The following is a 54,720-nucleotide window of genomic DNA, read 5'->3' as shown; positions in this document are numbered from 1 at the left end:
TGATAAATCAATATTAAGCATTATAAATAAGATGTTGTTTCTTAGGGGGAAAACTTTTTAATAAAAGAATAGTGCAAAAAATCATGATTATTGTCTCATAAAAGTATGAATGAAAGATATTAATATTGGATGAGTCAAAATATCTTTCAATAATCACCTTGAAAAAACTAGTCAATGTTCTACAAACACAAGAACAAAAAGAAAGATGTTTTTCTTACGAAAAAACAAAATTCATCAGGAACAATAAATGGAAGAACAGAAAACTCGAAGGATCCAACAAGTAGCAAGGTGAGATCTTTCCTCTTTGTATGCATTACAAAAAGGCAACTCGTCCTCAAAGAAAATGTTGGTGAATGTGAGATATCAAGTATTAAAAAATGTGGTAATTTGAGGCATGTTAGAAGAATTTGCAGTCTAGATCATATAAGGTATAGGTAACGTGAAAAACAAAAAAAAAATGAACAATTATTTGTTGCGACATGCTTTATTACAAACAATACTTCTAACTCTTAATGAGTTAATAGATAATAGTTGCATAAATTGTATAATCATTGACTAAAATATTTTTAAAAAGTTGGACAAAACTATTATTTTCAAATTAAAAATTAAAAATGGTGATTTTGTCTCAATCAATGGGAAAATGACCATTGTTATTGAAAACTTAGTACATCGTATCTAATCTATTGATCAAATTTGTCTAGTGTTGCATAGCTTGTAGAAGAAAGACTTTAAAATTATATTTGAAGGTAATTGGTGTTTAATAAAAGATTTCAAAGGTAAATACGAATTCAAATGAAAATAAGAGATAAAAGTTATGTTGTAAATCTTACATATCATGAGCAAATGACTTTTTTAAGTACAACCATCAATGTTCATCTATGGCACAAAGACTTGGATATTTCTACCTTGTCATATTGTTATATATGAAAAAAAAAACTTTATTGATAAATTTTCTCTTAATACTTAAAGACAAGTTAGTTGATTGTGTGGCTTTTCAATATGGTAAGTTAGTCACAAAATCATTTTCTTATTAAGCAACTCAAAAATAGTAATTAATTACATATATTTTGAGGAACTTACAAGAGTATAATATTTAAATGATAATGAATATTATATTTATTGATAATTAGGTCAAATATTTATAAATTTATTTCTATAAATCCAAGTGTGGGAGTTGCTAATATTTTCTAGAAATATAAAATATTAGTGAAGACTCAAAGTTGTTACAAGTTGGAAATAGTGTCTAACAATTGGAAGGAACATACAAATAATATCTTTTGATAAGTTTTGTGCAGAAGCTAACATTCAACATCAACTCAATGTGTCTTACACTCCCACAACATAATGATGTAAGGGTTAGATACCAAAGTTATTAGAAAAAAAAAAAACCTATTTTGAAAGTTGGCTTATGTACATACAAGACTTAAAAAATTTAAAATTATTTGGTTGTGTATGTTTCCCTTATGTATCATAGTTTAAAAGAGACAAACTTGACAAGACAGAACTTAATATTTTCATTTGATAACTAAAAAATATTTCAATCACAAAATAAAAAATTCTTGTGAGTGAATATGTCAAGTTCATGGAAGATCAATAATGAATTTAGGAGGAGAAAATAAACAAGCAATTTTCGGATTCCTTGGGTAGTGAATGACATTATTATTAGAGGTACAAGATCTTTAACTAATATTTATCAAATATACAATGTGTTTAACTTACAAAATTTTAAAAAGTTGAAAAGATAACTCTTAGGCTTTTGCTACAGCTAAGACTAGGGTTGCCAAATTCTTATCTGTCTTTCACATATCTGATAGTATCTTTTAAAAGGGTATAAGTGGGTCGTGGGCCTTACAAACTTAAAAGATAAAGCATTACATAACAATAAATATTAATAAAAGGAAAACAAAACATGACAGAACATTAAAATGTCTTTGGGCCTATCCCACTACAAAGTCCTTCATCCATTTAGGTTGTATTTTGGACCTTGTGCCAATGTTGGGTCAGGGTGTAACAATACTATCTGTCCAAGAAAACACTTTGTCCTCAAAGTGGAGTCCTAGAGTCAATTGGGCCTCTAGAGCTTGTTGGGTCATGGGCATGTTTGATGTGGTTGAGTTGGTGGAAAAAGGGGTTGTATAAGGTAATTAAGTTACATGGGAGTCAATGCGCTAGAGTTGGACGGTTGGGGTATTAGGTTTAGTCGGTGGGGTGACATTGGAGGGAAATGGGGATGTATTGTCGATGTGGGCTACAATGGTGAGATTGAACTGGTTATTATGTTTAAGTGTGGGAGGAATCATTGGAGTATTAGGATTAGGTGGTTGGGTGACGTTGGTGGAAAGGGGAAATTTGTTATGTACGTGGACCCCAGGGGTGATTTGAGTTGGCTATTAGGGTTAGGTGGGAAAATGGTCGTTGGGATATTATGTTTAAGTAGGGAGAGCGTCATTTGGGATTTAGGTTTATGAGGGGGAGGCACCATTTAGGAATTACGTTTAGGTGTGAGTGGAGCGTTCTGACACACAGTTTTGTTGGGCTCGAGGTCTTAGAAGTTGGCACACTCTGAGCGTGGATGACGTGGTGTGTTTGTATTGGCTCCTTCCTGCGATGCATTCAAATAGTTAGGTATTAGGTGTTGGGTTAAGTTATGTGTTTGCAGAGAGAGGGAGTTTGGCTTTTTAGTAGCTGGGAGTTCAAAGACATCGTGAGACCCTTTGAATGGATGAAAGAGTGAGACGTGGAAGACGGGGTGAACACGAACCATCAACGGCAGTTGGAGCTCATACACAACAACACTGATGCGACGGAGGATTAGGTATGGTCCAGAAAAAAAGCGGACCTAGCTTTTGGTTCGAACGATGCTCCATGGAGTATTGTCCGTAGGGTTGGAGGCGTACCCAAACCCAATCGTCGGGTTTGAAGTTGTTGTCGACACAATGGCGGTTGGCTTGGTCACACATGCGCTGGCGTGTTCGTTGTAAGTTTTCCTTGAGTTCGTGGAGGATGATGGTGTGCAATGACAATATATCAGGGATGGTTGCACCTACGCGTGGAGAGTGTAGCATGTCGATGATGGTCGGTGGTGACCAGTCGTACATAGCGTAGAATGGGGAGGTCTCTATTGTCGAATGGTGGGTGGTAATGTGCCACAGTTATGCCAAATTCAAATATTGATACCACTTACAAGGTTGGATTCCCACGAAAAAACTCAGGTAAGCTTCTAATCCTCGGTTAAGCACCTTTGTTTGGCCATCCGTTTAGGAATAATATGATGAACTGAACTTTAATGTAGTGCCTTATGCTGTGAACAGTTGTCTCCACAAAGTACTGACGAACAAAGGGTCTCTATTAGATACAATCGTTTTTGGTATTCCATGGAGGCAGTAGATCTCGACAAAAAAATGTTTGGCTAGTTGTTGGGCCATGAATTGAGTTGGAAAGGCTATAAAGTGTGCGTACTTTGGGAGTTTGTCGTAGATGACCCATATAATAGAGTGTCCTGTTGAAACGGGTAATTGCATAATATAATCCATTGATATATCTTCCCATATTTGATTTGGAATTGGTAATGGTTGGAGTAATCCCTGGATTTTGGTTGGCATGTATTTGTCTTTTTGACATGTGGAGCACTGTTGAACAAAGCGGTGTACGTCTCGGGTCCATTTCGGCCAATAGAAGGAAGCAACAATGTGTTTCAGTGTTGGTTTAATGCTAGAGTGGCCAGCCAAAGGTGCAGCATGAAATTCGTGCTTTATGCGAAAGCGAAAATTGTTTGTTGATGGAACAAAAATTTGGTGGCGAAAAAATAACAACCTCTGGCATGTCGAGAAAAAGGTTTGGATTTTGTTGACTCCCTGTGCATGCTTGAATTATTTGTTGGCCTTCTATGGACTTAAAAATTTGTTGTATCTCTTAGGGGATGAAATTGCCAATAGTATGGGTGAATGGTTCGAATCTTGATGTGAAAGAGCATCAACAACAACATTCTCCTTTCCATGTCTGTAAATAATTTGAAAATCATAACCTTATAGCTTTATTGTCTGTTTCTGTTGTTATGGGGTTTGTATGGTTTGGAATGGAGGGTATTTAGGCTCTTTTGATCTGTAATGATCTAGAAATGTTGGCCTATGAGATACTAACGCCATTTATTGATTGATTATGTGATTGCATACATTTCACGGACATTTACCGGGGATGTTTGGAGTTTGAGGTTCATCTTTTTCCTAAAGAATGCTAGTGGATATCCTGTTTGGCTGAGGACTGCCCCCACTGTCACTGTTGAGGCATCTGTTTACACCACAAAGGGAAGCTTGAAGTTTGGAAAGTGTAGGGTAGGCACTTTTGATGTGTGTATTTTCAGCTTTTCAAATGCTTGTTGTGCAAGCTCGGACCATGTAAATTTTTGGTGTTACAATAAGTCGGTGAGGAGAGTGACGAGAGTGGCGTAGTGCTTTATTAAATTTCTATAGAATCAGGTGAGACCAAGGAAACCCCTTAATTCCATGAATGATCGTGGCTGAGGCCAATTGTGTATGACACTGACTTTTTCTGGATTTGGGTTGACTCCATGAGCAGAAATTATGTGACTTAGATAACTCACTTGAGCGGTTGCAAAAATGCATTTGCTAAACTTAGCAAAGAATTTTTTATTTTGAAGAACTTGCAATATAGCTTTCAAATGAACAATATGACCTTGCAATGTAGAACTGTAAATTAAAATATCATAAAAAAAACTAGGACAAACCGACGAAGATATGGTCTGAGAAGATCATTCATTGTTTCCTCAAAAGTAGAAGAAGCATTACTTAAATCGAATGGCATGACTAAGAATTCATAGTGGTCATCAATAGTGCGAAAAGTTGTTTTGTGAGTGTCTTCTGGAACAAGTAAGATTTGGTGGTACCCTGAGTGTAAGTCTATTTTAGTAAAAATTGTAACTGAGCCTAACTCGTCTAGCAATTCATCGATAGTAGGAATGGGAAAGTGATCCCGAATTGTGGTTGCATTAAAGGCTTTGTAATCAACATAGAAACGCCATGTCTTATCTTTTTTTTTTTATTAAGATAAGTGGTGAAGAAAAAGAGCCAATATTGGGTTTAATAATACCCTCTTGCAGCATCTCAGTAATGATTTTAGTAATAACTTCCTTGTGGTGATGAGGGTAGCGACATGGTTTAACTTTGATGGGTGTTGTTTAAGGTTAAAGTGGAATATGGTGGTCATGTGGTCTTTAGGGTGGTACCCATAAGGTCTCTGGAAGATATTGTGGTAGTGTTGGAGGAGAGATTGGATGGGTGCAGGAAGAGTTTATAGTGAGGATGATGGATTATGTATTTCGATGTCTACGGATAAAGGTGACATGGGCTGGGGTTCCACATGTAAAAGGTGTAAGGAAGAAATAGAGTTGGTGGGTAGGTATAGACAAAATAGGTGAGTTGGTGGTGTGGATAAAGTGTGGGCTTATAATGTGATTTGGTGGTTAGCGATATTAAGTACTGAGAAATCTTCCTTAATGGACTCAAAGGTACTTAACCAGTCAATGCCCAAAACATCTGCACCTTCAATGGGGAGAAGGTAGAAGGGAATAGTGAATGTGGATTTCTGGAGAGAGATGTCCACTAGGGGGCAAATTCCTTGGCATTTAATGAAAGTGCCATTTCCAACCATTACGGATAGGGGTGGGTTGGGTGAGATGGGTAGGTTTAAATGGTGGGCAATGCGAGGCTGGAGAATGTTGTGATAGCTGCCTGAGTCAATCAAAACGGTAACTCAAAGGTTTGAATTAAGCTTGTGAATTTAAGAGTTTTTGGTGAAATGGTTCCTGTAAGGACTTGGGGTGAAAGGTGAAAGTGGATAGTGTTAGTGTAATCAACAGATGAGGGAATATCCTCCGTGGATTCAGCTGTGGTTTCTGGGTCATCCAGTAGTAGTAAAAAATAAGATGTAGTGCATTTTTTACCCGGAATGAATTTTTCATCACAATTGTAGCATAATCCTAGGACCCTTCTTTCTTGCATTTGAGATATGGATAAACGTTTTATGGGTATAGTAGTTGTTGTCGGGGGAACAATAGTAGGCTTAGATGTGTTTGTTGTTGATGAGCTATTGGAAGGATGTATATGGTAAGGTAAGGGAAAGCGGTTATGTTTAGTGATAGTTGTCGTTTTGTTGTCAAATTAATATGATTCTAGCATAGACTTGTCTAACACTAGAGAGATGATAGTATAATTGTGGTCTGATGATCCCAAGTCGTCTTCCAATGAATCCAATAGTAAAATCAGTAAATCGGTGTTTAGAGTTAACAATAACAATAATAATATAATAAAAAGCGGTTAAGATTGTTATGCAGAAAATATAAGAGATTAAAAAAGAAAATAAAAAGTGGTTGATCTCTAAGTTCTTCCACCATTGAATTCTTCACAGGTTCTCTAAAGATTAATCATTTCTCAATCCTCCAACAGAGCTAAACCAGATTGAACATGCGTCAATCTTATTCAACTCAAACTCACAAGTAAAGCATGCGTCTACGGGGTTTAATCAGTACCCACTTTGTTCCATGTGTATACTCCATGAGAATGCTTATCTCCTCTCTCTTGAATCATGCACCTAAGAAATTAATTAGAACAATGTGCACTAACTGAGAAACCAAAGTTTAAGATAAGGAAGACTCTCAATCATGCGTTCATGTACGACCTCTCACAAAAACCAGCTTTCCCAGAGATTAGAATATTAAAAACAACTGCTATAGAGAATTAAAAATGAAACTTTTATTGAACAAAACCTCAAAACTCAATGGGGAATTACAAAGGAATCAACCAAAAAGGTTTAGTCTTCCATGCGGAGTCAAAATAAAAGAATTACAAAGAAAAAAAGAAACTAAGAAAATCCTGTGAAGCTCTCTCCTTTCTCTTTGAGGCTTGTGTCTTTATAGGCTTGTATGCTCCAAGGATCTTGGGAAAATATTGTAGTTTAGATTTTGTTAACAATTTCCAACTTTCCAGATTTCTTATACTTTGTAGAAGATTTACTTCCAATTTTATTTCTGAGATATTGTAAATTTTATTTTCTCTTTCTTCTCCTCAGAATTTATTTTCTGTTTTGATTCAAGAAGCAACTTAGACTTTTGCATATTTGTCTCATTTACTCTAAAAACAAAAAATTAACAAAAATAATAGTTTAAGGCCCAAATAAACCCAATTATATGAATATTAATTAAAATAATTAATTTATTTATTATTATAATCCAATAATCTATGATTAAAGCTAATGAGTGTAAATAAATATATGCTCATCATTTAGGTTTTGAATCCCTAATTTTGTCTTCAATTAGCTTTGCTAGACCAATGCTTGGGATATAAAATATGCGTTCAATGTGCGTATCTCAATATGCAAACCAAAAATGAAGCAGTTAAGTGTAGTCTCTGAAGTGAGACCCACAATACAATTGCATAGTCGTTCAAAATGGTATTGATATTCAGTAACTGAAGTTGTTTGTTGGAGTTTAAACAACTCTACTTGGTGACTTGTGTATGTTGATGGGCCAAATTGGAGCTCCAAGGACCGTGTGAATGATTGTTAATCTATTAACAGATTATTATTAAGCAACCATTTGAACCAAGAAAGAGTTTCTCCCTACATATGAAATGTAACCATGGGTACACACTAATCTAGCGGTATCTGATAGAAGGAGAAATATTGGTCTGCTTAAAAGAGTCAATCCAATGGGTTGTTGCCATCAAAGAAGGGTAGGTTGAGTGCCGGTGGTCTGAGTGTAGTGGGTGGAGGGTGTTGATACTGGAAGTGGGATTGATTTAAATGAGGGTTGGCTTGGTGGTTGACGAGTGGTAGCTTATTCTTAGAATGAGAAAGGGACGTTACTTGGTCAAGGAGGGATGTGAAATTAGAATGAAGGTGATCATTCCTTGCATCTAGTGTAGATTGTCGATTGTTGTTTTCTTTTATTTAGATTTGAATCACCGTAAGGCATTCCTAGATGTTGTGTAAGACCTATTTCAGATCTTTCGTTGGTGGTTTGGGAAGCATGGGAAATCAATGAAAGCATCAAATTCTGTTAGGCTTTTGCTATAGCTAATATTAAAACTAGGGTTACCAAATTTTTCTCTGCCTTTCTCATATCTGATAGTACCCTTTAAAAGGGTATAAGTGGGTCGTGGGTCTTACAAACTTAAAGGATAAAGCATCACATAACAATAACCATTAATAAAAGGAAAACAAAACATACTATAACATTAAAATGTCTTTGGGTCTATCCCACTACAAAGTCATTCATCCATTTAGGTTGTATTTTGGGTCTTGTGCCAATGATGGGTCAAGGTGTCACAACAACAATGGATAAATGTCAATAAGAGTTAAAAATGATTTAGAAAATGAGACTTCAAAATTAGTAAAAAACCTCAACACAAACAACCTAGAGGAGTCAAATGGATTTATAAAGTCAAACTCAATTAAGATAGTTATATGAATAAATACAAAACAAGATTGATAGTGAAAGACTATGCTCAAACTTTTGAAGCGAATTTTTCATATGTTTCTTCCAATTACAAATTTTGATAAAATGAATATTGTTTGTTATAAAGAGTAAAAAGTTAATCATTGGGATATAAAATATATTTTTTTAAATGGTTATTTACTTAAATTTATTCATATGAAGTAGTCTAAAGGAGTTTAAAATCAACAAAGAGGAGGAATAAGTTTATAAGTTGAAAAAGGCCCTTAAGGTTTTAACAAACTTTTAAGGTCTAATACAACAAATCTTGTATTTGTCAAAACTGTTTGCATTTGTCAAAATTCTAAGTGAAGTTGCATTATATGTAAAGTTTGTTTATGCAAGTTTAATCATTATTATTGTCTGTGTTAATGATTTGTTGGGAGTAACGAGAAGTTTATAAAGCAGTTTAAAGTTGAAATGCTCCAAAATGTTTGAAAAGAATGGTGTTAGCTTGATGCGTTTCTTTTTGAAAATGGAGATGAAACAAGATTGTGGTATAATCTTGAATTGCCAAAAGAAGTATGAAAGGGAAATAACAAATAAGTTTCATATGGAGGAATACAAATGCACTGCATCTCTAGTGAGCTAAAATGGGAAGTTTTGGCAGGATAACGGAGATGATAAAATGGATCAAAAGCTTTACAAAAATGGGATTGATTGCTTAATATATCTTATTACAACTAAACATAACATGTTTTTTGTAAACAAAGTATATTTCAAAGGTTTATGCGTTCTGCAAGTGAAGTATATTTTCAAGCTACCAAACGAGTTATTAGATACATTGAAAACACTTTAGAGTTAGAGTATAGTAGGATGTTACTTTTATTCCCGTCCATAGATAAGCAAAAGTGAAGTTGTTATACTGCAAAACAAAGAATCAATCTATTGACATTAAGTCAAATTTGAATACTTGGTACAAAAACTTGGGAGTTTGTAGTTTCAAAATAAATGAGAAATGCCCAAGAGGTGGCTGTTGAAATTAACTAAAAAAACTCTACAGTGTATTACTTTTTTATACTGTTTTATTTTCAATAAAAGACATGTTAACATTATCTATTTTTTTGGTTTACTCATATACTCTACACTTTAAAAGAGATAAAACATGAATTCAGTCATAAAGTGTAGTTCCCAAGAAGCAGTGAAAAATGAGAAAGAGAGAGAGATCTAAGAAACAAGAAAATATAGTAGAAAGGGAACAGGGTGCATACATTAGAGGATCAGAATATGTTCTAGTACACAAGTTAAAATTTGAAGATGAGATTTGATCTGTTTGAGAGATTCTTAAAACTACATAGATAAAGTACAACATACAACAGCTTAAGGGTTAAGACTTAAGACTAAATATTAAACAAAGGGGGTCTTGGTCATCTGCTCACCATGTTTGGTGCATGCTAACTAGTGGAGATATGTAGGTTGGTACTGATAAGCATTCCCAAAGTAGTTGGCAGGATTAGGAGAGAAGTTATAAGTTGCAGAAGCCATGAGAGGGGGGCAGTGACTGTCAGTTGGTCCAGGGTACATGTAAGATCGGTCATACACATATTGAGGATACCTGTCAGCAACTCTAGCATAGCAAGTTTTGTCAGATGGAAAGTTAGTGACACGTGGACCATATCCAGCACTGTTAGCACGGGGTCTCTTCGGTTGAGGTTTTGTTGCTTCAGTTACCCTTTTCTTGTCAGCCTTCGCCTTCTCCAGTTGGCTCACTCGTTTCTGGAGAGGATCCAGAGGATACTGCTCGTCGAGTTTATGATCCTCAATGCACTTAATTACAGCCTTAAGTGCAATCAGCTCTCGCTCATTAACATCAATCTGAGATAGTGCCAAGAAATTAGGAATGTCACGGAAGGGACATAATATATTCACACAAACAGGTTTAAAATCAAACATCAACACCAGGCATCTTCAAGCATACAAATAAGGACCTAATGGAGACACCAAAACATGCTACTGTCATGCATTCACACAAACCAAGACAGTGACTAACTTCTCATCCCTCTATTTTTTTTGGAATCAAAGCATTTTTGTCCCCGTTGCTTCAACTGAGGCAATGTAAAATCTCGTTACTTCCATCAGACAAATTTACAGAACAAAATTGTGTTTCTTTTTGCTGGTTTGGCTTATGACAGAAGCTAATACTCAGACAAATTAATAGAATTATCATAAAGGCAATTACAAGCAAATCCTTCATGCACCATTCTACCCCAACCATCTTGGTCTTATCCCATGAGTCATCAACCCTCGCATACATTCACACCTGCAGAAAATTTTAGTAGTGATAGTGCTTCTCTCGATTGTTGCAAATCTGGATACATCACTGCAGCAGATACATGTCAACAATGCATTCCTAAATAGCCCTTGAAGAGAATCTACATGGAGGCTTGAAGAGATATACAAGTCCTTAAAGAAACAAGGGTACTCTCAAAGCACACAGATCACACACTATTTGTGAAGTTTCATAAGCTGGGAAGTTGCTACTTTGATTGTCAAAGCTGTGATATCACATGCAGGAGATGGCCTTAGAGAAATGGAGGCAGAAGTGTTGGAATCAGAATTTGAAATTGAAAACCTAGGGCAACAGGAAATGCTTTCTTGCATTGGAAGATGCATAGTCAAACAAATATTAAAATCACAAAGATGGGGGGATACGTAAACCATTGGGCTGAAACTGGTTTAACAAACGAACATGGGGGGATGTGAATTTTTAGGGCTGAAAGGGCTCTGGAAAAACTAAGAGTAGAAGAAGAACAATCGAAGGCCAATTAAGCCATAGGAAGGCAGGCAATCATAATCTGAGAGACTAACAAAATCCTATTGCAAAATTTCAAATGTAACTTAATTTATATTTCTATTTTCTGAGCTTATTTATGAGGGTGAGCATGAGCCTCCGAGCAGTGCAGCAGTGACATTACAGCTCTGTCACCTAGAGAGGTCATGAGTTCAAATCTCCTTTTCTCTGCTTGCTGGGTTTGGTCTGTGTACCCCAGGCCCCACTGTGAGAACTTCAGCACTGGATTGCCCCCTCTTTTATCTTATTTTCCAGAACATATTTTGTAACATATTGTAGTCATTTATGCATGAAATTAATCCAGTAAGACCTTAAAATATTGCACCTCAATTCAATGAATAACCTAATCCAAATTCCTAATCAAATCAAATAAGTAAACAAACATAGAAGCATAGTAAAATTGGGAAAGAACTCTTAAGATTGCACCTCAACCAGAGGACTTTTTTCATTCTGCAATATGTTTTGACAACAATCTAAAATCATTTTCAATACAATCATTCCTTTGTAACTACCAGGCTCAAAATTTCACAAGGACTATAAAATTATAGACAACTTCAATAGAAAGTGGGCATAAAAGTGTGAAGAACTCAAATACATTTCAGAACACCAGTTCAAATTACTACAAGAAACAACAGAGGGGAAATTTCTCAATAAAACAGATGCTCAACAACTTACCTGTGCAGTGGGAGATGAGTTAACACTTTTGACAGGAGAAGAAGTTTTCCTAGCATCCTTCAAGTAAGACTTCAGTAAAGTAATGGGTGAAAATTGTTCTGTAAGATCAAATGCAAAAGCCAAGTTAACAGCATCAATTTGCCGCCCGCTATTCACCAAAACTTCGATGACACCTGCACATGAAAAAGCTAAATTAATCATTAAAAATTAAAATAAACAGATGCAATAGCTCAGTTACTTCACTAATACAGATGTTAAAGTCATTTGTGTGTGCATGTAAAAAGTCATTTTGGAGATTATGCTTCGAAACTAAGGTGCAGGTCTGCTCTAGTTAACGTCCACCACTGCTTACTTTGCAATGTGATAAGTTTTAAAGATTTTCTTAATTCTTTCAAGATAATTTATATAACATTGACATTCATATTCATTAATTTTCTTTGGACATACTAAGATACAATGATGCAGCTTATTTAATAACCTTCAATCACTTTCATGACAACATAAGAGTCATTATTACTTATTAAAATTCATGTTTCCTTTATTTTTTTCCTTTCAATAATTTAGCATGAAGCATCCAGCATGCTCATTCATGAAGAGCAGTCAAATACAATTAATCAACTATTAAAAAGTTCATAGGCCCTGGAAAAATCCTATTACTAATGGACGATTTTGCAAGGCACAGAGTACTTGAGCAAGATGCCCCGTTTATTGTCACCAAAGACAAACATAAAGGAACACTTTTCTGATAGTATAAATCCAAATTTATATTCAATGAAAAAGATACGTAAAGATGAGATAATAATGACATCGCAGTATATAGAATAAAAAATAAAAGTCAACTTAAATACATTTTATTTTAGCTGTATAAGATTTTTGTTCCAAACCTAAGATTCTTTATTTGAGGTTTTGATATTTGTCAAACACTATAAAGGAAGTAAAGAACAAATACACACCAGGCATCTTCTCTGACAACCCAAGGTAACGGCACAAATCAGCACTTTGGCGACGTCGAGATACCATTGGAATTAGCCTGTATAACTCCTCCTCATTAAAACCAGATGCAATACCAAAACTTGCTAGAAGTTGCAAAAATGCATGAGCTTCCAAGGAATTCCCATTGCTAGCATCCATGTCAAGAGCATCCAATCTGGGTTTCCATTCCTTAGCAACTGCCTTTGCCCTGCCTTTAATATCCTCTGAAATTACATTAGAAACACAATCTGAGTTGCTCAGGAAATCACACAGACATTCCATCAGCATGATACATGTTCGGCGAAGGCCCAATAAGTTAGCATCCTTCTTTACATCCTGAATTGACACTTCTGTACAGTAAAATCCTTCCAGAGAATCTAAAACTAAACAGGCAGCGTTAGGAGCAGCTCTTAATGCATATGGTATTTCCTCCCTTACAGCAGCAAGGTTCTTACGATTATCAGATATGAATTTGTGAAGTCCGGTAGCATCCATCTCTTTACATAGTTTTACCAAGTCTGGATAAGACAACTCCACATTTTCAATTTTAGGAGAAAGTTCCAGCTCTTCCACTTTACCTTGAGCCCCAAAGGACACAACATCTACTGGTTTCTCCTCCCCACACAGTGCCCCATTACCCCTATTAGAGACAATAGCCAAATCGCTTGGGGAAACCTTCCTGTTTTCTCGAGCATTCATAATATCAAATACAGCAGCATCTCGCTTCTCCTGAAGCCTCTGCAATGTGTCTTGCTCCTTGGCATAAACAGCTGCTTGCCGCTTTTCCAGTATTTCCCGAGCCTTCCTCGTTTTGTTCTCAAACTCTTTTTCCTGGTCTTCCAATTCATGAAATCGCCTCTTCAAGGTTTTCTCAAGACCATGAAAATGTTCCTCTAGATCTTTCCATTTCAAGTTCAGAGTAACAGCACGGTAACTTTCAAGTTCAGCAAACGCCTTTTGCAGCTGTTGTATCTTCGAAGTTGTAGAATCTATCAGCGTAGCAATTGAATCCGTGTCTTCCATAGCAAAGAAGCTGAAAAAAAATAAAATAATAAACTAAATACCAATTATCAAACTTCAACTTATGTAATATCTAATACATAAAAGTCAGAGTACGCATAGAGAGAAAATAAATAAGAACAATCTAGTGCATTATCCTATTATAGACAACTCTTTATGGTAAAAAGCTTCGCAAACTTCACTGAGATGAGGATTCACTAAATGTAACATCTTGTTTAAAAAAATATTCACCAAATTACCAATTATTAATTTCTTTACAATCTCTCAAGCGGCTTGATTGATCACTAAAACTCCCAAGGACACTACCAAAAACAGAAATCTGACATGAAAACAAAATAACTTTCCGAAAATAGTTCAGGATCCAATCCTTTGAGTCACAGTAACATAAACCCTAAAAATCCGAAGATTTTATTTAAAGAGATAGAAGGAAGCAAAATTGGCTCAAAATATCAACCCAACAATTAAGGCATGAAAGAAGATAACAACAAAGAGAATAAGTTAAACTAAAAACCAATTGAATTTTATTACATTAATTAATTCAATTTCCTATAAAAGAAACAAAAACAAAAAAGAAACTCAAAATTCTTCTATTGCTCTTAGGTGTGTACTTTTGGAGTGCAATGTCAACGAAATCGCTCGAACCGAAAACTGAACGATGAACGGAGAACGTGGATTCTCGTTCTACTCGTGCAAACAAAGCCGATCTAAACCGATAGAAAGAAAACACAAAAACAAAAACAAAAACAAAATTGAAATGAAAGAGAAAAAGAAGAGGAAGTACCTGAATGATCCGAAGGAAAGTGAACGACGGAAGAGAGAGAGAGAGAGAGAAAATTCTCAATCCATTTTTCTCCCTGCAACTTCAACACTTGGAGAGAAAGAGAGAGAAAGATGAGAAAGAGGAAATTATAGTGTGATGTGCTATTTGGATTAAGGGAAGAGGGTGACTTTTTTTAAATTGTTATTTTCATTTTTTTAATTCTTATCTGGAATATTTTTCTGTAATTTTAATTTTATATTAGAAATATATATTTAAGCACAATATCTAAAACTCAATTATGTTTTGGTTTCATTATTTATTTATTTCATTAAATTTAATCCACTATTGACAAAAATGTTTTATCAATATTAACTAGTTATGAATAATATAGTTTATAATGATAAAATAAATTTTCAAACTAAATACGGACGAAAAAGTCATTTTTTTAATTTTTAAATATTGAGAGATTTAACTTTGAAAAAACAATATTGTTATATTTTTAGAATTTATAAAATTAATTGAAAATTTTATTGAGAGAGAAAGGAAATTTAATAGAATAAATAAAGAATAGAAAAGTAATTAAGTTAATATTTAATTTTGAATAAGCTTATTTTAAGTTTTTACATTTTAATAATTAAATAATTAATTTGATTGGTTCAAAATAGAAAAAATGTATTTAAAATTGAAAACTATAAAATATACATTTTTTAAAATTGAGAAACTAAACTTTAAAGAAAATATAAAAATTAAATTACATATAAAATGTTAAATACACACGACACATTACAATTTTTTGTAAGATTTTTTATTTACTAAATCATAAGTATTCTTATGAACAAAATAATATTTTTATTTGAGCAGGATAAATCAGTATGAACATTAACACTTTTACTTAAATATTTAAAGATCTTATCTTGAATTAGAATTAAAACCCATTAATTAAATTTAAACAATCTCACGTCAAGATTTGATACTCCTATTGAAAGGGACTTAAATATTTAATAAGAAAAATATCCATAAATATTTTAATATGTATAATTTGTGAGGGTGTTGGTGGTTGAGTAGGATGTAACCAACTTCATTTCTCAACCAACTAAAAAATATGAGATTTGGGTTAAATTCCTACAATTTTTTATATTAAATTGAATCAAATTCAATTTCTTTTAATTAAATATAAATAAACTTCAAATTTAATTTTATTTTATAAAATTAATTTATTAAAAAATGGATTTTAAATTTAAAAAACCAGTTTAATAATAAGCTAACTTTATAAGAAAAAGATGATGAATCCAATCCACTTATATATTATAAAATCTCTTTATATATAATTGATGTTTTCAATAGTTGAGTTAGAATTTTGGAAAACTTTATTTTTTTAAATTATAATATTTAAGTATCAAATAAGAAAAACAACACAATTTTTTTAATAAATAAGACAAATCATAACAAGTTTATCTAAATTAATTTAAGACATCAAAAGAAAAAAAATATATCACAATTTGTCAAAAATGAATTAGTCTGAATTAAAACTCAATCATAAGTGAAGTTCAATCGAATCAGTTGGATTACATTGACTAATCTAATAATCAATTGAATACAAATTTCCAAATAATTTGTTTAAATGAATTGATAAAGTTAGATGTATATTTTTTTATCGTAAAAAAATAACAACTTTAGAGTTAATTCATATTTTAATAACTAATTTATGTGTTTTTCTTATGCAATATTATATTTTTTTATACTCAACCTTTTTTAACTATAATTGTTTGGAGAGATAAAGGTTAATTTTATCTAATTATATTTTTAAATTTTCATAAAACCATTAAAATACTCAAATGGAATTTTTTTTTTACAATTATTGAAAACTGTATCACTAAACTATCATCATTATATTTATTTTATATCCAAAAAATTTCACATATTATATCATTTTTTTTAAATTTCCCTATGCATTTGATGAGTCCATTACACAAAATGACTTAACACACTATATGAGATCATTTTGTTATAATTTTATGCAAATGACATATCTTCAGGAATGGGTAAAATGTATAAACTCGAACTCATACATGTGATTTTTTTTATTTATATATTATTTACGTAAGATTTCTAACTTATTTCAAATGTCCTAAAATCTTAGTTATGTTTTTTTAAAAAAAATTATAGTTAAATTGGTAATAGAAGGATAATTAGTTTTTGATAGAGTAAAGTTATGATAAAAATGATGGTGAAAAATGTGTGATGAGTGACCGACACTGGGCAGGTATTGTCTTGAGTGGCAACACGTTTCCTTTGGTTTGTAATGTAATGTTTGGTTATGCTTGTTGTCTGTAAAGGTTGTTAGCACTACCTATAGCAGCAGCCTTTTCTTGTCCACATACACTGCCCTTGGTCCACCACCCCCATACATTTTTTTTTTCTTTTTTGACAAAATTAAGATAATATAACAACACCCATCTATTCTTTCTCCTTATTATCTTTTACAACATTGTTTCACATTATTGGTAAAGTTTAATTCAACAACTCTATTTTTACAAATTTTAAAAGTTATTTTAGTCATACTTATCTATATTGGGCACTACAACAACCCTCTTCTCACAAATTTTACTTAATTAGTCCTTTAGTTTCTACATTAAAGATTAAAAGTCAATTTAGTCATACTTATCTATATTGAACACTTCAACAACCCTCTTCTAACAAATTTTACTTAATTAGTCCTTTAGTTTCTACTTAAAAGTCAATTTAGTCATACTTATCTATATTGGGGCACTTCCAATTATTGGGAAGCTTAGCTCTCATTATTTTTTAGATGAAAGGATAAATCAGGACTTGAACTTGTGACGATTAGATTAAAAATCCAATGTTCTACCAACTGACTAAACACCTAAAAAAACGTTAGATAGTAGTAAATCTACTTTTTTCGATAAAATTATCCAATGGGTGTTTTAGTACAACTTTAAATGGATGTTCTTGGTCATATTCATGTGACTCCTTCGTGACAAAGATCCATGAACCTAATTGTGTGTTTGGGTCTCGATGTTGTTCCTTTGAGTATGGTTGTCAACACGATGGTGTTTTGTTTATACTTTGGTTCCCTGCTTCCAAGATCAGACCTCATTTGTTTGTTGCGCTACATCCTTGTTATATCCTTTTTTCATTGGAGAATCCTGACAAGATTGAGACTCAACAACCCGCTCTGTAGGCTAAGTTTTGCTTTCTAAGTCATCATTAGACCTTTGTGTATTTTGGTCCTAGACAAGTAAAGTTCGTTGATTGTGCAAAGTCTGTAACTCAGTTCGATGAGCTTGTAACTCAGTTCAGTATTTATCTCTCACAAGATTGAAGTCTTTATCAAGCTTGACTTGTATTTGCTACTTCAGTTGACTTTGGATTTCATTCATTCTCCTCTCTTTGTCATTGTTGTATGCCAACTATCATATGTTTGGCGGGGGAGTGGATATTATTTTTGAAAAGATTTTATGTGGATTTTGATGGAGTTGATGAATAAGGCCAAGTTAAATAGACATTTCTCTTTTAATTCTCCTATTCATCTTTTGAGGAGAAAATCATGATAGAGTTTCAAACTCCAAAACAAACAATACCACAAATTCAATGATTGACCCTAACAATACTATATCAATGTATTTAAGGTTGGAACACCAATTATTTCATATAGTCAGATGTGACTTATAGAAAGAGTAATTAGGTTAGCTATACAAAATTTTGAACAATCAAGCAAATCCAAAATTTAATATTAATTATATATATAATGGATAAAAAAGGAATTACAAATTATATAAAGATGGATGAGAGAGTTTCATAAGATAAAATATGTTACAATTTCTAAAGATTTGTTTGCAAAAACTCTCATTCATTCTTTCGTTAATGCAATACAATAATATGCAATGAACAAGGATAAGGAAAAGAAGGGATTACTCTTTAGTTTTTATATTGGTTCATTTGATAGTACATAATATATCTAGTTATCAATCAATTGATTAAGTTTTACTCTACAGACTAGTGTTGCAAGTTACAAACTAAATATTATTTAGAATGCAGTCACTCCTGAATAGAAACTCATGTATTGTTTGAACACTCAACTACTTTTGACTAAAAATCTTGAGTATTTTTAGAATGCAACCATTTTTAGATAAAAACTTAATATTGTTTGGACCATAATCACTCATGTCTAACCCACTAAGTGTTATACTAGAATCACTCATGGTTAAAATAGAGTATTCTTTGAAAAAGAGTCGCTCTTAACTAAGACACTGGTTACTTTTTCAGAACACAACCACTCTTGGTTAAATAAACTAGGTTTATATAAGAATGTGATCATAAAAATCACAAGGGCTTGCTTACTAGAAAATGCTAGTGACTTAGACGTACAAATATAAGAAGATTTTTCTAATTTGCTTTATGAACACAATAATGTTCTCTATAAAGCTCTAAAGGTCACAGAAAGATTTCGACAGCGTTTTGGCACTTAGCCATTGATCACTTCTTTATCTTCTTCTTCAAAGAATAACCTTAAATAGAGCTTGGAAGAAATAGTCATTTTAACTGTTGAGAGTTTTTAACTAAGATAGCTTCATCTTCTTCCGTCTAGCAAACATGGATGTAGAGGTGCATTAAATGTCAATCTTCACTTCAAGCAATATCCTGATAGCTAGTAGTACTTATCAACGCTAGATCTAACAACTTTTTATTCAAAACAAAGTAAAAACAAAAAATGTATAGGACATATAGCTAAACCAAAGTTGTCATAAACTTGTGTCAAGATGGTCATTGAAATAAAACAACTTTAGCTTCTATCCCAGATGATCTTTTACTTTGTGTTTGTGACGACATTAGAAATTTTATGGGATTTTTTATAAGATCATCCAAGTGTTAAAAAAATAAGAAAATTTAATACACAATAAGTCATTATATTAAAAATACTTATCTTATTAATAGAAAAAGGGTGATGATTATTTTTATAATAACTTAATGACAAAAATGAGTGATAATTTATTTATGATAACTTAATCTTGAAATTAAGTTATTAAGGCCACTCTTTCAAAATTAACATTTTAAGTTTGAAAAATATCTTTAGTGAGAAATTAATTTAAATAAAATTGAATTTGAATTAAATGTAATATCGTGATTGAGTATTATAATTAAATTAAAAATATAGTTTTAAAAAATTGATTATGAAATAGTAACTATGCACATATAATAAAAGTATTTTTTTATTAGAAATTATTTTACATGTTCAATTTATTATTATACAGAAAGGTAGGTTTAAGCAGACTTCTACGTTATGAGAACTTTAAAAAGAGAAAAAAAAAAGTTAAATTACCATTTTCATTAGTTTATGCATGTAAAAAGTATCGTATATACCTTCTTCACAATTTTATTCTACTCTTTTTGTAAGTTAATTTTAATTTATTTAACTTATAAGAAGTTTATTTTAATTTTTTTATTTTTTTTAAATAGTTATTAATATGTTCTGACATATATATCACCTTCTAACATTGCATGCGTGTCCTACATGATCATTCAGAAAAAGATGGATTCAAAAGCCAACTTTCAAGACTTTGTGTCATACTTTCTTCAACCATATGAAAAAACCTCGTCACTCATATCTCTAATGAAATGGAGAAAATATAAATGTATAAAAACTATTATATGGTGAATGAATTATAGTGAAAAAAAAAACTAACATCTAATCCACTCCAATCGAATCGAATTAAGGTAAGTCCAAACATCCATACCGTGTGACTACAAGCGGTTACGGTATGTATGAACTCCCTCTTCAGCTGTTCACTAACTGATACTTTAGTCTATGTAACTTAGATCATCAGTGAAGTCAAAGTATCTTTGCTTGTAGGTTTTTCATTCTTAATGTACTAAAACACAATATCTATCTCATACATTACCCCAAATGTATAACATCAAGTTCATGCAAGCTTTCATCAATCACATACAATATGTATCATTCACATACAATGTATATCAATCACCAATGCTTACATCATTTAAGATTTTTCAAATCAATACCTGTGCCGATTTCGGGTACAGGTACCCATTTATTGAAGGTCATTCGAGTTTTTCCTAGGAGTATGGTATGGGCCTGGTACCCGAAGTTTGGCTCGAGGCATCTTCTCTACCCCTTCTTGCCCTGAAAAAGTATGGGCACCATGCGTCCTTGAACCGATAACCTTTTTTCGGATAACCTAGCCTCCTCCGTCCCTCCGGACCAACAAAGGGTAGTACATGAATATTCACCTGTTGTCCATCGACTATGCCTTTCGGCTTGATCTTAGGCCCTGACTCACCCTCTGTGGACGAACCTTGCGGAGGAACCCTTGGGTTTTCGAGACATTGGATTCTCACCAACGTTTGCATTACTCAAGCCGACATTCTCGCTTCCGCTTCGTCCAACACTACACATGCGGGTCCTCCCCTCTAAGGCAGAACACTCCCCTACCTATTCAATTTGACATCCCACAGCTTCGGCAGATCGGTTAGCCCCGTTCATCTTCAGCGTAAGAGCGCTCGATCATTGAGCTATTACACACTCTTTTAAGGGTGACTGCTTCTAGGAAAATCTCCTGGTTGTCTTTGCACCCCTACCTCCTTTATCACTGACTTGTCATTTAGGGGCCTTAGCTGGTGATCCGGGTTGTTTCCCTCTCGACGATGAAGCTTATCCCCCATCGTCTCACTTGCCGACTTTGACCCTTGTTATTTTGAGGTCATATCTAGTATTCAAAGTTTGCCTCGATTTAGTATCGCTCTCGCGACCCGCACCTAAACAATGCTTTACCCCTATATGTCTAGTCAACTACTTCGCATCAACGCATTTCGGGAAGAACCAATTAGCTTAATTAAATACTATTTTAGATATTATAAAAATTATTGATATATAAATTAATTTTTATTATAAATATTACTAAAATTTTAACGGTTAGTTAATTAAATACTAATTTAAAATTTATTTATTAATAATAAAAATTAATTTATATATAATATTTTTTAAATTTTAAAGTAATATTTAATTTAATCAATATATTAATTAATTATTTTTTATAGTTAAAATTAATTTTTATTTAATAATTTTTTTAACATATGAATTTATTAATAATCAAAACATTTGTGAGACAGATTCAAATTTACCGTTTATATATAGGATTATAATTGAAGTAAGTTTTAATATAATTCTCTCAATTTACTTGTATTTTTTTTCTTTTGTTAATGCTTTTTTAAAGAAAATATAACGTATATTGACAAAATGTAATTCTATGTTTAACTAAAAAAATTAACTAACATTCTTAATTATAACGATTTATATATGACTTTATGTATACTTGAGTAAAGAGGAAGAGATTTATACTAAATTAATCTCAATTATTATTTTTACATTTTTTTTATAGCATTTTAAGCACTTCATTTATATTTTTAAGAAACAGTTTTTTTTTCATACTTTTTTCACTTAAAAATTACATCAATGTTTATTTATGAGTACACTATAAAAGTTCAAGTTATTACTTTAGTCAGAAATTAACAGACGGAGGTTAATAAAGGGACAAGAATGGGAATATAAACTTCAAAGACTCAAATGTATGATGATAAAACTACATTTAAAGGTTAAAAATAAAAATCTTATTATTCTATAAAATATTATAAATATATTTTTATCAAATAAAAATAAAAATATTTCATAACATATAATATATAAGTGAGTGTAATATAAAGTCAAAATTAGAATTAAAGTTATTTTTTAATATAATATAAAAATAATCTAGAACATACCCTTTTATAAAGTCAAAATTAAAATTAAAGTTATTTTTTAATATAATATAAAAATAATCTAGAACCTATAAATTATGTTAAATAGATAACTATCAATATAAACTTATATTAAATAATGTGTTTTCCAATTTTTCAATTTGCTATGTCCATTAAACTAAATCTTCTTCTAGCATTAATTTGGCATTAATGATCCAACTTCAATATTCAAACATATGACCTACCTTTGGTGGTTCTCATGGCAATAGTTAACTCTCTCCATCATATATCCCAACAAATGGTTTTAGTTATTTGAGTCAAAATTATTATTAGATTCTTCATAAATACTTGTAATAAAAAAATTATGAGATACTTTTTTATAAGTTACTTTATATATCTAGACTAATTTTAGTTTATAGAAAAAATAGTTTTAATTTTTCTTTTGTTTAAAAGTTATTTATGGAACTCCTTGTACTAAACAATTAACTAATGAAGATGGTTTTTTTTGATGATTCTTGTTTTGTTGGATCATGGTTTTGAAGTCTTCCTTCAGGCTTTCTCTGTTTTGATTGCTGATTAGGTTATTATGTGGTCTTGCTTTCAAAAGGGAAAGTGTTAAACTCACAAGAGTCCATTGGTGCATGACTTTTTATATGTGATTATGAGTAGGAAACTTTAGGGAACAAAAACTGTACTTTGTGACTCACCATCATGCTTACTTCTGTCTGCATTTTTCATACTTTCTACCTTTCACTAATCATACTCATTCATACTAGTCTGGTTATATGTGATTTTCTATGTATAGAAAATGATATTTTGATAACTTTGTATAGAAAATGATATTTTGACAATTTTTAGAATCGTATATAATTTTTATGTGATAAATTTAAAAATAAATATATATAATAAAAGATAAGTTTAGAATTAAATGATATAAAAAAATATTAAAATAATAATATTGAAGATTGTAACGTGATTGTATAAAAAAAATAGTTGTTAATATATCATTATTTTTTGTTTTGATGTATAAACAAAGGAAAGATGTGGCTCACAAAAGCATGAGATATGGGTTGTAACATATATAAGCTTTCTAGCTAGTTTTCTGCACACAATAAATTTGAACATGTACTCTATTATTATTGAAATAACGAAAATGTTCTAAATAGGAGTGGAGGTGTACTCCGGATTTAATATTCTAGAATACATATTATTGGAAAAATTTTAAATAGAAAATAATTATTAATTATTATATTACTAAATTAGATATTATTTTAAAAACTACAAAAATTATTATATATAAATTAATTTTTCTTATTGATAATTAATTTTTAAATTAATATCTAATTAACTATTTAATTTTAAGTACTAATTATTTAGATTCAAAAATTGGTATATAAAACCTTGATAACTAATTAAATATCAATTTAAAAAATATTTATCAATATTAGAAACTAATTTAAATACTAATAATTTTTTTAATTAAGATAATATTTAATTTAATGAATATAAAAATTAAATTTTTTTGTCTTAAATAATTTTCTTGTATTCACAATTTCATATTTGAGTTGTTGGAACACCTGGCTTTCCATAACAACTCTTTGGAGTAGTCTTTTTATAATATGTTTCTGAATTTTTGTTTTCTAAAATTCTTTTTTCTAGAATATGTTTTCAAAAAAAAAAAAAGATTTTTTTTTTCATATTGTATTATTTGTATTTTAGATTTGTCTTTTCACAATTAATTTTTTCATATGATTTTAGTTTTTCAATTCAATTTCAAAATTTCATTCAGAATGTAAAAAAATCTATTTTAAATTTTGATTTTTCAGAATATATTTTCAATTCCAGAATAAAAAACAGTTTTGAAATTTAAAAAATGGTAGGATTCATAATATAATTGATTGGGTGTAGGAAGAAAAACCTCTAATAAAGAAAGGTGATATCTAATAAAAATTATGTGCTTTAAAATAATCAATCTTTTGAAAATCTCACATTAATAAAAATAAAAATAAAAATTGATGTATAGGCTACTTATTTTTTTCTACAGCAGGTCAATCACGGCAACTAAAGAAGCACTTTTCACTATATTTTCAATACTCCAAGTCTTCTCTCAACCTTTGAAACTATTGGTTTTTCCTTCTTTCATCCTTTCCGAGACGTTTATCATCAATAATTTGTCTTATTCTTCAACTACATCAAATAAAATTATTAAATAAAAATTAATTATAGAAATCAAAATAATTAATCAATATATTAATTAAATTAAATATTATTTTAAAGATTAAAAAAATTATTAATATCTAATTTTTTTATTATTAATAAAAAGTTATAAAATAATTTATAAATGAATATCTAAATTAATTATAAAGTTTTAGTTATCAGTTACTTATATTTTAAATTAATCTCTGTTATTAATAAAGACTAGTTTAAAATTTAAAAGATTAGTAGCTAAAACCTTGATAATTCATTTAGATATCAATTTATAAGTTATTTTATAACTTTCTATTAATAATAAAAACAATTTTAAATATCAATAGTTTTAATTTTTAAAATAATATTTAATTGAATTAATTTATATATTAATTATTTTTAGTCCATAAATTTTGTTGTTATTTAATAAATGTGAAAGTTTATGGCTCATACACACATCAACTTTCTTTTGTTTCCCATGGTTTGATGTTTTCTTTTCCTAAAGTGAAGGAGTCTTCTTTGCTTTGTAAGTTTTTGGGTTAACTTGTTTCCAGTGTTCATGGATGAGTGTACAAATTGCATAGGTTGATTTATATTTCACATCTTGTTACTTAAAGAGTTATTTTATCTTGCTCTTAATTATAACTTTTGAATTACAAAGTTGTTTATGAAAAAATAATATTTAAATAGTTCTAATATTTCTTATTAGATAAAATGATTTTTTTTTAATTGATGAACATACTTTTATTTTAGTTTTCACATTACCAACAAATATACTGTAAAATTGTATTATTCTATATATAGGTAATATTTGTGCTTGCAATAATATAATTTTGATTTAGTTTATTACCTCTATTAGGGTATTTTTTTTTTGTTAGTTTTATTTTAATATCTTTAATTCTAATTTTTTTAGTACTTAAACATTAGTATCCTATTTAATAAATTCAAATATTTACTTTAATTTAAAATTAAGATAGAGTAAAATAAATTAATTAATAAAATGGATGAAAAGGGGATGATAAATAATCACCAGTAAGAAAATAAAAGTTAGAAAGAAAAAAGAGGTTGAAAACTAAAATAATTGTGAAGAAAAAAGAGTTTTTACTGTCTAAAATAATAATTTAATACAGTTATTATTGTGAAGAATTATGAAAAAAATAATGCAACAACAAGTTGGATAGAAATTTAAGAACTGATAACAATAACTATTGTGTTGAGAAAAAGAAACTTCTAACTTTAAAAGGTGATATAAAATTCGATAAAAATTATTTTAAATTAAATTCAGTACTTAAATTAACAATAAATAAAGAGAAAATTATGTTTTGATTCCTTTAAAAATTTTTAATTTTAATTATAATCTTATACAATTTGTAATTTTTTTTGTACATCCCTTTTAATTCCACCACTTTGAATAATTTAATAATTTAGAATTCCACTACTCTTAGTTTAAAAACATTATCCAATAATGTTTAAACTCCTCTAATAAGAAAAACTATGCATATCAGAATCAGATGATAAAAAAGAGAACTTTTTTAGAGAAATTAAAACCAAACTTAGCAAACCATTACAAAATTCACTAAAGTATATTTTTTTAATTATTAATTTAAAACTAACCTATAAGATGAAATATTATTAAATATTTTTATTATATAATTTCCAATTTTTATTTTATAAAATTTTTTATGTTAAATATTATTATACAACTTGACATAAATTACTTTAAAAAATTCAACGAATAAAAATAAAGTGTTAGAAATTTTTATCTTGTGAATGTTTCTTAGGTGCACATTCTTGGTGAAGATGGTTATAAGGGTATCCAAATTTTCAGTCCTCCCACTTCTGTGACCTTCTTGTTTCTGATTATTTGTGGCATAACCTATGGAACTGACACTGACATATTCTGCTTGAAAAGCATCAAAGATTCCTTAGAAAACCCTCAAAACTATTTGCAATCTTGGAATTTCAACAACAAAACAGAAGCCTTTATCTGCAATTTCAGTGGTGTTGAATGTTGGCACCCTGATGAGAACAGGGTCTTCAATCTCAAACTCTTCTACATGACTCCCACTGCTCTCTTCCCTCTTGCCATTGGAAACTGCATAAGCTTAACCGGTGTTGGAGATCCTTTCATTAGAGCCTTTCATTATATATAAGTGGGTGCAAACCTCAACTTATGAGCCGATTTTATGGAGTTGACTTAGATTTAAAGTCTACTTCCTAATAACAGAATTACACCTTTCAGCTAACATTTAACATAAACACTAAAATAGACACTGACACGAATACTAACCTATTGTGTTAGAATCGTACATATAATTAATCAGTTCATCGATACATATATTTAGACACATTATTTTTTAAAAGGTATGATCAATTTTTTTTATGAGATTATAACTTTTAGTCTTGCAAATTGCACCTGAATCAACACCATTAAACTTGATCAGAATCAACTAAGTGGTCAAATTCCTCAACAATTGTCCCTTCTCCAACAGCTGAGGACTTTTACTGTTTCCAACAATTGCTTGATGGGGACAGTTCCAAACTTTACCAATGCTCATGTCCTGGTAAATTATTCAAACAATAAAGGGTTGTGTAGACCTTCATTGAAGCATTTCCCCAATAATTGAAACTGGTCATTCAAGATAAATCCATATATACATGTTCACAGCAAACTTCTTCAAAGTTAGTATCTTGAATAGAAGAATATACAGAAATAATGATTTGACAACTTTTTCTTTTCACCTACAATCTAAACTCTTTTATAATACACTCTAGTTTTTGTTTCATAGTGTAGTTGTCTGGTTTTGAACTTGCTATTAATCTAAACGTGCATTTGATTTCCAAAATTTGTGACTGTTTCCTTAAATTTGTATTTCTTGATGATGTTGCATAGTGATTCAAGGGAGAGGTTTCTGTTAAGATTACCAAGACCAAATTTAAAGTTTCTCTTTGTAAGTTCATAATGAAAGCATATGATATAACACTAGGGTTTGGAATAAAATAAAACAGTAAAAAGATACAAACTTTGCAATAAAAATTACATGGGTCTTAATTCCTTTTAAATGAATTAGTTTATCTTTAAGAAATGATCACCATTCCAATATTATTTTGAAGATCCAAGTAGTTAAATTACTTAAAACAAAATACAACAAAAGAGTGAGTTCCTTTATTTATGGCAAAAATCAGGTAGTTGCATATTAGGTATTAATGTTATGGGGGTGTTCCAACAACAACAAAATTATTAAAAAAAAGTTAAAAAAAAGAGTGCTATTAGTATATTTATGTCTCTGGTACTCAAGAAATCTTATATGAACATATGGAATTCATGTCTTTAGCATAATTTATATAACACTTAATTAAGTTTTAAAACTAAATTGGGGTATTTTTTAATTGAAATTTTGTTTTTATGTATTAAAAAAATTATATTTTTTCAATTAACATTTAAGTTTTGTTAATACGGTGACCTAAATGTTATTTTACTCATCATCTTACTTATTTGTTTTTACGTGTTAAGATGTCAGGTTTGATGATGAATATAAAGAGATATTGTCGTAAACAAATGACTTTTATTATTTTCATTTAAAACGTATTGGATAAAGAGGTCGGTCGTCGTGCTTTCCGATGACTTTCACGTCATCACCTACAACGATCAAGAGATTGTCGTCGTCACCACCAATGATATAGGTGACAATAGTTCTAGTTATTTGACACACTTCCAATGAAAATCAATAGTTCTTAATACGTGGAAAAACTAAAAAAATGAGACATAGTAAGATAAAAAAGCACATCTCTTAGTTAAGAGAAGAAATAAGTAATCAACAGGAACTCAATTGAAAAAATTAATTTTTTGAGAAGCATTTAAAACTTAATTAAGCCTTTTAAATAAACTTCAAACTTTTTTTATACTTATTATTTCTTGGTGTCTTAATTCTATTTCTTTAGAAAATAGGTCAATATATTTTTTTCAAACTGATGAGAACATGTTCAAATAAGGGGAATGTAACATTATTATTGATGATATTGACAACTCATAATAGTAGTATTTTATTTATATTTATTTTTTTAACATAAAATTCTAAAATATATTATTATATCTAAGGGTTTTGGTGAGTTCCTCCTCTTCTTAAAGTCTTCTTTTTCATTTGACAACAACACATAGTTGCCACTTTGGTCCCTCTCGCTCTAAGGAAGCTGCTCATTTTGCCAACCCCACTTCTCCATGAACTTTGCAAGCTCCAAACAGAATCCTCCAAGCAAATTACATTAGGTTCAATCTTCATGGAGGCTATGAAATCAAACACTTCCTTCGCATCTCTTAAAAAAAACTCCCAACATAGTTCAAGCCACCAAGCATATAACCACAGATCGATGCATTTCAACTCACATCCCTCATATAAAAAAGTGTCTCCTAGCACACTGCATCATGCTTTTGTGTATCTTGTGATAATTACATTCTGTGGTACCAACTCTTTATTCAGCATTTCATCAAACAGTTTCTGTGCAATGCTCAAGTCCCTTCTTTCAGCATAGTCAGCAATGAGTGCGGACCAAGCAACCACACCCATTTATCTGAATCATAAAAAAGTTCAGTTGCATCCTTCAAGTCTCCACATTTAGCATGAAAAACCAAAAGGGTGTTCCTCACAACCACATTTTAACCAAGCCCAAACCTCAAAAGCCACAGAACCACTGTTGACCCCAGAATTTCTCAGTTCAAGTCTTATCGGAATGACGTGGTTTTTATCCTCAATTCCAACTTTTAAATATTTAAATAAATTACAAATTAATCTGTTTTTTTTTTTTTTTTTATAAATTTCATTTGATATTTTCTTAAATAATAATAAAAAAAATTATTTTGAAATTTGCCATATCATACTTGTCATTAAACTAAAAACATACTTACAGATTTAATTATATCAAATTTCACTAAAATCATATCTACATATATGATTTGTTTAATTTTAAAATATTATTTTTTCTATTTTAAGAAATACCAAATCTAATTACAAAATCTGTTAGCATACTCTATTAGTAGTATATTAGATTCCTCTATAGATTGAGTCATATGATTTTTTAATTTTGATTTTTTAAACAAATTACTTTTAAGTCACTAATTGGCATTTTCTTAAATTTTTGTAATAATTATTTTTTTTAACAAATTCTTTATATATTGAATATTTTTAAGAGCTTAATTTAGATGTTATCATATAAATGATTTCTGTATATACATTTAATACATTTATTCCTTATCACATCATATTAACAAGTAAACACGATCAAATAATTAATAATCTCGTAGGATATTTTATATATATATATAGTCCATTAATAAAAATTAATTGAAATTTTATGCATAGCAGTTGTCACAATATTGTGTAAAATTTTTGCCGTCTTGATTGCTGCTTAAAGACCTTAAAATATCAAGTAAAATGTTTGAAAGAGACTTTTTTTTTGACATCTAGACACCTAAAAAGCATAAAAGAGAAAAAATAATAAATATAATTTTACAATTTTTTTTATAAAAAAACAAACATTCTTTTCCTGAATCTTAGTAATGAAAATAATTTTCAGTTAGAAATTTACCTTTTTAGTACTGAAATATTAAAGAATGAAAAAAAAAAAATCTGGTCTTTTCTTTCTTTAGGTGTCTGAATTTTCTTTCTTTTGTCCAATGATAGTAATACCCTTAATTTTCCACAACGGGGAGTTACAGCAACTGAGGGAAGCACTTTTCACAAGTCTTCGCGTTTGTATGGTCCAAGTCTTCATCTCTTTAGCTTGGAAATTGTTGGTTTTCCCTTCTTTGACCCGTTCCACTCTGTTTTTCTCTCTCACATTTACTTCCACACTATCATCTGAAAACCTCTCAAAGGTAACTTCTTTGTTCACTTTTATGTGCAAATTTTGCTGCTTTTCATTTTCTGCTGTTTACTTAGTGTGTGTGGTTTCTTGGGCAGAGTAGAGTTTCCCGAAAGCTTTATGGGGTCTCCTGAATTGGGTTGTCAGAAAATCCAGGTGGGTATTTGAGCACTTCTGCAAAATTTGTTTTTTCCAATTTCATATATTGAATACACTCTTCTGGGTTTCTTCCTCTGTCAATTATTCTTGCTTTGCTGGAGTGTGAGTTTGGTCTAAGACATATATATGGTTTTCCTCTTTTTCTTCTTGCTATTGGTTTTGTTTACTTGGATGGTTGACTTGGTTTGTGTGCAGTGCTGAACTGTGTTCTTTTGTTTACTTTTCAATTGGTTGTAGTGCTATGGAGTTTATTTGTGGTGCTGTGGTTTGGATTGGATAACAATTTGTAGTCAGTTGTGGTGTGAAGTAGGGATATGTTTTGTTTTTGCCCTTTTCTTATTTTAGGACAAAACTTAGATACGGTGTTTTTGGTAATGCTTTTGAATCAGAATTGCTGGTTTTCCCAGAAAATTCATGTTGACCTTTAATGCAGACCTTCTATCATATGAATTACTATGCTAAAATTCTAATTCTGATTGAAGAACAACACCAAAAGCACATAAAGAACTGTATCTAGGTTTTGTCCTTATTTTGATTTTGTTTACTTTTTGATACTTGACTTGGTTTGTGTGAGATGCTGAACTGTGTTTTCCGCTCATTGGTTTTCTTTTCAATGTTTTTTTCAGGGTGTGTTCGTTGAAGGGTTGTAGTGCTATGGGGTTTCTGTGTTGTGCTGTTGCTTGGATAGGATAGCCATCTTGGTGAGGTGTCTGGATTTCTATCTCTTGGCTTGTGTTAGGATCTTGGTAAAGATGGTTCTGCATAGCTGGATTTTGAGTTACAATGTTGTTAGTTTCTTGTTGCTGATTAGTTGTGGCATGACCTATGGGACTGAGACTGATATCTTCTGCTTGAGAAGTATCAAAGAAGCCCTTGAAGACCCCAGTAACTATTTGAAGTTTTCTTGGGATTTCAACAACAGAACTGAAGGGTTCATCTGTAAGTTTATTGGGGTTGAGTGTTGGCACCCTGATGAGAACAGGGTCTTGAATCTCAAACTGTCCAATATGGGACTCAAAGGCCAGTTTCCTCGTGCCATTCAAAATTGCTCTAGCTTAACTGGGTTAGACCTTTCAATTAACAAACTCTCTGGAACCATTCCGGAAGATATATCTACTCTTGTACCATTTGTCACGTCTCTTGATCTTTCTTCAAATGATTTTTCTGGGGCGATTCCTGTGACTCTTTCAAATTGTACCTTTCTCAATAGCCTGAAACTTGATCAGAACGGACTCACTGGTCAGATTCCTCTACAACTTGGTATTCTCCCACGGATCAAGACGTTTTCTGTATCCTACAATCTTTTGATGGGGCAAGTTCCAAGCTTTGGCCATTCAGTTTCGGTAAATTATGCAAATAATCAAGGCCTATGTGGAGGTAATGGATTGGGGACTTGCCAAACCAAGAATTCTAAGAGTAACATGGCTGTTATTGCTGGAGCTGCCGCCGGTGGGGTGACTCTTGCGGCTTTAGGATTGGCTATTGGAATGTTCTTTTTTGTTCGACGTGTTTCTTTCAAGAAGGAAGAGGACCCCGAAGGAAACAAATGGGCAAGAAGTCTAAAAGGAACTAAACAAATTAAGGCAAGCTAAATGGTTTTGCATTGCACAGGGCATATATCATTACACAGCTATTCATTTTTCTTGTGGATACAGTTATGTTTTGTAGCTCTAGATATTTGTTTTCAATGTTTTCTGTAGGAATCATATTGTTAGAAAAGATCCCTTTTTTGTTAAATTCTTTCAAGTTTCAAGTGAAATATTTTCTTAATGAATATTATTTTTCCTTAACTACTTTGTGTATATTAATTGGCAAAACATATTTTGCATACTGCAGTACCAAACAGAGAAATATATACATATATAATTTTTTTTAAAATCAGAATGATAAATGATACATTTGCTCCATAAAATTAGAAAGAAAATGTGAAATATACTTTCTGAAAATTTAATTGTGTAAGATTTACGTAGCTCAGTTCATATCATTTACTTACTTCTTGTGAGATTATGCCTAAGTCTAACTGTACTGAATTGGATATCAGGTTTCTATGTTTGAGAAATCAATCTCAAAAATGAAGTTGGTTGATCTCATGAAGGCTACTAACAACTTCAGTAATACCAATATCATTGGGTCAGGAAGAACAGGAACTGTTTACAAAGCTGTCATTGGAGATGGCACAACACTTATGGTTAAGAGATTACAGGAATCTCAGTATCCTGAAAAGGAATTCATGTCTGAGATGGGTACACTAGGGACTGTCAAGCATCGCAACCTTGTTCCTCTTTTAGGCTTTTGCATGGCCAAAAAGGAGAGGCTTTTGGTCTATAAAAACATGCCAAATGGCAATCTCCATGACCAACTCCATCCCGCCGATGGTGTGAGCACCCTTGACTGGACTACAAGACTCAAAATTGCAGTTGGAGCAGCCAAAGGGTTCGCATGGCTTCATCATAGCTGCAATCCCCGTATTATCCACCGAAACATAAGCTCAAAGTGCATCTTGTTGGACGCAGATTTTGAGCCAAAAATTTCTGATTTCGGCCTTGCCAGACTCATGAACCCAATTGATACCCATTTGAGTACTTTTGTAAATGGGGAGTTTGGTGATTTGGGTTATGTTGCTCCTGAGTACGCAAGAACTTTGATTGCCACACCCAAGGGGGATGTTTATAGCTTTGGGACTGTTCTCCTTGAGTTGGTGACTGGTGAAAGACCTACCAATGTGGCTAAAGCTCAAGAAACTTTTAAAGGAAATCTGGTAGAATGGATTACGGAGCTAACAAACAATGCAAAACTCCATGATGCCATTGATGAATCATTAGTCAACAAGGATGTTGACAGTGAGCTTTTCCAATTTCTGAAGGTTGCATGCAACTGTGTTCTGCCAACTCCAAAGGAGAGGCCAACCATGTTTGAAGTGTATCAGTTTTTAAGAGCTATTGGGGCTAGATACAATTTCACAGCTGATGATGAGATCTTGGTACCTACTGATAATGGCGATGCTGATAACTTGGAGGAACTTATTGTAGCTCGAGAATGAGGTTATTGAAAGGTATGTGAGATATATAGGGTATAGTATAGTATTTGTAATTGGTATTATATTTTATCATGTAATTATATATCTCTTACTTTGTTGTCCTAAAATAAATGTTAGTGGTGTATGTAGTTCTGAGGATCTAGATTCAGTTGTGTGCTATTGATATTGAAAAATCAATTTAAGATCATCAATCATGGTGTAGATATAGTTGAGTTACATCTTTCTAATCTAATCTGATTTCTTTGTTTTCCCTATGATAGAAACTGTGTCCTCCATTGAAGCATGTTCCATGGATGCTAAGGAACAAAATATTCACATGTTCTATAATCTCTAGTTGAAAACCAACATGACATAGAGCCAATTTGGATAAACTTATCAAAGATAAAGAAAAGTAAAATGAATTATTTTCTTGTTAAATCAACTCATTCAATTATACTATTTGGGAACTTATATAGGAAGTTTCTGAAAAATTGAGAAGTTTTTTTTTCTAGTTTATGGGATTTTATTTCCTTATTTTCTTAAAAAGATGTATTTTGAGAAATTAATTCAAATTGTGCTATAAGCAAGGTGTTGCAGTTGTTACAAGATACATAATGTTCCATGAGTCACATTTTATATCCTGATATATTAATACCTCAATACCTCAACAGTAAAAACACACATTTCATACCATAATAAATTAATATTTTATTTATTTTATTTTTTAATTTAAAAATATTATTATATTATTATATTATTATAAACCGTGTTAAATGTATATTTTTTATACAAACAAAACTTTTCTCTTTTTTTGATGTTTTTCTTTCCATTTTTCTCTTTTTTTATGTTTTTCTTTCCATATTGAAAATATTATATAAAAATAATGGAAAATTTATACGTTTGATTTAGTTCATTAAATATGTAAGTCGCAACATTAATTGTCATCAAATTTAATTAATTAAATTTGGTTTTGAGATGGATTGATTCAAACCAATTTTTTTTTTAAAAATAGAAACAAATTAAGAAAAATATAACATTTTTAATAAAATAAAGATAAACACGTAAGTGGAACTCCTGCACACGTGCAGCAAAAATCTGACATTTCCAAACACTGAGGTTCAGTGCAGGTCACACGGATTCTCATAATGGCAAAAACAATTTTTTTTTGAAATCTTTATATTTTCTAAAAGGTCTTCTAAATTATACATTTCAGAAAAAAAAAATTTCAAATAAAGATTCAGCAATGTTTTTATTTAATTATTTTAAATTATTCATCTCAAAATACTCTAGTAAAATTTATCAATAAGAGATAGTTTTTTCGGAACAATTTAAATTTATTTTGAAATATTTCATAATAAAATTATAACATTTTTTTTTAATATTTTTGGAAAGAACATTCTAAAAAAATTCGTTTCATGATAATAAATCCTTTTATGAGAAGTTCTTGAGTGAACAAATTGAATAGTTAAAAATCAATTTTAAATTATATATTTTGAAATGATTTTGGAATCTCCATTTGTAAAATATTTTCTTTTCCCGATGTTTAACCAGAATTTTTTTTTATATATTTATTGAAAGTAATATTTTTTTTTTAAAAAACATTGTTGTGTAAAAATTATGGAGTGTGCAGAAAATAAAACTCTTTCAATAGTTTCTTATGTTTTATAGGTCAGAAAAGTTCAAATTTTCATTACTTAAAAGAAATTAATAAACATATTTTAGATTCTATAATCTGAATATACATTGTAAATTTTCTGATTTAGAATATTTAGATACTAGAATTCAAAATTAAAATTGAAAAATATATATTGAATTATATTTTAGTTCATATAATTTCTAAATATGTTTTGGATTTTACAATAAAAAACATATTTAAGATTATATAATTTTCATAATATATTTTTAAATCCAAAAATATAATCTAGATTATACAATTTAAAAACATATTTTAGATTGTGAAATTAAAAAATACGTGTAATTTAATCTAGAAATACAATATGAATTTCACAATTTATAATGCATTTATAAATTATACACTTTTGAAATTTAATTTTATATTGTAGAATTCAAAATATATTTAGTATAAAAATGTATTTTAAATTATACAATTTAAAATATATTTTTAAATTGTATAATATAAAAATTTAACTTACAAACAATTTAGATTTTTAAATAATGAAAGTGCAAAAACTTTCTATGTGTAAACTTTTGCCCTTTTTTTTCTGCAAAAATTGTCGAACAGAAATTTGAATAGAAAGGAAAGAAAACGTTATTTAAAAAACTAAAAAACATTCTTTAAGAAATGGTTTAAATTTATTCTAAGTATATTCAGATATAAATTTTTGACATCTATACAGTCATTTTATCTACTTGTGGCTGGTATAAGAAATGTTACTTATCATTTTAAATATTTTAAAAATAGTTAATTTTGTATGTAAACTCTAAATAATTTTATATTATTAGTTACTGTAAATGTTGATTAGTTTATCATGTCATTTTATATTAGATACAAGTATATTTTTTCATTAGATGAAATTTATTACAAATTATAGTATTTATTTATATTTAATATTTTTTTTCTCTTATTTAATTTAGTTTTCAATAAATTACATCCTAGCCAATTAAAAAAAAGTATACGAAAAGAAAATATGTTCTTTGACATTCCCCATGCACGTTTAAATTTCTATATTCGAATTTATTTTAATCCTTATCTGAAAAAAATAATATTTCTCTTGGGTATTTGCTTTCATGTTATCCGACCTGTAAAAGTTAAGGATAGAAATTGAATTTCAATTATTTGTAAAAATATATTAATTATCAGAACTAAACGAAAAAAAATATTTTAAATGAATCACTTGCATATTGTGAAAAATAGAAACATGCAAACACATGAGTTTTTTTAAAAGTATTATTCTAATAATTTTTATAACTATTAGTAATGATAATTCTAAAGGTAAAGCCTTAATAAATATATCTACTATTTTGAATAATGCATGCATAATTAACTTTGCATGTTTTAATAATGTGACTTTTGATGCTAGACAAATTAAAAATCTTAAACCTTTCTCATAAAAAGTATTTCCACATCCAATAGAAGTAAATCCATTACCATTGAAGAAGGAACTATCTCTATTTCAAACAATTTGAACCTTCATACTATGCTCTTGGTCATATTTGTCAAGTTAATTATACTATATTGCTGGCAATATTTTTATTATTACATTTATTTAATTGAACCTGATTGAAAGCCCATTGTTCCCACCAATTCATAAAATATAGCCAAATGTGTATATGGATCCTCATGATCCATTGCTGTGAATTGATGGGTAATGATGAGATTCAGGAAAGAAGGTTTCACCTCCAAGGCCCTGGTGGTAGCAGGTATTGCAATACTAGAAAAATTCCTTTGCCCTTGGTGCATGACATAATCTCCAAGTGTTCTTCTAGGGGTGGAGCTTGCTCTTCTTCCATGTTGCTTTCCTTCTGAAAAATATTAGCGGAAAAAGAAGAAGTAGTTGAGGATTCCTCTCTAGTGTTTTTTTGCCTCTCCTTTGTCTTTGTCATCATATTCGACTTGCTCTCCTAGGTTATTAGTTTCTTCTTCTTTAAAGCTTTCCCCTCTTCAATTTTCACAGTTATGGAGCTTGTGGCTAGATTATTTGTCATCATATTTTTATTAGAAAAATATTCTTTTTTATTTTTTAAATTCAACTTTTTTTATTATTATTTTAGTACTTCAAACTTTCAGTTTTTTTTGTGTGAAGTTAATTCTACTATATTGTTGGCAATATTTTTATTATTACGTTTATTTAACTGAAACTTTTCATTTTTATCTATTAAACATTATTTATGTTAAAACTTAAAATCTTACTACTTAAGAAAAAAAAAAGCTTACAAAGATTAAAACATATTAGGCTTGTTCAAAAAATTTGTTAATCAAGTTGCTTTTACACCTACAAATAGCTATAAAAGTTTTTAAATAGTTTTGTAAAACTAGGTCACCTTTTACATCCAGCAAAAAAAGACAACCAATGACGATTTAAAAACTTAGCGCCACGCTAGATACACTATTATTGAGTCATCTACCATATATAAAACTAGCAACTAATTTCATATACACACATATTTACCTGCTTTAAATTTCATACATCTTTAGCTAAGATCGAATGATCACCATCATGAGTCATTTATCTTTTTCTTATATGGTATGTTATTTTTATCGTCAATTTTCTATTACTTTACCCTTTGATTTCAATCTTATTTGATTCACATGTTTTCGCAATATTTGTTTAAATCATCTACAAGTTTATCAAATGATTGACTATCTTTATTTTCATGGCTAATGTTATTGGTTTATGTGCAGGTTAATATGAGGACTATCTTTAAAGTAAAAATGATTTTATTATCAATAATGATATTGTTGTTTGGCACAACACAATCAGTTGTTTTAGAGTCTGATGAAAATCATATAAAATCAGCTACTTTTTTGTCTGAATCATTTGAAGTGGGGCCAGGAAAAGTTGCGGTGAAAACATTATTTGATATTGACTTTCCAAAGGGTCATATTGGGGTCAAGAGTTTTGATGTTGAAGTAGTCGATGAAGATGGTAATTCTGTACCTTTATATGAAACTTACCTTCATCATTGGTTTGCTGTAAAATATATTGAAAATATTACCATGTCACACTACATTAAACAATCTCACGACGTTAGCAATGGTATTGAATATGAGAGAAATGATGGTGCATGCCAAGGTTTTTTGCTTCCACATCATTGGGGCTTGGGAGGAGAATCACGAGGAACATCCTCAAATCTTCCAAATCCTTTTGCAGTTGAATTAGGTAATCCTACAAAAATAAAGCACGGGTTTAAAGAAAAATGGTTATTTAACATCATGGTTATTGATACACGTGGCGCACATGATAGAAAAGGTTGTTCAGAGTGTAGGTGTAAGCTTTTAAATCTCCCAAAGGACTTTTACAATGTCACAACCAACATTAATGGTCAATTATTGTCTAGAAATTATAAAGGAGGACTCTTTTGTTGTCAAGACAACTTACAATGCAAATTAAGAAATGGTTTTCATGGTCCAATGAGAAAGCTTTCCCTAAGATACAAAATAAGGTGGGTTGATTGGGATGAACACCAAGTCCCTCTTAAGTTCTATATACTTGATTCAGCTGATCGTGTAAGATCAAATGGTTCTACACCAGTTCATGATTGTCAGGTAGATGATTTATTTAATATATACTATACTTTACAAATGATAAGCAAAATTTTGAAACTCACTTATATTCCAAACACAAATATTAGGCTATCAATTACTTTTGTCGTTGTAAGTGAATAAGACAAATTTCTCAATTTGGTTATAGGTAGAGTATACTATTCCAAGAATTCATGACAGTGACTCCCTTCACGTTAAGAAAGCAAACATCCCAATGACAAAAGGTGGTTATCTTATATATGGCACTGCTCATATGCACACCGGTGTTGTCAATGCTACTCTATATGGACAGGTAATATTTGATATTTGTTGGTGTTCCTGTATAATCTATATCATGTAGATCAACTTATGCTAAAATTTGTGTGACTCATATATTCAATAGTAATAAATTTTGTTGATAAATTCTATATCTTTGTAAGAAATTAACTATTTTAATGCATCTTCTCGATATTTATGGTTTTTCTTAACTTAGGATGGAAGAGTTTTATGCACTTCAAATCCAAAATACGGAACAGGAAAAGAAGCAGGAAATGAAAAGGGTTACCTAGTTGGAATGTCGGTTTGTTATCCAAAACCTGGTTCTATCAAGATTAAAGATGGTGAAATTCTAACAGTAGAATCGAGATATGAAAACAAGTTTCGTACTGGGGCTATGGGGCATTTCTACATTTACTTGGCGGAACAAATACCAAACAAAGATTTGAACATTTGATGTGAAACTATTTATTGATCTTTTTGTAATAGCTTACTTAATTTTTTATAAGTGTAATCCATAAATACCGATTCTAGATTATCACTATGTATATTAATGTTAATGTTGTTCTACTTTTAATCTACTACTCGATTTACAATGGTATTATTCTTGTTATAATGTGTCTTTGATGATTTTTTTACGACAAGTGTACCATGTTGTCAGAAGTAATAGTTTGTCCCTGAGGACGGATATCGAACCCACAAGGAACAATTGAATAATCAAATAAAAGATTCACTAAATGTAAAACATAATAATAAAAGTTTTGTTGGGATTAGTTATGCTGACAAGGATTAACAAGAGAACAAGTCAAAAAGTTGTTGCTTCAATTGGAAAAATAGTGATTGGGTTTCATCTTTCTCACTCTTTGTATTTTGATTAGCATGACAGTATTGTGTCCTTTGATTGATATTGATACATGTATAAAAATCATTTATATCGATTCCTCGCATATAGAATTATTAAGATGCTTCCTAAATATCGATTCCTCGCATATTTATAAAACAAATTATCCTTAAGATCAGACGTTGATAGCAATTAACATTTCAAATATATTTCTAGCATTCAAATATGTTAAGTATTAGAAGTACTTTCCAGTCAAATTTAAGATTCTAGACGATGGTAAACCAAGCCTTACAAACAAAACAACAATACCAATCATGAATCAAGAAAAGAATATTATGTTTAGATAGCACCTCAGTACATAAGAGTTTGAAGAGATTACTCTCAATCCCAAAGGGTAGAATTAGCCACACACGGTGACTGTTACAAGCAGGGAGAGCATGAAAAGAAGATTCAAGATGTTCCTCCTTGACAACTGCCTCTTCTAGGGCTTAACACCTTTTGTCCTCCCAATTGTGTTACAATTCACTCAATGGTGTTTTCCTCTCAATCTTGCATGTATGGGATTGTGCCTCTAATCCTCTCTTTAACCTAATTGGTTTGGGTTAAGTGATTCTCGCTTGGGCGTTATTAGGCCCGCCTGGGCGAATAAAATGTCGAACAACCCGACGTTCCTGGCACTACTATCTTGGTTGAGCGAGATCCATTGGTGGCATCTTGGCTTTTTGCGAGTTAGGGCAGCTTTGGTGAGTGTTGATGTTTTCCAACTTTCTCTTTTTAGCTTTGTATATTTTCTTGTTGCCCAATTATCTGAGTTCTTCTCTAGAAACCTGAGATTAACACAAATTTAGGAATAAATCGTTCTTATTTAAATTAAAATCACAAAATATGTAAAAAAGTATAATTTCATAAATTAAAAGTTTTTTTATACTTATTTTATCAATTAATACCCATAAGTGCCTATATTTTAATATGAAATATTACTTAAATTTGACACTTATCACACCCCCCCTCCCCCCAACTTAGAATTTTGTTTGACCTCAAGTAAAGTAAATGAATATATTTGAATTTAAATATCAAATCACCTTAATTCACTAAACAAGAGATTAAATTAGAAACTTATGGTGCTTCCGAATTCATATATAGAAAAATATAGATACAATCAACTTCCAGGATCAAATCAAAACAAATAAATGACAATTCATCCAGGAATTTCTTCTCATATGCTCACAGGTAATGTTTCTCTCTATTTTCACTTAATCATAACAAAACACAGTTGATTTTCATTTCATCTTGCTATCACAAAAAAATTAGAAACATCAATCTTGAAGTTTTTTTCAGGGTTATAATGAGGCTAGACTTCCAAAAAAACTATTGGTTTTTCAGATAACAAAGTGCACATTTTAAAGAAGAAGAACATACCTACAATCCAATTATAGCACATATGTGTTATGTAATCACCATTTTTCTTTTGACTTAACACTCTTCTTCATTTTTTTTTTAAATTTGTTTACTTGTTCATGATTTTCAACATGGATATTTCTTTTTTTTTCTCTCTTTTTTTAATCAATAGGAATAAACTCTTTCTATTTTCAACGTTTTGAGCTTCCAACAAGTAGAACCAACCATTCCCTTTTCTATGTATATTGCATCTATGTTCTGCTTCATTAAACATGTCAAAGGGTAGGAAAATAAATCATTAAAGGTTTAGGGTGCAACAATAACAAAAACTATTGGCTCAAAGGGGATATATAAAAAAATTGAATTCTAATAAGATAAAGGTTGACTATTTGGCCATGGGTTCCTAATTAACACAAAGACCTCAATCATCTTCATGTTCTTATATGATATAAGAAAAAAAATAAAAATTAAGCAACAACAACTGTCAATTCATCAGGAAAACTCTTAAAACTATTTAAGGATCACACACTCACTTGGTTTAATTGGTCTCATTCCTTATCATTTTGTTATTCTCTGTCCTAATCAATCATACTATTAATTTTTCATGTTTCACAATTTCAACTACATTTGATGCTAGACAAATTAAAAATCTTAAACCTTTCTCATAAAAAGTATTTCCACAGCCAATAGAAGTAAATCCATTACCATTGAAGAAGGAACTATCTCTATTTCAAACAATTTGAACCTTGATACTATGCTCTTGGTCATATTTGTCAAGTTAATTATACTATATTGCTGGCAATATTTTTATTATTACATTTATTTAATTGAACCTGATTGAAAGCCCATTGTTCCCACCAATTCATAAAATATAGCCAAATGTGTATATGGATCCTCATGATCCATTGCTGTGAATTGATGGGTAATGATGAGATTCAGGAAAGAAGGTTTCATCTCCAAGGCCCTGGTGGTAGCAGGTATTGCAATACTAGAAAAATTCCTTTGCCCTTGGTGCATGGCATAATCTCCAAGTGTTCTTCTAGGGGTGGAGCTTGCTCTTCTTCCATGTTGCTTTCCTTCTGAAAAATATTAGCGGAAAAAGAAGAAGTAGTTGAGGATTCCTCTCTAGTGTTTTTTTGCCTCTCCTTTGTCTTTGTCATCATATTCGACTTGCTCTCCTAGGTTATTAGTTTCTTCTTCTTTAAAGCTTTCTCCTCTTCAATTTTCACAGTTATGGAGCTTGTGGCTAGATTATTTGTCATCATATTTTTATTAGAAAAATATTCTTTTTTATTTTTTAAATTCAACTTTTTTTATTATTATTTTAGTACTTCAAACTTTCAGTTTTTTTTGTGTGAAGTTAATTCTACTATATTGTTGGCAATATTTTAATTATTATGTTTATTTAACTGAAACTTTTCATTTTTATCTATTAAACATTATTTATGTTAAAACTTAAAATCTTACTACTTAAGAAAAAAAAAAAGCTTACAAAGATTAAAACATATTAGGCTTGTTCAAAAAATTTGTTAATCAAGTAGCTTTTACACCTACAAATAGCTATAAAAGTTTTTAAATAGTTTTGTAAAACTAGGTCACCTTTTACATCCAGCAAAAAAAGACAGCCAATGACGATTTAAAAACTTAACGCCACGCTAGATACACTATTATTGAGTCATCTACCATATATAAAACTAGCAACTAATTTCATATACACACATATTTACCTGCTTTAAATTTCATACATCTTTAGCTAAGATCGAATGATCACCATCATGAGTCATTTATCTTTTTCTTATATGGTATGTTATTTTTATCGTCAATTTTCTATTACTTTACCCTTTGATTTCAATCTTATTTGATTCACATGTTTTCGCAATATTTGTTTAAATCATCTACAAGTTTATCAAATGATTGACTATCTTTATTTTCATGGCTAATGTTATTGGTTTATGTGCAGGTTAATATGAGGACTATCTTTAAAGTAAAAATGATTTTATTATCAATAATGATATTGTTGTTTGGCACAACACAATCAGTTGTTTTAGAGTCTGATGAAAATCATATCAAATCAGCTACTTTTTTGTCTGAATCATTTGAAGTGGGACCAGGAAAAGTTGCGGTGAAAACATTATTTGATATTGACTTTCCAAAGGGTCATATTGGGGTCAAGAGTTTTGATGTTGAAGTAGTCGATGAAGATGGTAATTCTGTACCTTTATATGAAACTTACCTTCATCATTGGTTTGCTGTAAAATATATTGAAAATATTACCATGTCACACTACATTAAACAATCTCACGACGTTAGCAATGGTATTGAATATGAGAGAAATGATGGTGCGTGCCAAGGTTTTTTGCTTCCACATCATTGGGGCTTGGGAGGAGAATCACGAGGAACATCCTCAAATCTTCCAAATCCTTTTGCAGTTGAATTAGGTAATCCTACAAAAATAAAGCACGGGTTTAAAGAAAAATGGTTATTTAACATCATGGTTATTGATACACGTGGCGCACATGATAGAAAAGGTTGTTCAGAGTGTAGGTGTAAGCTTTTAAATCTCCCAAAGGACTTTTACAATGTCACAACCAACATTAATGGTCAATTATTGTCTAGAAATTATAAAGGAGGACTCTTTTGTTGTCAAGACAACTTACAATGCAAATTAAGAAATGGTTTTCATGGTCCAATGAGAAAGCTTTCCCTAAGATACAAAATAAGGTGGGTTGATTGGGATGAACACCAAGTCCCTCTTAAGTTCTATATACTTGATTCAGCTGATCGTGTAAGATCAAATGGTTCTACACCAGTTCATGATTGTCAGGTAGATGATTTATTTAATATATACTATACTTTACAAATGATAAGCAAAATTTTGAAACTCACTTATATTCCAAACACAAATATTAGGCTATCAATTACTTTTGTCGTTGTAAGTGAATAAGACAAATTTCTCAATTTGGTTATAGGTAGAGTATACTATTCCAAGAATTCATGACAGTGACTCCCTTCACGTTAAGAAAGCAAACATCCCAATGACAAAAGGTGGTTATCTTATATATGGCACTGCTCATATGCACACCGGTGTTGTCAATGCTACTCTATATGGACAGGTAATATTTGATATTTGTTGGTGTTCCTGTATAATCTATATCATGTAGATCAACTTATGCTAAAATTTGTGTGACTCATATATTCAATAGTAATAAATTTTGTTGATAAATTCTATATCTTTGTAAGAAATTAACTATTTTAATGCATCTTCTCGATATTTATGGTTTTTCTTAACTTAGGATGGAAGAGTTTTATGCACTTCAAATCCAAAATACGGAACAGGAAAAGAAGCAGGAAATGAAAAGGGTTACCTAGTTGGAATGTCGGTTTGTTATCCAAAACCTGGTTCTATCAAGATTAAAGAAGGTGAAATTCTAACAGTAGAATCGAGATATGAAAACAAGTTTCGTACTGGGGCTATGGGGCATTTCTACATTTACTTGGCGGAACAAATACCAAACAAAGATTTGAACATTTGATGTGAAACTATTTATTGATCTTTTTGTAATAGCTTACTTAATCTTTTATAAGTGTAATCCATAAATACCGATTCTAGATTATCACTATGTATATTAATGTTAATGTTGTTCTACTTTTAATCTACTACTCGGTTTACAATGGTATTATTCTTGTTATAATGTGTCTTTGATGATTTTTTTACGACAAGTGTACCATGTTGTCAGAAGTAATAGTTTGTCCCTATGGACGAATATTTACAAAGAAAAAGACCATCATGAGTCCCACTGAACTAGCATACCATATACATTGTGTCCCACCTTAAACAATTTGTCTCTAAGATCGAATGATCACCATCATGAGTCCCACTGAACTAGCATACAAAGTCATAGAAGTGTTGGGCAGCGAAATATATTGACTGAAAATTCTCGACGGAGGAGCTATCCTAAGGACATGAAACGTGTCCAATATTAAATTTTATTTTAGTTAAAGTTCCTGTTGACTTATTTTATTGCTATATTACTTTGACGAACAAGTTATGTTTTGATTAAATATTTTCAAAGCGACACAATTTTTTTCCTAATTGTTTTTAACGATGTCGTCTTTTTAAATAAAATGATTATTATTGGAAAAATATTTCACTCTACAAATGGATCGACTTGGTCAAATTCTAAGATGAGACCAATTCGGTCGTCAACGGTTTATACAAACAGATTGACTTGGCCGAATCTTAAGATAGGACCAACTCGGTTGTCACGACTTCTACAAACAGACGAACTTGACCAAATCCTAAGATCGGACCAACTCGGTCATCAACAGTTTCTATAGACAGACTTGGCTGAATCTTAAGATCGGACCAACTCGGTCATCATGGTTTCTACAAACGAACAGACTTGACTAAATCCTAAGATGGGAAAACTCGTCTGTTACGACATCTACAAACAGACCGACTTGGCCAAACCCTAAGATTGGACCAACTCGGCCATTAACGATTTCTACAAACGGACCTACTTGGCCGAATCATAAGATATGACCAAATCGGTCGTCACGACTTCTACAAACAGACTGACTTGGCCAAATCCTATGATCAGGTGAACTCGGTTATAATAGTTTCTACAAACGGATCGACTTGGTCAAATCTTAAGATTAGACTAACTCGATCGACCACGGTTTCTAGGAGTGTACCAACTTGGCTGAATCTTATGATCAACTTGACCGACGACAGTTTCTACAAGCAAACTAACTTAGCAGAATACTATTATAGGATCAAACTGGCCGATGACTTCCATGATCGGACCATCTTGTTCTACTTTTAATCTACTACTTTATTTACAATGGTATTATTCTTGCTATAATGTTTCTTATTAATGTGTTATTTGGTTGATGATGTGAATTTAGTGTCGATTTGAGTGAAAAATAATAAAACTCTTTCTTTTTATCTATTTGTATTATTTAATTTAAATCCTAGTATTAACATTAGTTTTAATAATAATAATATTGTCATTGATTTATAAAATATAGATATTTAATTGGGATAAAAAAATCCAACCGAAAAATTTAAAGAATCATTTCTCTTATCTTTAAAACTCTAGAAATAGTGTAACTAATTTGTTTTATTGTAAAAATTACATCAAGATAAAAAAAATAAAAATTGTTGAACTTTCACATATACATTCTTTTAAGACTAAACACGTTGTTTAGGAGTTGAGGTCAAAGGAAGTTTATGTACTCCTTCCTTTCCCCTTAGATCTTGACTAGGGGGTTTGTTCTGATACGACCAATATAGTCTCACATCGTTTAGGAGTCGAGGCCAATGGCAGTTTATATACTTCTTTCTCCTCCAACCCACCGAGGAGCCTTTCAAGAAAAAAAAATCGTGACGAAGCATCGACCTCCAAATCGGACAATACTTCGGATGCGATGATTGACTCTAGCAATGTTATCTCTCGGACTTGAGGTCGGAGCATTAACTAAGTTAGATACTATTTTATAAAATAAAATATATTGATATTCAAAGTAGTTTCTATTATTAATAAAAATTTATAAAGTTGTTTCTAAATTGGTATTTGACATTAACTACCAAGGTTTTAGTCACTAACTATTTTAGATTCTAAATTAATTATTAATTTATAATTAAAGACTAAACGTTGTATTCGTCGTTGTATGCAATCCTCCCTAGTCATCATACCTAATGATCAATAGTTCATTGAAATAAAATACTTCCAGATCTTAGTTAGGGAAGTTGTTGGGCAAAGAATACTTGGTTTAGTCAAAAGTGGCTTGATGTGAAGAGTAATCTTTGACAGTGTAAACCAAAAGTGGCATGATTAAAGAATACTACTTGATGGGTAAGCCAAGAGTGGTTACAATTGAAAAAATATACTTGATTAGGAAAGAGTGGTTACGATCCTAAAAATATACTCAATTATCCAGGAGTGGCTAGGTGTAAAGAATACTTAGGGTCAACTAGGAGTGGCTTGAGTAAAGAATACTCAAGGGGTTAGTCAGAAGTGGCTACGAGTCCAAAGAATACTTAGGGTCAACTAAGAGTGGCTTAAGTAAAGAATACTCAAGGGATTAACTAAAAGTGTCTACGAGCCCAAAGAATGCTCGACGTTGGCTGATTAGCCAAAAATTGGATGTAGTTTGTAAGATAAACGAACCAATATAAATTGTTGTGTATGTGTTATTTCCTCCTTATCTCCTTTACATTACTTGTAATTAGTATTTGCAATAATCGTAGAAGGAGGAGAATTGATATAGAAATAATATTAAGGTCTTCTATAAAAATGTTTTTAAATATAACTAACTATTTTAAATCTCTACAAGTTGGTTAGATGCTAGAACTATGACCAATTCACTGGACAAAGCAAACATTAAACTATGTTAATAAAATAATTGAGTTAAGGTGCAAAAATTTGTGTCATAATTGACCTTTCTAAACTAAAAAGCTCATAACAAATTTAGCAAAAATTTAGCATTCAAACATGTTTGTTTCATCTTTCTTTTTTTAGTTGTCTTTATAAAAAATATTTTATGTTTCATAGGAGTCATGTTAAAAAATAGTTTGTTAAAATATATTTATTTAAATATGTGCATTTTAACAAACTTTATGAGGTCATATATGTATCGGTGCACTTTGTCATTTGAAAGAAAAAATCTGATTTTTAGACAAAGTGCGTCTGACATGATACATGACACACATAAAGATGAAAGAGTTTTAGTCTAGTTGATTTATAAACAAAATTGTATTCTTAGTATAATTAATCAAATGATGATTTAAAAAAAATATAAAAATTAATTAAATTACAATTCAACTCTCTCTTCCTCCTTATATTCTTCTATTTTTCATGGTACTACTTTTTAAACATTAATACAATTTTTGCTCTTTTCTAATTTATAATTTTCATAAATTGATTTTTATTATTATAAAATTACTTTTATGTAGTTAAATGGTTTAAGTTTATTATTTAAAGTAATGCAATTATGTCAACTTATATTAGATAAAATTAATTAATTTAAATTCTGATACTTTGTGCTATAATGTAATTTGTTATTTTACCCTATGATCTTTAATCGTAAGATTTATAATGATTTTGATAATTTGAATTTGAAATTGAAATTTTTTTCAATTTCAATTTATATTTTAAAAATATTTTTTTACATAAAATTGTTTTACAAAATTATGGTGACTGACAAATATCAAATAATGGATGATTACTTTATAAGTGGGGAAATAATTTAATTGCATGCAGGTGGTAGATATTTAAACATTTTTTAACATTTCATTTAAAAAAATTGACATTTAATTATTTTCGAAATACATCAATATCAAAAATTTTATTACATTATATCAACCGGTGGTAAAATATTTAAACATTTTTAAACACTTCATAAAATTTCATTTTTAACAAAATTACACTTTTTTTAATTATCAAAATTTTTATTATATTATACCAATCAAATCATTTTTTTTTTCTTTTCCACTCCTTCACTTACCATTCCCTAATTCAAACAAAAGCTACTCAATAAAATTTACATCTCTTTAAGAACTAAAAGTACAACAAATAATAAAATTTAAAGATAACTATTGAAATTTATTTTATGTTGGAAAACTAAAGTAGCATCATCCACTTCAGATTTTCAAAGACTAATTTGAATTTTCATCCTGTAGAACTTACATCATACTATTTCACAATGATGAATTCATAGTGGTTTCTCTTCCACTGTTTCACTGTGCACAAATTGCATTATAATCTCAATCCTTCTTCCCTAAAAATACACATCTCCTACGGCTTCTAAATGGTTGGAAGAATTGCACTCATGATAAAAGAAGGTTAAAAACAATCACTCTACTATTACTATAGAATCGACTCCTGTTCAGGGACATGGCCTTCTAGCCTGAGCTGGTCATCAAGTTCAGCTAGCAACAGGTGAAATTGACTATAAGAAGGGTGATACGTATCAGAAGCTGCAAATACATGAACCCTCTTATTGATTTCAACCCAGCTAGCTCCAGGACATCTCTTCTCTACACCCAGATCCTTCATGGCTGTCCGAATCTTTGCAACCTCACTCCACCTATTTACCTCAGCATGCATGCTCACTAGGAGACTGTAATGTCCACTGTTACTTGGCTCCAAAACCATCAGATTTTGAACTGCAATATGAGCTATTTCCAAGTTTTTGTGAAGCTTACAACCATTCAACAAGGCACCCCAAATAAAAGAATTAGGTTCAACTGCCATGTTTCTGACCATCTCTAAAGCATCCTCAAGCAAACCAGCCTTGCTCAATAGGTCGACCATGCATCCGTAGTGTTCAACTTGAGGAGTGATACAGTAGTCCTTGATCATGCTCATAAACCTGCAATGACCCTCTTCTACAAATCCTGTATGTGTGCAAGCACTTAGGATACTAATGAATGTAACTGCATTTGGTCGGATTCTCTTGCTTTCCATTGCACCAAACATTCTTAATGCTTCTTTCGCATAGCCGTGTGTTGCAAGCCCATCAATGATAGAATTCCAACAATACAGGTTTTTGTTCTGCAATTTATAGAACACCAAAAGGGCCCTATCTATGCTACCACATTTTGCATACATATCAATCAGTGAAGACCCAATGTACACATCTAGATCAAATTCATGCAGCATTAGATAAAGGTGCACCTCCTTTCCTAAGTCAAGGGCTCCCAGATGAGCACAGGCTGAGATGACAGTGCTCATGGTCACTTCATCAGGAATCATTCCTTTGTCGATCATATCATGAAAAAGTCTTACCACGTCCATATATCTTTTGTTCCGAGAAAAGCAACTCATCATGGTTGTCCACGAAATAATATCCCTTGCAAGCATTTGGTTAAACAAAAATTCAGCAGACTCAGCATTGCCTAATTTTGCATGCCCATCAATCATGGCATTCCACGTAGCTATATTCTTTTCAGGCATCTCATCAAACAGATTACCTGCAGAAGCCATATCCCCATCCCGAACAAGGGCTGAAATCATCGTTGTCCATGCAAAAACATCTCTTTCAGGCATATCATCAAACACCCTTCTTGAGCCACTCACATCACCCAAAGTTGAGTAAAACTCAATCAAAGTTGTCTGCACAAACATATGAGAATCAAACCCATTTTTCCAAATATGGCCATGAACAGCTTTGCCAAAAGCTGAATCCATCAACAAAGTGCAAGCCTTGATCAAAGAAGAAAAGGAATAACTGTTAGGCATGACATTATTCCTCAGCATGTGAATATAAAACCCCAAAGCACGATCTGGGTAACAGCAATGACCACAACCTCTAATCAATGCATTATATACGAAAGCATTAGGATTTTCCATGTGGGCAAAAGTTGAACTTGCCAAATCAACGTAAGAAAGGGCTGAACAAGAACTTATAAATTGATTCATGAGAAAGCAATCTTGGGTTGTATTAGTCTTGATCATGCAGGCATAGACCGATTCTAGTGATTTTTGGGTCATGCATCTTTTAATGTGGCCCCGAATAGTCTCCTTGAGAGTGAGTGTGTACATTCTAGTGTTGAACAAAATGTTCTATTATATATCCATGGAACCTGTATTCAAATTTATCCTAGTAGAAGACAAATTTATTTGAATTTTAATACACAATAATGCATTTAAGCTGATAGAATTACAAGTGGAGACCAAGAGAGATTAGGAACATTTTTCCATAAGAGGCTTAAAAACACAATTTGCACTGCCAGTAAAGCACCCAAAACACATATTTGAAGAGAAACGGCTAGTATATGAGGAGGATAAACAAATTAGGAAAGGAAGAAAAATGGATGAACAGCAAAGGCAAAAAATTAGTCCAACCTCTTTAAATAACAAATAAATTATGAATCTAGTCTTTGGTAAGTAAATAAGGTTATTAAGACTAGTCAATCCTAGGTTGAGATTTGAGAGACAAGATAGACAATACTACTGCCCTTTCCTCAACTTTGCTATCAATCTAATTCAGCAAGAGAGGCAACCATAGTTCTTTTGTATTTAGAAGCAACCAACTATTTTCATGAGCCCCTGGCCTCAAGCATCAATTTCCAAATTGCTTTCAATGTTTCCATCACTCTAAAAGCACCATAAGTAAAAACCACACTACACATCACTAGTACAAAATGTATAAACAAGTGCGATTTATTTAGTGCGATTTTACGCTCAAACGCTTTCGTAAAAAATGTAGTGACATTTTTGTAATTAAGTTCATTTATAAGTGCGGCTATTTATATAGCCGTCCTGCGGTTGTACAAATAGTCACCCTTGTAAATCCAAACACTTGATTTATGAATGCGGCTTTACAAATAGTCGCCTTCTTAAAACCTTTTTAACCCTAATTCAGAAACGCGCCACTTACGTTTTGATACTTTCCTTTCTCTCGCGCTTCGTTTCTCTTATGTGCTTCCTCTCTTCTTTGCATTGCCTTCGTGTCATCGGTAAGCATTATCTTCCTCTCTTCTTCTTCACCATTGATTTTTGTATGTTTTGCGGTTCTCTTATGTTTTGTCTTATGCCATTGCTAAGGTCATGCTTGGGAAGGTTATTGTTTGCGTTTTCTGTTGTGCCTTCCTCGTCGCTGTTGCCGTCTTGCTCTGTCATATATTTGCGTTTCATTGGAGAATTTTTATTAGCATTTTTTGGACTTTCATTGGAATGAAATACGAAAATGTATAATATGCACTAAGAGATCAAAAGAAATGCTAAAATAATGACCATGTTCTTTGATTAGAAACCAATCAACAACGAAAAAGAAAAGAAAAGAAACCCTACACGCATTTATAAATTGAATTTACGAATGTGGCTATATATAGCCGCTTTCGTATCTCTTCCATTTACAAATGCGTGCTCATCAAATGCAGTTATATAGCCGCCCTTATAAATGTAAAATAGCCGCACTCGTTTTGCTTTTCTGCACCCATGCATGGAAAATGAAAGAAAAAAGACGAGACTTGCTATTCCAACAATTGATCATTAAAGTAAAAATATAAACTGAATTTCACAATCCCCATTTCACAAGATATCTGCAAGTTGCTTTTCAGTTTCAATAAACTGAATTTCACAATCCCATTACTCAATAGATTTAGCCAAGAAAAATATTTGAGTTTTCATTTGATCAATATATGACACATAAATTGAGAAATGAAAATACATATACTTCTTAACTCTTGAAATTCTTCTTTTAACCAACCACTATGCATGAGCTAATAAAGATGTCACTTGAAATTCAATGAATCCTGCTGTATGTAATTGAGAAGTGCATACACAAGAGCTTACTTCGGATCTTTTCCCTTGAGGCTTCATTTGTTACACCAATATGATTCTTGGCTAGTTAACTATTAGAGTTAAATGGTTTAAGTTTATTATTAAAGTAATGCAATTATGTCTGCTTATATAGATAAAATTAATTAATTTAAATTTTGATACTTTGTGCTATAATGTAATTTGTTATTTTACCCTATAATCTTTAATTGTAAGATTTTATAATGATTTTGATCATTTGAATTTGAAATTTATTTCAATTTCAATTTATATTTTAAGAATAATATTTTTAAAAGTGAAATTACTGGGACAGCAGATGGATCCAGGTTTATTTTGTAAAAGCGGTGCAGGTAATAAAAGCGTGGTGCAAATACTATAAATGCTTGGGGTGTACATATAACAAGAGGTGCCCGAAAAGCAGGCGGCCCAAAAATTTGTAGGCTCCTCTCTCTCAAAAATAATTAAATAACAAATAATTACTTATTATATTAATTAATTTAAATATCATTTTATAAATTAAAAAATTATTATTATTTTGATATCTAATTAGTTAGTTATCAAAGTTTAGAACTATTAATTAGTTAAATTCTAAAATTGATATTTAGTAGTTAACATTTTGGTAGTTAAAAATTTGGTAATTAATTAGATATCAATTTAGAAACTATTTATTAATACTCAACTAAATATCAATATTTTTTTAAAATTTTAAAATAATATTTAATTTAGTTAATATAATGATTTTTGGTGTTTAAAATTTATATCTATTTAATAATTTTTTTTAACAACAATATTTTTTTTAATGTATTCAAACTAAATATAAAAGTAAAAGAATACACCCTTAAAGAAATGGTAACATATATTGTCTCATGTTCACATAATTTGAAACATTTTTTTTTACAAGCACAAAATTTGAAACATAATACATAGTAAAATCTTAAATATAAAAAACATAAATTCAACATCACCCTTAACAAGATTGCAGATAATAATTATAAACATAGATGGATTGCAACATAACATTCGAATTACAAATAAAAGCATAACCAAGCTATCTAATACACCTTTTTAGTTCTTTATATATATCATTCCCAACACAAGAGATAATCATGGATGATAATTGTGACAACAAGGATCAGCTGCACGTTCTGGGAGCAGCTTTCGTTGCTGGCCAAGTATCCTTTTAGTCTGAAATTTTTCATACGAACCTACAAAGTAACATATAATTAAGAATTTATGTATTTTAAAAAATACATTTTTTTATACTAATATAACTTCTCTTGTTAGTGTGTTAGGAATCATGAATAATATGTATACAGATCCACCACATGACTATAAAATTCAACTTCTAAGTGCCTTTCAATAAATACTTGTACACAAGAAAATAAGAAAGTGTAATGATTTGAATCTAAAATGACCTGGAAAAGTAAAACCAAAATATAGGGTTTACTTGGATCATTTTTAGCAAAACTCCTAAATATTTAGGAAACTCCAATCATTAATTATCAACCATGGATTGGATGAGATCTTGTACTAGAAGAATAAAAAAAAGTTTTTGTTTTTGACACTTAAATTATATATAAATTCTCGAACTAAATAATTAACAAGTGCAAGTTCTTGATTATTAAAAGATGAATAGCTACTAGGAATAAAAAACAATATATATATTTGTGGAGAGATGCAAAAATGGTATTATCTTTGCGTGTGATTCAAATTCTTCAAAATTTGATTTTATTAACTTATATATAAATATAAAAAAGACTTTACAAATCTTATCTTGTTATTTTTATTTACCTCATAATTACTTATTGAGGAGTTTTAATTAGCCAAGAGGGAAACTTATAAAAAAATGAGAATTGAACAAGGTTACATGCATGGTGAAACTTAAAAGTGATCAATAAGGTCTTACTTTTTTTTATAAAGAAATTCACAAGTATTCATAAAAAGGTAAACTAAAAGATTTTTTTTTAAAAAAAAAAAAATCATATAACAAGATTTT

At 30.6% G+C, this 54,720-nt stretch overlaps 5 protein-coding genes and 1 pseudogene across 6 annotated transcripts; 4 read left to right on the top strand and 2 right to left on the bottom strand.

The window, feature by feature from the left end:
- Positions 1 to 9,691: 9,691 nt before the first annotated feature.
- LOC137818278 (FRIGIDA-like protein 3) lies at positions 9,692 to 14,924 on the bottom strand. Its single transcript, XM_068621596.2, has 4 exons — positions 14,746 to 14,924; positions 12,926 to 13,977; positions 11,973 to 12,145; positions 9,692 to 10,321 (listed from the first exon to the last, which is right to left on the bottom strand). Exons 2-4 carry the CDS (start codon positions 13,965 to 13,967, stop codon positions 9,905 to 9,907), a joined length of 1,632 nt encoding a protein of 543 aa, XP_068477697.1. The 5' UTR covers positions 13,968 to 13,977; positions 14,746 to 14,924; the 3' UTR covers positions 9,692 to 9,904.
- Positions 14,925 to 19,338: 4,414 nt separating this feature from the next.
- Positions 19,339 to 27,311, top strand: LOC150024189 (inactive LRR receptor-like serine/threonine-protein kinase BIR2; annotated as a pseudogene).
- A 2,999-nt stretch (positions 27,312 to 30,310) lies between these two features.
- Positions 30,311 to 33,930, top strand: LOC137818277 (probably inactive leucine-rich repeat receptor-like protein kinase At5g48380). Of its 2 annotated transcripts, none has more exons than XM_068621594.1 (4): positions 30,311 to 30,556; positions 30,642 to 30,699; positions 31,329 to 32,285; positions 32,744 to 33,930. In XM_068621594.1, the coding sequence occupies exons 3-4, from the start codon at positions 31,455 to 31,457 to the stop codon at positions 33,740 to 33,742; spliced, it is 1,830 nt and encodes a 609-aa protein (XP_068477695.1). In that variant the 5' UTR covers positions 30,311 to 30,556; positions 30,642 to 30,699; positions 31,329 to 31,454; the 3' UTR covers positions 33,743 to 33,930. The 2 variants fall into 2 exon arrangements, with proteins under 2 accessions (XP_068477695.1, XP_068477696.1); XM_068621595.1 differs by having other exon boundaries at positions 30,351 to 30,556; positions 30,647 to 30,699.
- Positions 33,931 to 38,087: 4,157 nt separating this feature from the next.
- On the top strand, positions 38,088 to 39,654 carry LOC137812998 (uncharacterized). The gene is made up of 3 exons (XM_068615276.2): positions 38,088 to 38,945; positions 39,091 to 39,234; positions 39,415 to 39,654. The coding sequence occupies exons 1-3, from the start codon at positions 38,088 to 38,090 to the stop codon at positions 39,652 to 39,654; spliced, it is 1,242 nt and encodes a 413-aa protein (XP_068471377.2).
- A 3,748-nt stretch (positions 39,655 to 43,402) lies between these two features.
- Positions 43,403 to 44,969, top strand: LOC137812990 (uncharacterized). Its single transcript, XM_068615266.2, has 3 exons — positions 43,403 to 44,260; positions 44,406 to 44,549; positions 44,730 to 44,969. Exons 1-3 carry the CDS (start codon positions 43,403 to 43,405, stop codon positions 44,967 to 44,969), a joined length of 1,242 nt encoding a protein of 413 aa, XP_068471367.2.
- Positions 44,970 to 49,086: 4,117 nt separating this feature from the next.
- Positions 49,087 to 51,462, bottom strand: LOC137819616 (basic helix loop helix DNA-binding superfamily protein). The gene has a single exon (XM_068623516.2). It carries the CDS (start codon positions 50,982 to 50,984, stop codon positions 49,308 to 49,310), a length of 1,677 nt encoding a protein of 558 aa, XP_068479617.1. The 5' UTR covers positions 50,985 to 51,462; the 3' UTR covers positions 49,087 to 49,307.
- Between the last annotated feature and the right edge of the window lie 3,258 nt (positions 51,463 to 54,720).

Source organism: Phaseolus vulgaris, chromosome 10, assembly GCF_051622355.1.
Source record: "Phaseolus vulgaris cultivar YP4 chromosome 10, ASM5162235v1, whole genome shotgun sequence".
Taxonomy (NCBI): Eukaryota; Viridiplantae; Streptophyta; class Magnoliopsida; order Fabales; family Fabaceae; genus Phaseolus; species Phaseolus vulgaris.
The sequence above is the reverse complement of the archived record's forward strand: the minus strand, read 5'-3'. Positions and strand labels throughout refer to the sequence as shown.

What these genes read in the sequence shown, in the direction of transcription:
- LOC137818278 (XM_068621596.2), bottom strand. Translation starts at nt 13,967, where the DNA reads ATGGAAGACACGGATTCAATTGCTACGCTGATAGATTCTACAACTTCG. An exon ending in GTTGTCAGAGAAGATGCCTG is followed by an intron (nt 12,146 to 12,925) that starts GTGTGTATTTGT and finishes TTTCATGTGCAG; the next exon opens with GTGTCATCGAAGTTTTGGTG. An exon ending in ACTCATCTCCCACTGCACAG is followed by an intron (nt 10,322 to 11,972) that starts GTAAGTTGTTGA and finishes GCACTATCTCAG; the next exon opens with ATTGATGTTAATGAGCGAGA.
- LOC137812990 (XM_068615266.2), top strand. Translation starts at nt 43,403, where the DNA reads ATGAGGACTATCTTTAAAGTAAAAATGATTTTATTATCAATAATGATA. An exon ending in CACCAGTTCATGATTGTCAG is followed by an intron (nt 44,261 to 44,405) that starts GTAGATGATTTA and finishes ATTTGGTTATAG; the next exon opens with GTAGAGTATACTATTCCAAG. An exon ending in ATGCTACTCTATATGGACAG is followed by an intron (nt 44,550 to 44,729) that starts GTAATATTTGAT and finishes TTCTTAACTTAG; the next exon opens with GATGGAAGAGTTTTATGCAC.
- LOC137812998 (XM_068615276.2), top strand. Translation starts at nt 38,088, where the DNA reads ATGAGGACTATCTTTAAAGTAAAAATGATTTTATTATCAATAATGATA. An exon ending in CACCAGTTCATGATTGTCAG is followed by an intron (nt 38,946 to 39,090) that starts GTAGATGATTTA and finishes ATTTGGTTATAG; the next exon opens with GTAGAGTATACTATTCCAAG. An exon ending in ATGCTACTCTATATGGACAG is followed by an intron (nt 39,235 to 39,414) that starts GTAATATTTGAT and finishes TTCTTAACTTAG; the next exon opens with GATGGAAGAGTTTTATGCAC.
- LOC137818277 (XM_068621594.1), top strand. Translation starts at nt 31,455, where the DNA reads ATGGTTCTGCATAGCTGGATTTTGAGTTACAATGTTGTTAGTTTCTTG. An exon ending in AAGGAACTAAACAAATTAAG is followed by an intron (nt 32,286 to 32,743) that starts GCAAGCTAAATG and finishes ATTGGATATCAG; the next exon opens with GTTTCTATGTTTGAGAAATC.
- LOC137819616 (XM_068623516.2), bottom strand. Translation starts at nt 50,984, where the DNA reads ATGTACACACTCACTCTCAAGGAGACTATTCGGGGCCACATTAAAAGA.